Below are 65792 nucleotides of genomic sequence, written 5' to 3'. Positions count from 1 at the left end.
AGAGGAGAGGAGAGGAGAGGAGAGGAGAGGAGAGGAGAGGAGAGGGGGAGAAACAACCTATTTTATGAGACTGGCACAGTGAGAGCAAAACTGTATTGAAGTCAACAGTGGCATGGGACTAGGTATGTGGAAACTGGAGTCAAGGAGTGAAACCAGGGGGCAGAAAAAGATACGAGAAGATCCCACTTGTGGAGAAGATTAAATAAAACAGGAAAACATCAGAAACAGTAAAATTGCTGCTGGTTTTCTCCTGGCTTGGTGGCTGGAATGAATTTCCCCTGGCTAAGCAGGGAGAGATGCCTAAGAAACCAGTGTGATCCATTATTAACTTCATGCTCCGGGGATTAATTTTACTTTGAATTCTGCAGTTCCTCATGGCAAAACTCCTGGAGCCAAATTCTGGTTTTGTTTAAATACCTATAACCCTATCATTCTGACCAGTAGACAGTTTCTTATACTGACGATCTACTGCACTGCTGCGTGGACCAGGCATTTGCCATGCTTTGAAAGCAAGATGTCTGGACAAGATATCAGTGCTTCTGTGCAAATCAGCTGGGCACCATAGAGGCAGAGTACATATGGATCTACAAATCTTGATATAAGTGTATTTATACCACAGCAATTCCACTAAAAACTATACAAAATCACAGAAGCACAACTGAGAACAGGAGGTAGGCTCAAAGGACAAGCACACAAGGGAGTGCATGACACTGTTAAGTGACAGGTTATTTGTATCTGCAGCATATTTATTTTCATTCAGATAGGGGAGTAGATGCAATTCTCCTACCAGAAGTCTGTATGTATAACACAATTCAGGTTAATAACAAATAAAACCCTTTCACTAACACCAAATCTTCCTGCATCACTCCCAGTAATATAACATTCATAGATGTACAGGTACATGTGCTTGTCAACAGTCATTAATTCATACTCTTCTATGATTACCACTTTATTATATGAACTATTTCTTTGCATTTATCAGTTAGAAATGAAAAGCAGCATCGAATCCCTGGCTTCAGTTCTTTTTCATTCAAAGGGCATGAATGAAACATGAAAACCAGGAAAATGCACCACCATATTCATCCTTTCTATCTGTCTCTCCCTAAATACACATTTTACAATTACGCATTAGAAAAGCATCTAAATACATGTACATGCATGCAAACATACTTCTTTTTATCGTTGCAGAAGAAAATGATACTAGAAGTTTTGTATAGGCTTACACTTATACCTTATGTTTGCTGATAAAGAAATCTGTATTTCTACATTGTATTTTCTTAATTAAACTCTTCCAATAAAATATTACAATGTGGCATTGTCAATACTATTTTGAGTTTTACTATAGTACTAGTAGTTGGAAAAAACTTAAGAAGCAGTACAGCAAATCAGGTATTCTTATAAATGTGTTTCCCATGAAAATGGTAGAACAGAATACGGAAGATTTCTAGATGTCACTGAAAATAAAACCGCATGATATATTTTAATTCACCTCTGCAAGCATTCCCTCATATATTGCCAAGTGGTCACTGAATTCAATAATCTGGACAGATTACTATAGGACTTCTATTTTTAGGGATCTCTCTGGTATTTTGGCAATTGCAGCTGATCGGATTACTGCTATATCCTCACAATGTAAAATGCATCGATGCTGCAAAAGAAACCTGTACTACACCGCTCTAGTTGCAATGGCAGGCCAATTGCTAGAAGCATATATCCTAATTTATTTTCAAACATCATTACTTTATAATTAATTCATGAAAACTCATGTCATGTTTAAATTTATACTTTAACTTTTTGTACCACGTGTAATGGAAGAGGGACTGACAAATCAAGGTGAAAGAAGGTCCCTGATATTTTAAGCAAAGCCACAATATGAAGATTTTAAAAAAAATAATAATAATCCAAAGCACAACACACAAAAACCAACAAAATACATATTTATTGAAGTGCAGAAAAAAAATAATAAAAAAAAAACTTTCTCCTGCAAGTGTCAACAGCTACATCTAGTGTTCTTAGGAAGTACAGACAATTTCTCCCACAGCCAAGCCATATCTTAGGAAAACATTATGCATTCTGCATTAAGCAGAAAAGTAAAAATATTCTCCAATATAAAGCTCTGTAATTAACAGCACTGATGCTTCACCGAAGTGACTTCATTGTTTTCAGTTTCTCTTGTGCAAATTACTGTATGGAGACTGGGGTTTCTTTGTCATAGTAAGTTTTGAGTTATGTATTTGGAAGGGTTTCAGATACTACATTAGAGTATTTTTTTTTTATTAATAGGCTAAATATATACAGAAAAGAAATGGACTTGAAACTATAATTTCCAAATTATAAGATTTACATTTTGTGGAGTGGGATTAAGCAAGTTTAAGAAATTTTCCACATGTTCATATCTGCATTCGATAAAAATAAAAACACCTAACTATAGCATTGTTCCAGACCTGGTTGATGTACCATGGATTAACAAAATCATCAATTTTCTATAAGACCAAGTGTCATGTTTTTAGACATTCCAGAAGTATTCACCCAATCAAATAGAAGCAAACTTGGTACATTTCAAACAATGCTACATGCTGATGTTTTCAGATAATGCAATACACAACTGGCCCCTGCCAGTCTTTTCTGAAGAACTCAATAGTGTTTGCAGGAATAATAAACAATGTATAGTATTTATTCATATCCACTTATTATTTGGAATAAACAAGTCTGAAAATAAAATTATCAATTCATAAATCAAAAGTATTTATTTGTCAATAACTTCATACTAACTGAAATGTGAAACACCTAGAAAAAATAATTAAAAATCAGCTAATCATCCTCATAGTTAAATACATATGACTTCACAAAGAGCAGAGTGTTTTGTTGTAAAGTTGCAAAAATATCAGAAGAACCTTCACCATTCAATTGGACTTTGTGAAGTCTGACATAGCCTCCCAAGAAGCTTGTAAGAAATTTGTCAGTAGCTTACCAGCCAAGGTCTAGCACAGGTTAAAATACGGTAAGAGGTGGTGGAAAAAAAAAGAAAGTGTTGAATTTCAAAACAGATAAAACTGAGCAGTAAGAAATCCAAACCTTCTGTTCATTCATCAATTTAAATTCATCAGCTACTCAGAAAACTCAAATGGTAGGTTTTGACAATGACCTACAATCATTTAATGTGGATAGGAAGGAAGGACTATGCAGAGTTTGAACTAGGCATGGTGAATTTAAATGCAGATGCAGCTTATTATTGCTAGAGTCATATAAATGCATATTAGACAATACTAATTAACTGCAACTGTTCAGGAAACCTAGATTAGTATCACAGTGAACAATTCAATACAAACGTCTACGTAGTACAATCAAACAACGTACAAGAGCTAATTTCTCCTCTTCTTTATTCAGACAAATCCAGAAACATCCTGATCCACTGATGTGTAAAGAATAGCATAGAAAACAATACTAAAGAAGGTGATGGTCACCTCCCCTAGCTGTGATAAACTGCCACTACTTTTGCAATATCTGCATTACTTACAAGCTGTTTGTTTAGCTTTTCTATACTTGGTCCAGCTGAATGAAGGAGATACTTCAATAGATTGCCAGACAAGACATAGAAAAATTAAGGCCAGACTTTAAAAGACCTTTTGGTGTACCTTATTCCAATGATTTTAACAAAAAGCAGCATATAATAAATGCAAAAGGCAATTGAAAACATGCTGCACAGGGGACCAGAATGGAGGTGGAAAACCAGCTTAATTTCCAAACCCAAATTTGTCTTTATGCTAGAAAACCACACAGGGCTGCTTAGCTGTATCACCTTGCCATAGCACCTTCTGTTATGGTTTCTATTAGAATTTCTCCCTTATTTGCCCAAATCTGCTGAATAACAATCTAATGAACATCTCTGCTCAGAGCCTCCTGTGTATCACACAAGAGACAGAAAGACAGGCTGTGGGGCAGGTGAGTCTCTCTTTCAAGTGCAGGGTTTTGTGTCAGCACCCATACACATTTGATATATTTTTGCAGGGGTTTGGTGTTGTGGGTTTTTTTTTTTTTTTCTATATTCTATGATTGTCTGTTGCAGTGCTTTGAGAAACAGCTCTTTGTATCTCCTCTGAAGAATACATCAGCTAGTCTGAGTTCATTTTTCTCCCACACTTTCCTTTTGAAACCAGAGCTCCAAAAAAAGATACCAGAGGGGAAAATAAAAAAAATAAAATAAAAAAAAAGACAAGGAAAAAAAAAATAAAAGAAGGAAAAAAGAAAAAAAAAGAAAAAAAGAAAAAAAAAGTTTTTCATTATAAACTGAACTGGTTTCGTTCTCATCATTCCGACAGCCTGGAAAACAGCTCCTGGATAACATCTTCACTTCCTTGGACTGAATTTCGGCTGGAATACATTTTCTTGTCCTTGTTCTCAATTTATTCACGAGGTGGCACTAGAGCTCAAATTTTTGGAAACATCATTCTGAAACTCCAGATGCCTTTTTTCTTGTCTCCTGCAAGTTTATCATTTGTTTTGTCAGGGCGAAGCCAAATGGACCAGAAGAGCATTCACAGTGAAAGAGAAACAGGAGAACCTGTCCAACTGGTGCGGAGATGGCTGAGCAGAAAGTAATAATAAGCTAAATGTGACAAATTTAGAATTTCCAGTGCATTTTATCAAACAGTAGTGAAAGAATTAGTGTTAATTGAAGGAGTGGTTTTCAAAACTTTCTAACTGATTAAAAAAATAACCATCTCTTAAGAAACCTTTTCCTGTCTGACATCACTGAAGATGAAGGGTGAGTCTTTCATTTACAGGGTTGGTTTGAAGATGCGTCCTCACAATACTTTCCTTCTCATAGGCTACAACTGTATAATGATGAAAAAAAAAATCACGTTTCGATCCTCTTGTTGCTCTTTTGGTGACCCCTTGGTCCCCTCGCACCAACTCACAACAAAGCAAAGAAGCCTTCTAATGAATTTCACTATGGCCTTTTTTGTAACATATTTATTGACATTTCCTTTCCTCTTGATTTCACCCCTCACCTCTCCTTCATAAGCTTTAAGTGGCTGGATGGCCATTCCCCATTAAGTGGGTGGGCTACCATTCCTCAGAAGTCTTAGCTCAATGCAAAAAGCCTCACCCTACTACAATTCTAATATATATCTTTCCAAAAAAAGCACATCTGACTGTCTTCAAAACATGATGACAGGCTGCTTTCCATCTATCCCCTGTTTAGACTTGATTAAAGGCTTATTTATTTCTGTAGGCTGTTTTGAATGAGTTTCCCTAACCATGAAGAGGTATAAAATTCATTCATTTTGTTCACTAAAATAGTGGTGAAAATTCCAGCACACTGACTATGCCCAAGCAAGCCTTCCTCCAAACAGCCTGAGTGAGCACTGAGTGGTTCTTTACAGTTTAACTTTGGTGTGGAGGACTTTCTGTTTGGTTTTGACAAAAGTTTAGAAAGACTTGAAAATATCTTTTTTATTTCCCCCCTCTTATTTCTCCGTGTACTGGTGCTTTATTTCTAATACTGATTAGGAAAACAGCTGCAGAAAACGTGCAAATATCCCTCCTCGGTATGGAGGACTGTGGGCTCATCCCATGCTTTCAGTTTAGCACAGAGAGGAGCATGCTATTGAATGGAGTCCTTAGGGGCTTACATTTCAAACTCATTTGCAGTGATTTTATGTGACATTTTGTCCTTTGATAGGCAGAAAAGAAAGAGCAAACAAGATCCAAATGACCTTTGTTTACTTGTCTTCTGTGGTAATCCCACTTCTCAACAATATTCCGACTAGAGTGACTTAGAGCTTCATTTATATTGCTCTGTTGATGCTCTTATTATTGGTGCTGGTTCATTCAGTTCTCTGTCTCTCTTCCCCCTTGATTGTGCAGCATAGCTCTTTAGGACAAGGACTGCCCTTTCTTAACTCCAGGAAACCACCTTGCCACTTAGGTTTTGCTATAACTGAAAACCATGATTTTTTTTAAGTTTAGCAATATCCTTCTCTTCCACTCAGACAATCAGAGAGTCTTCTGGCAGTGAAATGGATGGTGCAATCATTCTGTTCCACAAGTATTAACCTAAACTCTATTTTTTACAGTACTTGAAATCAAGTTTCTGGACTATGATAGTTGGCTGCAAAATTCCCACAGAAATAATGAGTAGTATAAATACATTATAACATTGAAGACACTTGTGATATGGCCACACAAGCAGATTTTAAAAAAACCAACCAACCAAACAAAAAACAACTTGTGCTTTTTTAAATGTTTGTGGAAGTAGCACCCTCACTGTACAGGAATGTGCATCTCAGACAGAAGTGATTGCCTAGGGAGATTTAGCTGGCTTGTAGTGGTAGTAAACCTGTGACTCCTCATTGATACACTGCTACACAGACCTCTACCAATCCTTCCTCTTCAAAGGATGCAGCATTTGCAACTGCAGAAATAGACACAGAGTACAAATACAATCAAAATGCAGCTACTCTTTTCTCTAGCAATGATACACATAAAATTATAGTGAAATATCTTAAAATTAGGACAGCTGTTTAGAATGCAGCAATGTACAGTAATCTTCTTTCTGTTGCACAGTCCTGCAAAATTTGTAATCAGATAATAACCATTTCTCTATTAATAACACATTTAACTTCATACCATCTTCTCCTTTACTCTCAATGAAAATTCTAGGTGCTCACTTTGTGATGCATGTGCCTTTATGAAAAGCATAAATGTGGACAGGCTGGATCAATTGGCCAACAATGCTAAGTGCCAGGTTCTGCACTTGCGTCACAACAACCCCATGCAATGCTACAGGCTTGGGGAAGAGTGGCTGAAAAGCTGCCCCAGTGGAAAAGTACCTGGGGGTGTTGGTTGACAGCCAGCTGAATATGAGCCAGCAGTGTGCCCCGATGGCCAAGAAGGCCAATGGTGCCCTGGCTAGTATCAGAAACACTGTGGCCAGCAGGACTAGGGAAGTGATTGTCTCCCTGTACTCAGCAGTGGTGAGGCCACACCTTGAATACTGTGTTCAGTTTTGGGCCCCTCACTCCAAGAAAGACATTGAGGTGCTGGGGCGCGTTCAGTGAAGCGCCAGAAAGCTGGGGACACAAGTCTTATGAGGAGTGGCTGAGGGAACTGGAGTTGTTTAGCCTGGAGAAATAGAGGCTGATGGGAGACCTCATTGCTCTCTACAACTACCTGAAAGGAGGTTGTAGCGAGGTGGGGGTTGGTCTCTTCTCCCAAGTAACAAGCAATACAACGAAAGGAAACAGCCTCAACTTGTGCCAGGGGAGGTTTATATTGGATATTAGGAAAAATTTCTTCACCCAAAGGGTTATCAAGCATTGGAACAGGCTGCCCAGGGAGGTGGTTGAGTCACCATCCCTGGAAGTATTTAAAAGATCTGCAGATGTGAGACTTAGGGACATGGCTTAGTGGTGGACTTGGCAGTGCTAAGTTAATAGTCGGACTTGGTGATCATAAAGGTCTTTTCCAACCTAAACAATTCTGATTCTAAAAAGAAAAAGACCCCTTCAAATAAATTTAAATTTTCGATCATTCCTTAAGCATTAATTGAAAGTAATTTCTAAAAACCTGCTACAACTTTTTTGATGGATTTTTTGCATCTTTTGGCTTCTCTGGGAAACATAACTCTTGAAAAACAATTTTCCTATGCTGATGAAATCAAATTCTTTCCCTTTGCATAGCTACAGCAAGTCTCAATTTCACAATGACTGAAATGTTGAAACAAGAGTTTCATGATTAGGACTAATAACCTACTGGCTACAAGTTAATTAGTTATGACCCATCCACTGAGTACAAGTTTGCTCTGTTTTTTTTTTGCTCCTCCAAGGGTCTGGCCAGCAACACAGTTAGTATCGCAAAAAACATTCATTGAAGTTTCTTCATTTTTAATAGGTTGTTACCCATGCCAAAGAGGTTAGCAAAACATACATGCTTTATATGCATATATATATATATTTATATGCATATAATCAAAACATGTATGATTATCACCACAAGTTCAAAAGGAAACGACAGCTGCAACTAATCATTCCCTTCTATGCATTTTCTTTAGTAAGAAAGGAAGCAAGGGGGTTTTGCTAAAGAATCAAGACACCATCTTCATTTCATATGCTGTAAAGTTAGACTTCACTTCCAGTCAACTTTTAATGTCACAATCAACCTTTCCAACTCATCATTATATGGACTAAAGGATTGGGGAATTGCATTCTCCTGACACCTGACACTTAAGAAAATGCATTTTTTACTCATGTCACACTCAAAATATGAAAGGTGGTTTGGTTTTGTTTTCTCTGAAGCTTGCCATTTGATCAAATAGATCCCTCAGCACATGATCTCTGCGAGTTTCTGCTTGTCGGTTTGTTTTTCTGTTCTTATTGACCACTATCATGTGTATGTCCCACAAACTTCTTTGGTTGGAATCTCTCTCTTCCATTTATCCTGTGAGGACAATAAGGATTACCAACAAAGTAAACTACAGTAGGGTGGGAACTCTAGATCTTGGAAAATAATTGGGATAGATCAAAACTTGGCCCTGTGGAAGGCACATTGGAATCTTCTCTCCGACTCTGGCAATGTCAATGTTTCTTCTAGAATAAGACTTCTCCTTTTCCACGCATCTAGTTCTGTTATCATAGACTATCCCAATATGAATAGAAGAGGACCTGCAATGTTTAACATGAATTAACCGGGATGACCTTTAACTTCCAAATAGTTTATCATGTTGTTGTTCAAACGAGTAACTGGAGATCACCCATAACAAAGATGAGCAGTATTTGCATGTAACGAAGAACCAAGTAATGCTTAGTTCCACCACTGCACCTGAGGGCTATAATAACTCATTTGCACAGCATTTGGCACAATCAGGACAGTAATGCCAGGCATGAATTCTGTCCTAAATAGAAGTAGTAATAGTAGTTTTTTCACTTTGAAGATAATATAAAAAATTTACGCAACTCATCAGGAAAAAGATGAAAGTCCTACAGGGGTTATGAAGAGTTTTGTCAAGTCTTTTTTTTTTAATTTTTTTCCTATATACAAAACGTAACAAATTCATTTATTCTGGAATTTAAATGAAAAAAGAACAAGATAGAGATATTGTTAAATTTTTTATATTGTTAAATTTCTTTAGTAAGTTATCTTTAGTTATTTTTCTTAAATCTGGCTTACATAAGCCCTAGCTGAATGAAAATGGAAAGGTATAGGCTCAGCTATACTGTGTGATGTTGCTACATCCTTTTTTGATTGTTTAAGTTATTTACTGTTTTTTTCTCTCATGAACTGTACACACACAACTTGTAATTAAATGTAGAAAAGCAACAAAGGGCATACAAAGTTCCACACAGGTTAATTTTATTTTTAAAAGTTTATTTGTTTCTCATAGATAAAAACTTTACCTTTTTCATGGTTAATAAAGCAAACAGAAACTTGGGGGAACTCTTTGACTTTGGATAAATAATGGCAACAAGAGATATTAATGCCATTCAGAATAAAGATACTGAAAAAATATATTCCAGGTTACGTTTTTGACATAACGCATACAGACTAAGTACCATTCGAGCGAAATCTCACAGTGTAAAGCCTGTATTATATAGACAGCCGAGGCAAATAGAAAGACCTTCAAGCAACAGGGCTTGTGTGCATTGTACAAATGTGAAACTTAGTTATCATTTCCGCACAAAGCCACCAGGATGTTTTCATAATCCCCTTTGAGTTCATCCTGTCAATTTAAGAACAAAAAAACACAACTGTTAGGATAATGGTCTCAAGTGAAATAAATTTCAGTAAGCATTCAAGATACAGGCACCAAACAGCAATCCTTCACCTGAATAAATTAACCATTTGATAACACATATGTGTTAGCCACAGAGTGAGCTTGAACTAAGTGCCCTCACTGAAGTTAGTCATATGACCTAGAAATAAACACATGCATTTCCCGAGTGGAGCAGAGGCCAATAAAAATCCTAGGAGGTCTCACAGCATAAATAAGGAAGAGAAGTACAGCAGATTTTTTTCTGTCTAGGATCTTAAGCTTTTCTTCTCCAGATAAAGTGAAAATGCCTTCTTTGACCACTGATGTCCAATGTTCATTAATATTAAAACACTATACACATTGTTTCTAGGATTACCTCAAACACAGGCTAGTAGTACAGTGATATTTGATTCACCATAGGATTGCTTATTTGGCTTGGAAAAAAAAATGATAATATGCATTAAGTATGCACTGTAATTATTACACACAGTTTTCTTAAACTTGAATCTGCTTTGCAGAGACATATGAATTGTTTAGTGAAACCAAACTGCACCTCAAGCTATTTGGATGCAATCACCAATTTGGAAGATGATCAGGTGATGTAATTACATACCAAATTACAGATCACACACACTCATGATGGAAGAAAAACAGTGACCTTTGGCACCTAACTGAAAAAGTAGCAGACACCAATAAAAATCAAAAAGGGATTTTGATAGATGTAGGGAGTACGTTTCTACTCCAATCAAGACTTTTTTTTTTAGTGTTGTCTACTCGCCTCCACAAAGCAAGTTTAGCTTTGTTCAAGTCCCTTACTGGTTTAACTCTTCCGGAAAATAAATTGGGTGGTCTGTCCCCTTTAAGAAGATAGTTTTACTTAAGTTATCTGGAAAGCAGGCCAATTAAATGTCAAGTTAATAAGGTATTTGCAGGAGTACCTCAAATGTTAAAAACCAATAGCCAGTTACATCAAGTATCTCCCATAGATCTGTCAGTACAATCATTTCCAACCTCCTGCCAATGTACCTTATACATGCCCAAGCACAGGCATTCAACTCTTGGCCTCTACTGCAAGATGATATCCTCAGACATGTACCACTACTGACAAATTGCTACACCTTTTGTGACAAAAACATTGCCCCTGAAAATGAATTTATTCAACCAGCATGAGGGCCATTGGGAACATGAGTTGCTCAGCTACAATGAGTTACTCGATATGAAAAGGTGTCTGAGGAGCAGAAGAGTTAACAAACACTTACTGAATGGCCTAAATCACTCAGTTGTTTCCCACTTCATATGTCACCTGACAGAAAACCTACCATAATGGCTTGGCGGAGAGAGGTGCCATACAGCCTCTTGTAATAGCCTTTGATCTCATTCATATCCACTTCATGGCGTGAAACCATGATTCTGATGAGCTCTTTGTGCCGTGTCCCAAAGCCCTGTTAAAAGAAAAAGAAAAAATAAAAATTGAAAAGGAAAAAAGAAAAAAAAAAAGAAAAAAGAAGAAAAAAAGAAAAAAGAAAAAGGAAAAAAGAAAAAAGAAAAAAAAAGAAAAAGGAAAAAAGAAAATGGAAAAAAAAGAAAAAAAAGGAAAAAAGAAAACGGAAAAAAGAAAATAAAAAAGAAAAGAAAAAAGAAAAAAACAGAAAACAAACAAACAAACAACAACAAAAAACAAACAAAAAAGAAATAAGAAAGAAAGGACGCTACTTATGTCATTGAAACCCCTTAATTCAAGGTTCTGTGTGTTAATCCATCAGACTTCTTTGTGGGTGTACAAGGGCCCATATCCCATTCCTTCAGTATCTCTATATGCGGTTCCTCTCATATTCCCCTTCGGTTCCCTATGAGCACAATTCACTTCTGACAAGCTACCTCTCTCCGTGGATTTCCTTTTTACACGTTTCTTTCAGCTGTCTCCTAAAAAGAGGCATGTCCTTCACAGTGCTTGCTAGACACCAGAGACAACTTAGACTTCATTGCCTTTTTTAATTATTTTTTTTAAAGAGTGCAATGAACTGTATTTTCCTAATGATTCACTCAATTTTTCACATACTGCTCCTAACCAGGTCACAGGAGCTATGAAAATGCCTTCATACTAGGCTGTTTCAGGATCTCCAGTTGCCTCACTCAACTCAGCTTCCAACTTTGCCAGAAGGACCATGAGTGTCTTGTCTAATCTTAAGCTTCAAGAAGGTTCTTGTCCAGATCTCTAATTGCTCTCTGATTTACTTTTCCCTAATATTTTTGTGGTTTCATAAATAAGAAAGGTTACAGTTAGCTTTCTGTCACTGTCTAGAGTAAAAGACATATGTATGGACACACAGATGCCTTCCTGAACACACTATAGCAGATGAACAGTTCCTCCTATGGAAACCTCAGAGGTTTCAAATGAAAGAACAGAAGGAGAGAAAAATACACTGAATTTCCTTCTGCAGTTTTTTTTTTTATCACACAAAGAGCTTAGAGAGCTCTAGCTAGCTTGTTATTTTTCACTTCACAAAGCACCCCATGCTTACAAAGAGAGGTTCTTTCTTTAGGTTACCTTCATCGCCAAGTGGAGTTTTTCAGCAAAGAAAGCTGGCTTGCTTGTGGCACATTTCACTGTAATGAAACAATAAGATAAGGTCACACCTGCTACACACGTAACAAGTAACAAAAGGCAAAAGTTTGGAAAGAAAACACTTTAGAAGCAGTTGCAGTGTTCCTACTGGCATATCCTATTTATCTACTTCTTTGTTACCTGTCTTCAAAATATGGGAGAAGTAGCAGCTTCTTTCCTCTGTCTATTCAGAAAGCACTTCAGTCAGGGGATAATAGTTACAAGACTGCATTCCCTAGTTTACTGCCACAAAATTAAGAAAGATATTGCAGTTCCCAAGAAGAAAAAGAGGAAAGCATTTGTGTCTTCTACAGCAGAGCTTGGGGTTATGATCTGATGTTTTGTAAACTGAGCTTGCCCTCCACTTCTGATATTAAAAGGATCTAATGGGAATTTATGCAAAGTAAACTGGACTGTGATACAAAAGCTGAGAACAAGATGGGTGTCTGGCTTCTGATTCCATCCCTGGTCCACTGATAAGAGTGATTTAAGTGAGTCACTGTCTCACCTTATTTTCCATAAGGAACAGTAATGTTAAGGGGTTTAGTATACACCTCTATCACAAACCTTACAAGAATATTTTCTTGAACAAAACCACAGAAGGAAATCAGTTATATTTTTAATAATCATATACTATTCGTGTCTTTAAAAAAAAAAAAACCAACAAACTTATAGAAGAGTGGTTTTGATCTTGGGTTTTTGAAAACAGGTTCAAAACTATAGGATTTTTGATACGCATTGTTCCTGTTCTGACAGCTCTTTTTGGCACACTGATTTATTGTAAAGATCTTCCGATGTTGATGACAATCTGTTCTCCTTAGAAGACCCTTCCACATATAAAGACAGGTATTTCTACTCATTCATCAACTTTAACTGACTTTAAATAACTCAGATCACTATGTTCAGACAAGATTTTCCGAAGTATTATTTAGCAAGTTTCTCAATGAGGCAAGGTAAGCCCAGAATGGCTTCCTATCAGAGCAAGCGTAACAGAAGTAAAAAGTAGGTTTTCGTATGATCCATATATATACTAGATTACAATCTGCAGAACCACTTACCAAGGGCAGTCAGGCAGTTCTCAATATCACCTTTCAGCTCCAAATCCAGTACCTTGTTCATGTCATGCTTGCTGTATTTGGTGTAATTCTGAAAGACTAAATAAGGGAAGAAAACTTGGTGATAATAACGAAAATACAGTATTCTCCCTGCACTGCCTCTGCCTTATTCTGCCCTCACTGCTGCAGCAGTGCACACAGATGGCTGATTGTAGGCCATCTTTCTCATTTTGTTCAGCCACTACAGTGTAAAGAGCAGTGTTAGTCCATGGGCTGGTGGACGGAGCATAAGGAATGGGACTTTGTTAGGATGGTAGTGTTCATGTTCCCATTGGTAGGGATAGAAATGGTCCAATAACTCCACTGGAGCCTGTGACATTAGGTGATATTCCTGTACCCAGGGCAAACTGGCTGAGAAACAAGACCATTTTGGGGAGCGTTGAGAACCCCTGCCACACAAATCCATTGTCCTTGTAATAACTAGCCGTATGAGACTTCATGGTAATAGCTTTCTTAACAACCTAAATGAAATTGCTCATCCCGAGTAGACAGAACATCCAAGCTGCCAATTCCACCCTTAGTCAGCAAGCATGTATGCAATTACAAAGACCTTTGTAGCAGTCAGAATCACGTCTTGATATTCTATATCTTGTCTTAGTTCATGAGCAGGCCACATTCAAAATACAATTCCTGTGAAGCGCTGTTTCATCCAACCTACCCCTTCGGAGATGTGGATAGCTCCTTGAAGTAAGAACAGTTACGAACACATTAATATCTGTTCCTTTCCTTTTCTCTCCTGCTTCATACAAGGCCTGTCATAAAGAAAAGAAAGTACGAAAGTTAACATCAGTATAGTAAAACCGAAACAGAAATACTGTACTGCTGAGGCTACCAGCCAAACGTAACTTACTGCTTGTCAGTAAAGAATTCTAGCCCTTGACACAATCCATAACAAAACTCTACACAACCTCAAATTAACTCTAGCTCTACAAGTTCATACTTCACTTATGTCATAATAGTACCTAGAGAACACTATGCAGCAACAAAACACATTTTCATCACCATCTAGCTCTCCTGGTTATATTACATTCTTGAATGAAGATATATTTCACATATCATGATACACTTACAGTCTGCGTGGGAGTTTAGGACTGGCAAGCTTTCTTCAGACAAACAAAATTATCTCTGATATTAACTGGACAAATGTGAAGGAGCAACCTGTGCACCAAGTACTCCTGGTGTTACCAGGAATGACTTTAATGGAAAGTAAGAATCAAGTAAGTTTCCTGCATTTTCCTCACCTCCTCAAACCTCTCTAGAAGTAATAATTAAAGAACTCCACACAGCAGCAAAGAAGATTTAACAACACTCTCTCACTTGTCCCGTAATTCAAGAACTATGTTACAACAGAAGGAAGATTGTGTCTAATTTCTCCAGTTGTTGACCTCTACTGCAAATGGTCTGCACACTTTACATGAACTAGAAGAGATCTTGCAGAAATGTTTCCGAAGCTAGATATTAGAGTGGAGATTTAATTTCCTGCAGATGGTGAAGCTTACATGAACTTGTTAAAATAGTATCCCCTCAGAAAAGACAGCTACATAACATAGAAATATCTTTTAGGTCTGCAGCGCACAAGATTCAAGTGGAACATTCACAGCCAGAGTTTGTAATCTCAAGTAAGTCAGATGAAGTATGATCTCACCCTGGCATCATTGTCAGCAAGCTCATCATTCACATAAGAATCTTCACATCGGTCTGCCTACATAAGCAAATAAATAAATACATAAAAGTTCACTGGTACTCACAATCATACAGTTCAATCAAAACTCATCATTTTAGAGTTCCACACTACCATTCCCATACATGACTTAATATGTAACTGCAGATAGAGTTATGACAATCATTCTGTCAATATAGCTGTTGTATTTGTTAATCAATTGGAGATCATGTTTCTAAGGCCATCAGCAACTTATTTCTGAAGTCCTACATTAAAATTCACAGGAAATATTGTTTCTTAATGTAAAGTTACAGTTTTGAAAGCTGTGATTTGCTCCCTGATGACCACTAAATATATTCCTTTCAAGTTGGTTTCAAACCAAAAACTGAAGAGCCAAACAATGCACATGGAGGTATCAAAAAACAGTCCTGTGTGCATGTACAAGCTTCATACATGTACCCAAGAATCATGGACTCAATCATTTATGCATTTTAAAATGGTCTTCTTATTGGGCAGCTCCAGTATTTAAACTCATCTACTTTTGAACATATATTCACAAGACACTTTGTACACTTGCTAGCTCCCTGCCCTGTTATATAATTATTAGAAACATATCTTAACAGCAAGCGAAAAGATTTCTCTAATTGTAAGTATTTCTTCTTCTTCTATTTCCAGTCAATTGACAAGACATTATTCCTGTTGTTTTTTCAAGTGTTTACAGACAGTTACTACATATAAGTCTTAAAAGCATAACTGACAAATAATTACAAACATCATTGTTTTTTAAAATATGTTTGAGATAAAATCTCATTATAGCTTGTTTAAGAACAATTTCATATGATCTAAGATATGTGCGTAATGCAAGGAAATAAATCTTCCCAAAATCCTTATTTATTGTATGTCTCTCCCTAAAATAGTCTTGACAACATTATTTTTTTATTATGGGTAATGTCACTCAAAATGCTTAAGTACAGCATACCTTCGCTAAAGCAACTAAAGCCTTCTGAAAGTCTCCAGATGTGTCAGAGATAATGTCTTGCGTCAGATCTCTCTTTAGCACTGAAATTGAAAGGAAAAGGATTCGTAGTTCATTTTAAAGTTATCAACTAGGTTGATCTTTACAGGTTCCTCCCAACCCAAACCATTCTATGACTGTTTTTTTCAGCCCTTTCTTAATTTCCCACTTAAATAGGCCCACTAGAAATGCAGTTTTCTCACTTCCTCTCATTTATCTTCAAGAGAAGGGGTATATTTGTAACACGTCCTTTAATCCCTGAGACATGCTGTGCAATTGGAGGCTAAACTCAAAATCTGCTGAAAAAGTCCTTTCCTAAGGTCTTGTGGGTGGCATTGTCTTGGGCTCTTGCTTGTGAAGTACAAAAAAAAAAAAAAGCTTGAAACCTTTTCTGACCCATTTGTCTTTCATTCTTATTTCTGGTTGTTCTTATCAGCAGTGAACTCAATCACAAAACTCTTCCAAAAAATCAAAGTATTAATTCAGGCTTCTAACTGAGGCTATTTGAATGGAAATATCTTGGAAAAATTATCCTATATTCTCAGAAAACATGATTTAATTAGACAACACTGACTGCAGTAAACTCTACATATATGAGAGATACCACAACACATTTTAGTTACCTCTTCAAAGATTGTCCCCCTTTAGTTCACTGATTGTTCCTACTGCTAATGTTATCTGTGTTGCTAACTCAATAAGCTTTTTTTTTCAAGCCTAGTGAGATCATAAGAGGTTAGCCAGGTCTCAGTTGTAAGAGAATAAAAGCAGCTGTGTTTTGCTTGCATCCCAGAAAGCATCTAAATGCATTGCCCATTCCATGAGACATCTGCAGTTCTGTTGGTGATGATGTACCTTTTCCTTCCCTGGGATCCACGTAGATCAGAAAAAAAGTCAGTGTGACCTCACTTCCCTACAACTCTTTCAACCTGTGAAGATTCACTTGCCTTCTACAATGTCATCTCAACTTCTCATATTGAGAAGTGGGGCTATGACTGTAATGTGTCTACTGTAGACTTATATTATTAATATTTCTTTTTTGCTCTGAATTACCTTCTTTGTAGTATCTGCTGGCTTCTCTGATCTCTTTGTTGTTTCTTGAGGCCAGAATCTCAATTAAGGTATCTTCATCAGTTCCAAGTCCCTGATAAAAATGGTTGAATTTTTAGAAATGTTACTTGATACTTAAAATTTAGAAGACCAGAAATAAGATGAAAATCATGGACTCGGCTTTGAAGGCCCCATGTGGGACAAGAAAGAAAAATGAAGAACATTGTGCTTCCATACAATATTGTTATTTCAGTTCTTTTGGAATTAACTTTTTAGCACACTAATACCACTGGTACCCAAAGGAAACAAGAAAGGGACCAACCCATGCACGTAAAAGATAGGAATGAAAAATTTATGAAGAAAAATATCCCCCTCGCTTTTTGTTTTCTCTTACATAAACATGTATGTAAATACTATGGCTTTCTACCACTACTACATCAGCAACCACTTTTCAGAATGCAAAAACAGTTCATTCTCACCAAAGAATACCATTTGCAGCCAATCTTCATCAACTCTGAAATTTAGCAGAGATTGCTGGGTCCTGTTCTCAGAACCTGGGTTACCAGTATATATTTATTTTACAAAATGGGGTTAAAATGTTAAAGCTTTGAAATCTAAGTTCAGTGTCATGTACAGGCCCCAGTAATTATTTATGCTCTTTAGGAAAGCTTTTCTCAGAAGATTTTGCCTTACCTTCATAGAGGCTCTTAATTCTTCAGCATCAAACTGAGCTGGAGTTTTGAGCAGGGCCACAACAACATCTTCCAGGTGGCTTTTCAAAACTTTTTTCAAGGCTTCTTCCAGACTCTGTGACAGGAAGAATAAGAAACACACTAATCTAGTGAATGGTAAAAAGCTGCTCTTCAGCTACAGTCCAGAAATTAAGTCTGATCTCTCATGAATCTTAGTCTACATCATACCTTTAGCTACTAGAAAGAATTATGAAGCAGTACTTGAAATTTTTAATTTCACACCTTTATGTTAACAAAGTGTCAGGGGTTTTCAGTAAGTATTCCGGAGTGCTTTCACACGCTGGAGTTCAGCCATATTCACCCATTTACAGCATCAGAAGAAGACTCAAAATAGGCAGCTTGGTTTTTAAGAGAAGTTGATACTGTATTGCTGTTATAATTATGACTGGGTTTCTTAATCTGGGTAACATTTTAAATCATCCATTTATTGCTTAAAACATACAGAACTTGTAGTGGAAACTCTGTGGCCATAACATAGTATTGTGCTACACAAAACTGCAAGTCCTGAAGTCAAGATTTGGGCTATGTTCTAATTTGACCTAAATTTAAGTTTTAAAAAAAAGTATATCTGATTCATTCTGTCTCCTATCTGGAAACGCTCAGTACTCTGTTTTGTTACATTAAAAGTTACACCCCTGTTCTTCAGCAAGTATGTGCCAAGGCTGTGGCTATAAAAGTGAGAAGGTCAACCTGCTTTGTTAGGGATATTTAAGCCAACTAGATTATTTCAGCAGCAAGCAGTGCGTCCATAGTTAGTTCTGTTCTGGTTTTGATGGCATGCCAGGACCCAGGGTATCTAATAATCTAACAGCATTAGTCTCCCTGCGTCCTTGAAGATTTATTTTAATTTAGGTCCTTAAAAAATGTAATTGCAAGGCTGAAGCTTCCTCTGAAAGGGGAGAGGGCTGTGAAAACCACAAGTGAGGTTTCCTGAACAGAAATAGGAAATCTAGGCTAAAATGAGATATTAGACTTATTTTCTAAGTTGGTCGTTAAAAGATCCACTTAGAGTTTCAAAGCAAAATACTCAAAGAAATCACTTTCCAAGGAGGAAAATGATTAGTAACTGTGGTATGCCAACTGCAACTGTAATTTCAAATTAGAGTTACAGGTTCAACTGGAGAAAATTTTTTATAGAGAAAAGTAAGAGCAATTAAAACCATTTCCAGACACGTGCAGTATTTTCAAGTTTCTCAGATCCAGGGACTAGCAGTTTTACCACTCAGATGTCGAACGCTGCTCTCTGTATATCCGTTCCCATACTAATGTTGGTATACTTGTGGAACAGCATTACATTCCTACAATTTTCCTACCCTATTTAGTATTCTATCTGGACCGAAATATTCAGAGAAATGACTCCAAGTACCATTCTCCACCTCTCCCTTTCTCTCAGCAAACTGTTTCCCAGTGGTAGCAAAATCCCTGCATTCCCAGAGATGTAGTGATTTAAAGGATCTCCAGGGCATTCAAAAACCTGGAAAGTCAGAACTTCAAAACTGTTTTTTTTACTTCAAAATAGTGGCCACCATATTCAAAGGCTCAGCTTTGGCAATATAGTTGCAAGGTATTATCATTCCATCATGGTTTTTACAAACTACAGAAGGCAGGAGACCGTAACTTTTTGTTCTACGAAGCTAAAGATATATGTTCTATCTGAGCCAGGAGCAACACTGATATTCTGGGTGTAAATTTAAGCTTGGCTTGGATATACTTTACCTTTCCTTTAGCCTGCTGATAGGCAGCTTTGATCTGCTGACGCTGAGCATTTGTTCTTTTAGTCAAGATGTCAATGATGGTGGCTTCATCCACACCTGTAAGTCACCAAAGAACAACATGTCTAATATACTGGAAATATTATAGCTGCCTCTAGTGCATCATTTAGCCAAATAATAATTTTTAGATTTTATTATTCGCTTTATGCCATATTTTGATTTCTTGACACACTGCAGTTTAACCAAAGAAAAAAATTAATCATCTACTGACTTACAATTAATGATGTAATGAAGAAACCAAATAAATAAGATTCCCATGAAACACAGAAACCTATGTTTCTACAATTTCATATAGGAAGTCTTAAAGTGTACTGAGTACAGAACTTACACTACAAAATAACTGAAAATAAAATAGATGGCATACTCATTTAATCTCAGCAAGTCAAATTTAAAATGGTTTCAAAGTACAGGCAACGTGCCAAATGTGAATTTCATTAAAAGAGAGAAGCGCAGTAGAAGCATGCACTACATTGTCAGCGTACTCCCTGGGTCTTGCAGTGATTTCATGGAAATCAAAATAAAAAGTATTAGTATGGTATGTTATAATATTTTTTGATTCTTTAAATTCTTTTAGAAATTAAATTTTTACAACCCTTCCTTCAACATATTCAAGAACTTTAATGTAGTATTAAGGTCTGAAATTGTAATACAACATCAGGATATCAAAGTTGAGATTCGTTACCAAGTGACATAATTTAATGTATTGCCAAGCTTTTAAAAGCAGAGGCACCTCTCCTCCTTGCCGTTGTCTCTCATTCTGATATTTTATTCAGTGTCATTCTCAAAATTTCCTAAGGAAGAGTCCCAACGTAGCAGGTTAAATATTTACTCCTCTTACCCTTTACAGTAATAGCTTTGTCCAAAGCAACAACATCAGCTGATGGATCAAACGTAGGGTATGACTGTACTCCAGAGCCACCTTTTGAACTTTTCTGCAGAGGGGAAAGAAAAAAAAAAAAATGCTCATTGCAAATAATATATTTGTAAAGAAGCAATTTTAGATACGTAAATAAACCATGTATTTGGGATTGTCTATTACAGGACTATCAAGGAACATACACAGTTTTGTAACTACAGAGAACTAAATGGACTCAGTAATGGACATGCATTGGATCTATACCTTTCACATCTCTTATATTAAACAGGAAATACTTCACACATTCTTTTACGCACCTGAAGACATATTTCTCAGTGTAAGTTAGATTCCACAGGAAAATACTTCTAACTGTCATGTTAGGCAATTACGTCCAAATTCTAAAAGCTCTAAAACCACAATTAAATCCCACAGGCACTGCCAGCAAAGTGCTACTAATTTCCTTGCTCATCTTATGCAAAATGACTGTGCACCACATTAAGTGACTTCCCAGCTGACTCATATTTAAGGCTACAAGCACTTCTTGCATGCAAGATCTTGGAGAAGAGTTCAAGTCTAATCCTACGAAGTGGAAAACTGTTATTCAAATTCTTTGAAACTTGAGATGTAAGCCACACTTTCTTCACAGGCACCATCCACTGTCTGCCTTTGTTGAAGCCACTCCTAGATAGGCACTCCCTAGTCAATGTCTAAAGTGCTCTGGGAATACCTAAGGATGATGAATTCCACTACGTGACAGATGACGTGCCTTGCCCTAAGCCAGCAACATGACAAATCAAGTTACTGGTAGGACTTAGAACCCAACAGTACTATCTAACTGATGCCATACTCATTACCATCTTTTAAAGAAGCTATAAAATGCCCCAATATTCCTGGATGAAATATTTATATAAAATTCTCCGTGGTATGATATATGGTGAGATTTTTTTATTAAAAAACAAAACCAAAACAAAACAGTAGTTTACCTAAACTTTTTCAGAATCACCTACACTATTTGTCCTGTTTCAACAACTCGCTATTTTAATTTTTCTAAATCCTTTGCAGCTAAAATTAAGTAGTACATGACACATTTCAAGGTCTTACAGATACAATTTTTACATACAGCATTATGTATTGAATTTTGTACATTTCTAACATCTGATAATTAAATATGTAACTCCCTACACAATTCTATCACTAGGAATTTTATGAGAGCAGAAGGACTCCATACTTAAAGCAGTGTCTCACCTGCTTTTGAAAAAATCACTGTGACTTGTGTGATAAGCCAACAGAGGAATGGAACTGGTTTGCTGCCTGTTTCCCAGGCACCCCAGGTTAATCTTTGTATACTGGTTTCCATGACAAACACCTACTAGCAATAAATCTGTCTGTAACCAACACAACCAGAATGACTCAGGAACCTGGGAGTGCAAGGGAAAAGGGATGGTAGAGCCAAAGGTTTATGCACAAAATGTTGTGCAAAGTCACAAAATCCATGCAGGTCTAAAGCAGAAAACTTTATTTATTGAAATTTCCCCCTTATGTTCAACTTTTTTCAAGATTAAAGTTCTTTCAGGATCTCCTGTGACTTCACAGTGTGTCCCTTTACCATTGCTGACAGTCATTTCAGTATCTTAATCAACTTCATTACCACAAAGACCCTTCATGTCATCCTAGTGCAGTAATTCCTTACTTCTCACCAACATAAGCCTCCCTTCTAATCACTATCGGTACTGATCATCTGAGATTTTTTATTACATACTGTGACTCTTTCCACTGTAAGCACAACACATGATACGAAAACTAAGGCATATACTAGTCACTTGAGTTCCTCCTTTACATTCCTGGCCTCCAACTCATGACTTCCTGTACCTCAGCCTAAAAGTCCCTGTTTTCCTCATGTACATCATCTCAACATGTTCATACACATTCACACACATGTGCATCAGATTACTACTTTAAGGAGGAGGACTTGGGTAAATCAGTTATTGGCCCCTGTGAATTACAGTTTTATTACAGTAACTAGTTCTGCCCAGGAATTGATAACTAGACTGACATGTGCAAATAAGAGTAATTTTTCATCTGATACCAGACTTCCCAGGTCATTAGGTTATATGAGATTATATGATGCAGTAAAACTGGGTTCCAGTTCCAATCAGCTGGAGTTTTGCCATAGGTTTTCTTCCCTTTGAGTATACAAGACATGTTTGTGACCTATGCCTTTAAATCACTTCTAAAAGTCCTTGAAAATAAGCATGATGCTCTCAAAAGGTGATAATACTTACAATACATTCGTGCTCTTGATTTTCCATTAACCATGCCTGTTTAAGAAATTCTGATTCCATAGCCATGTTGGCGGAGTTTCTGGGAAGAGATGCATCAAGTTACAAACCGTGTTTCATCTAGTCACAAACCATTTTTCATCATTTTCAGCACCAGTGCAACTTAAGATCTCCCTCTCTCAAAATCCTTTCTCTTGAACTATGACAATGCATGGGTTAGATTCCCAAGCAGTAATTGGCCTGGTAAAATGCAGGTAACTTTTGTTTATGTTTGGCAGGTGAGACAATGCTCCATAATTGCTTGTTCACCCCTACAGCCTTAGCTACTTGCAGAAGTTTTAGATTAGAAATAGAAGAGTAAACTAGTTGACCTATTTGCTTATTTACTATGGCAATACCTAAGCATTAGCATTGATTTTCAAAGGGAAGTTACCAGAGAGAAATTAAAGTCTGTCTTTCTTCATTGTTTAAGGTATCAGGTATGCCCATTTAGCTTGCCAAATATTTGATTCTGTTCAAATTCAATGCTAAACAAGTATTCTTGTCCGATCATTTACTGAGGTTGGAGCTCTTCCATGTTACGTTAAGACAAAAGATATACCCTTGTTAAATATATTCTCATGTAATTTCTTCGTCTTGCTCCTTCCTAAGAAAGATGAGTAAAATTGGACAGTTTCACCTACACTGTTCCTTATTTCTTATCTATTTCATCCAATTTCTACAAAATAATAGAGCATTACCCATTTAAGGATGGGAACAAAGTAATTTTTGCTTTTTACCATTCAACATGAAAATCAGTCTAGCTTTTCCATAAGATACCATGCAGAATGGGAAAAAAGACCAACTGTGATGGGATTTGACATTGAGGACCCAAAAATAATAAATAGGTTGATTCATAAAGACTTTGCTGTGAGGAATATTTTGTTTGGTAATAGAAACACCGAGGGAACAAAGAGCAGAAATTAATTTTTTACCAAATAAAGTATTTTTGGTCTGCTCAAAATAGATTAAATCTTTTTTTTTTTTTTTTTTTTTTCAAAACACACTTCCATAGCAAAGTCTAGGAAAAGCTTAAAGCACTCATAATAAACTAATGTTACTGAGTAACCTGAAGCATCTTTGAATCTAGTGGGAAGAGACAAAATGCTATTCATAGTCTCGGGGTACAGATCATATAATGTTGATCATATACCCGAGTATAAAAAAATGATGTTGCACATGCTGCAAACACACTTACCTTACTTATGCCCTGTGTCTCACTGAAGGACAAAGAATAGTCATTTAAAGCGGCACACACGGAGGACCAGGCAGTGTAGCTGCAGCCCAGCTGCTTCTTTCTCTCATGGCAAAACTTTAAAACTCACTTCCACGTTCAGCTGCCAACAAAGCAGCAGCTACCTTCCACGGCCCTCCTCCAGCCCAGCTCCACCCTTCCATTCCTTCTCCGAGGCAGGAGCCACCACACTCCCTCTTCCTCAGAAAACCCGTGCTTTTGTGCCCTTCCCTCAGCCCTGAGGGCACAAAATTCACCTCTGCCAGTGCTGCTAGAAAATCTGAAACTGACCCTGAATCTTTATTTATATGTCACTTAAAGTAGGTCTCACCTGGGTAAATAATGATCAGAATATTATGTTAGTTTTAAGTATCAACTTTTACGCATGTGTCGTTTATTGAGGATCGGAAAAGCATACTTATGTTGCTATTAAAAATGTTATTTTACCAAGCTGTTATAGTGACTCCTATACTCTTATTACATTGACAGAAGAAGTATATGAGGCCAGATTAAGTGCTATAGTATCTAAAGTTCTGCTGCATTTTATAACAGCACACACAGAGGCCATATGCAGCTGGATGGAAACATTTTAAAGCCTCCATACTAGGTGCACTGAGTCACCAAAAGTGACAAGTACAGATACGGCTGTCGACTAATAGATTCACAGAGTGGTGTATAATTGTTTAAAACTAAGAAACAAGATTCAGTCTCATAGCACCAGATCTAAGACGAGGTGGGACCAAAACTGCATTTTGGTCGATAGAGTAACAATTCTCAGGAATAAAGCTGGTAGAGCTGGCTCCAGTGAGAACTGCTAACCTGTCCATTGCTTCTGCCTGTCCCCACCCCCACCCCTCACACCCAGCTATAGAGGCTTGGCTGCTCTTGGGGATGAATAGAGCAGAAGGCTGCTAGCCTACACTAAATCGGGTTTATTAAGCCTCTAAACCTTGATGTCTATACTAATTTATATTAGAGATACAGTAAAAGAATTCTGTGCCTTCAAAACTGAGTCTTTTATTTTCCTCCTTTTTTAAATAAAGGCACTTTGGCATGCAGATCCATCTATTTCCACATAGTAGACAAATTAAGTTTAATAGAAGTCAAAGCAGGCAATGGCTCTTGAGAGGGGCTAAAGACCAAACTGCGCTTGAATTGGCTCAGAAAGTTGCGAAACCACCTTGCATATAAAACTGTTTGCCTGCTTTATAAGAAATTATGGTTGATAAGAAAAAAGAAGACTGGAATCTAGGAAGACAGCCAGCTCCCTGACAGAGTAGAGGTCTTTCCCGATGCTTTGACTCATGCTGCTCTAAAATGCAAACAGCTCATGTAAACAATACCTAGATCCAGTAGGGACAAATTCAGTCAAAATATTATTTTAATTTAGGATGAAAAGGAATGGAAGAACTAATGGCTTTCTGCCATATATTTTCCTTTACTTTTGAGCTCACGACAAAATCTATGAACAAGGAGATGAAAAAATAAAGGCACCAACAGAGTGGTAGACAAGTGTGACACTTCTTTCTGGTTACTCCATACCAAATACCTATTTGAGAGTTATTCTGTTTAACAAAATATTGTCCAGGCCATGTGTCCCACTTCCAAGACTGGAATCTGTTGATGTCCCATTTCAAAGGAAAGAGGATCAAGAACTTAGAATTTCTCAGTTTGAAAAATATTGTGGGTTTTATGCATTTTATCATTTCCAATTGAGATGATCAACACTGCAACTGGAATGAAAACCCAGAGATCCAGACTGAATGCAAATTACTGCAATGTCGCGTTCTGTCTGGCTCCCAGTCCCCAGAAAAAGCACCCTGGATCTAGACATAGGCAAATTTTTAAAAGTTTTGAGAAAATACTCAATATTTATTGAAAATATTTAAAGACACAAATTAGACTTCCACACTACAGTCTGTGTCAAATGACAGCATTCCTCCAAGCTTATTTAACCATACCCTGAACTGTATCAGATATATCATCTCTGGTTACTCTCCAATGCTAGTTACCAGGATCTTGATGTAAATTAAGGTCATCACACCCTATCAGAAAAACAGTCAGTAGATCTAACACAATAATTTATTTTACAGTGAGAAAGTCTACTGAATATGCATGAAAACAGAGAGAAAGACAATCCCATCCTTGGAAAATTCAGTGGAAAGTTTTAGCAGAACAAACCTCAGATGACACAGCCCTTACTTATCTGGCTTTGCCTAAGTTCTTAGTCACAAAACCAGGGGTTTGCTCTTATGCTTCTAAAAGGCTGCTTTGCCTCATTTTCATCACTTTCATGACCAAAGAACTCTTTACAGTCCCACAGCAACAAACTGAAGTAACAACAGCTGTTTCTTATTTTAAGTTTCCATACAAAGCTTGTTAGTTTTCCAGCAACTCCAGTTTTACTGCAGATTTCGACAGCAGCCTACTACAAAAGCAAAGAGAAAGCATAGGCAATAATCTGTTTTTAATCTTTTAAGCATTTTTTTTCAATTCCTTACATTCATTAAACAAAAGCAGTAATTGTTCAAGCCCTTCCCTGTACCTGAAACGTTACAAAACTGAAAGAATTCCTCCTGCCCACACCCCTCTTTTCCCACGCCAGCAAATCCAACCCACAGAAAATTGCACCAGGTCACTTGACAAATAATTAAAGTTCTTAAAGTTTGCCAGGTCTACAGAGAGCAGCAAAGAACTATAAAAACCTACCTTCTTCCTTACAAATACTACTTTTCAGGACAGCACAGTCAGGAGTAAGAGAGCAGAGGGCTGGTGATGCTTTTATAGGGCTGTGCAAGAGACCCCACCTAGCAACCAGCGTGTTTGCACAGCCCCAGCAACCGGCTGCTCTTTACAGCAGCTAAATCTGGGCGCTGTCCAAAACACAGAACCACACACACAAAAAAAGTCATTGCAAAACTATGTGCTGGAGAAAGCAGGAGCAGATTTCAGAAGGGAAAAGGCAACAAATGAGCATGCTGTGGTAGCTCTCCTGCCCTGCCATGGCCACATCCCTCACTAGTAAATTACCATAAATCTTTTGTCATTGTAAGATTAAAATGTTAAAAAACTAAACTTGAGTTACACCTTTCACATTTTGACATGTCTGATACTACCTCAAAGTGAATATATTAAGATATATCTTTGATCAGTGAAACTTTGAGGGAAAAAGGAGTGGAGAAGAGTGAACTCAGCTTCTACGCTTCACTGAGCTCTGGCAGCTATTAGCTCTGTTTGTTCTGCACATGAGCCTGTGGCAGAAATGGTCCAGGAATAAGACATGTCTAAAGCTTAATATTATACCCTGTATCTTGGCTTTGGGTTTTTTTGGAAAGGAACAACATGGAAACTAGCAGGCTTAATAGAAGGGCAATAACTGGCACCTATGTAATTAGAAAGAGGTTGAAACATTCAGATTAAAACTCTGAAGTTCAAAGTGAGAGTGGTTTGCACAAGATGAGGGATTTCGGCAGCCTGCTAGAAGCAGTTTGCTGCAATCACTTCCTCACCAAGCTGGCCAAACACATTTTCCAGAGCACGTCCGGCACAGCACCACGCTTCATATCACTATCATCTCAGATTGGCCCAGAACATGATGATCAGTGAAGAAATATCACTTCCTGAACCAGAAGCGTTTGCAAGGAGCAGATTGGCCTCCCAGCTGGCTGTTGTCCTGCTTTCTGCTGACCTAGACGTGCTGCAGCACACTGGTACCTCCAGAATGAGGAAGTATGGCTGATAAGCATCACATGAACATACATGAAATGCAGTCAGCCCTTCAAAGCCAAGTGTTGCAATTCATAAAATGAGGGGGGAGGGGAAAAAACTGCTAGGTACCATTAGAGGAAACACTCGCAAACTCCTCAAATGTAGCATACAGAATCCAGCATTGCTTACACCTTCCTCTGTTCAAAATAGCTCTGTAGAAACTGTTGGGGCCCTAAACGTGTCCCCTCAACAGGGTTTGGTTGCAGGTACTGGGGGTCAGCTAAGGATCAGCACAGCCAAGGGGGTCCCCATTCCACAGGGCCAAGGGAAGACCACCAAGCACTGCTGTGGGAGGCGCTGGCCAGGCCACCCCAGCCCTGAGACCTGCCTTCAGCTGAGGCCCCAGTGCTTGGACCTCACCTGAGGTGAGGCACCTGCCTTGAGCTGGGCTGGGACTGGCTGTGGCACCTGGGCTGGGCCCAACCTGCAGGCTGGTGTCCTGTCCTGTCCCATCCCATCCCCATCTCCAACCCCAGGGAGATGACCAATGCCTGGGGCTGCCCCCAGTGCCGCCCAGCTGTCCTTCTCCTGGCTGGGATGGTGGGGCCAGAGGGGCTGCCAGACCCTGCCTTGCCAACCACAATAGGGACACCACCACCACCACCACCCCACCCCAAGTCCTGACCCCCTGGGAGTCCCCAGCTCCCCCAACTCTCCGACAGTAATTTTCCCCTGCATGTTGTTCTTTCCTTTCTTCCTGCAAATTTCACATGTTATTTGACAAAAGTATTTCAGATATTTTCAGTAAGCTAAATAATTGAAGCAAATAATTGAAGGGGCCTACCAGCTGACAGCGATATTGTGAGCAAGCTGGCAGGTTGTATTTGGTTTTGTTTATTCAATTATGACATGTGAAGTTCAGATTACTCCTGGCCCCCTGACTTTCTCCATGTCAGTAGGATACTACCAGTCTTATTTCACTAGGGTCAGATGTTGGCGAAAACCTCTGTTTACACCCTTTTTCTGGGACTGTTTCCCTTGCCTGTTAATGAGCATAGCTAATTACAATCTGTTTATACTGAAAGGCTGGAAAACTGTGCATATCCCTGGTGCACCTAGCTGAGTCTTTTGAAGTACTGAAATAACCTAGAAAGCTGGGTGACACAGGCTCGGAGCATCTTTATAAGTTTTTTCGCATTTTCACAGTAAAGAAAATAGCATAGCTGCATTTGCTGCAGGCTTGTGTGGGTAGGAATCAGTGTGTTACAAGTATTTACTAGGTCTCTCTTACACGTCAACTCTTTTTTCTAATACGCTTTCTCAATAATTGGACTATTATTCCATTTCATCATAGTAGTTTTCTACCTTTTTTTTTTTTTTAATTGCATTGTCTTTCAGGCCTGTGTTTCTACTTTCAGAGTGATCTGACATGAAGGCATTATGCTACAACTCATTGCAGAAGTTCTTTGCATTTGCTTTTACTCCTTAATGGGTGGGGAGATGTTGACTCATCATCTTCCTGACTGTGGGATGACTCACCATCTAAGCCACGGAGCTTTATTGTACAAAATGCTTACACTTAAAAAATGCAATTTAATTGGAGGGACCTTTAGTGTTTATTGTTAAGTTTTTAACTGTAACGCCATCATTTGTTTCACAAAGTTGTAACAGTGTGTGGATTGTTTATTGTTGACCTCATAGTCTTTATGCAGAAGTGGCAAAGCATACAGCTACTGTAATAGTATAAATGAGACAAAAAGAAATGGTTTTCTTTACTTTTGGACTCAATGTGACATCTCTCAGATACTGCTACTGTTACTAGTTTGAGGTAATAGTCAATGTAGTATGGAAAACAGTTGCTGCTGAGAGAAACGGAAATGTTCAGTAAAAGTAGAAAAGAAAAATAATCACTTTTGGTAAACTGCCAGATTTGGCTTTACCAAATATTTCTCTTGAGGCTGGTGATTTCAGCTCCAGTGGGTGGATGGAGTTTCCCCAAGCAATTCACCCTGCACAAGATGATAACAAAATGAGTCAGGAATTTTGTTGGAGGTTCGGAGAAAGATCAGGGGCCCTTATATCTCTTTCAGAGGCTGATGCCTCCCCTGCTGCATTTGTTCTGCCTGGGATGCCTTAAAGAAGGCTTAAATTTGGGGGTATTTGGGAGAGAACCATTCTACCCACACTCAACCAAAAAGTCCTTCAGTGACCTTCAGATTACCTTTCAGCTAAACATTAAGTGGAAATTGATGCTAACAAATTGCATTGTTATGAAATAGTATTATCCTGCAGGAGCTCCTGCGTTTACTAAGTCAGACAATAAGTCATAAAACAGAGCTCTGCCTATTTCACACCAGGGCAGTCATCCATTTTGAGCCAGTTGATAGCAAGCAAGAGCCATCTAGAATCTTCCTCTCTCATATTTCGCACCTTGTGACTTCATTTATCTTCAGTAACTTTTATCCACATTCTACAAAACTGAGGAGAAACGCATTACTTCATTTCCTTAGACAGCCAGGACCTGCAGGCTAACCAGCTGTACTCAGATTTCAAGTAACAGAGGCAGCAATATAGATGATGTAGATCTAAGAGCATGTAACGTCACCACTGTATGACTTACAGCAGTCCTACAGAAGGCAGTAATACTTGCAACAAGACATTCAAAGCAAACTCATTACTGCTTCCACTAACACGTATTTACCGATTCCTGCACAAATTCCTGTTTTAGGAAGCAAGTCTCAGTTACATTATTCAGAAAAATATCTTTTCTGCGTATTGAAGTATAGTACCTCCTCAGACCTTCATCTCTTCCTTTGACATTACAACAGATTAGATTTCAGTTTCAGTGAACACAGCTATACTATCTATTCATACGCACCTAATCTGCATGATTCTAGATAGGTCCATCTAGGGTTGGATTGTGATCATGGATATCCCTGTGATCCTATGCCATGGGCTGGGTAGCATAGAGCTTTAAATCTAAGAGCTGCCAATCTAGACACACGACTTCTTTTTGAGTGTCAGGCTTAAAGAAAAAAGGATATTCATAAAGCAAGTAATCAAAACTGTGCAATATCTCTCATGGCTTCTCTGTTAAAGGATTTATTTTCATTAATGTGTTGTTTCCCATTCAGATCATGTTTCAGCTGTGGACCTTTTTGCAAGGTTGCAAATAGGGAAAAGATGGGACAACATGAATTTGTGTCTTGATACTGATTCAAAACAGCTCGTAAATATTTTTGAGAAATTTTCTAACTGGGATTAATTGTATTTGGTTTTGCACCACACAAAATATTTATCACTCACCTCTCTCTTTCATCATAGATTAGCTAATAATTTATGACTGCCTCATGAATTACTGAATTGGCATTGATCCTCTGGTAACAGGAATTCCATGCTTTAATCAAACATGCATCTGCTTCCATAATTAGCTCTGATACTTACTATTCACTTAGTTGTAGTAAATACCTTTCTGTAGCTCCAGAGATTTATAGACATGTAAAGGGATTTTCTGAGTCTCATGCTAAACCAAAGTTTGGCTATCAAGAAGACACAAAACGTTAGTGAACTACACCCTACAAAAAGAAATCAAAATAGCCTGTGCAGTACTAGAAACAGGAATAGCTGTGTGTAAAGTCATGTCAAGATGCCATCATTTTAGGAACTAGAAGTCCCAGTCAGCTTAAATGAGCTCAAGTTTTGTCACTCAATTTAATGGAACCAGGAATTCCTCTTAGGGATGCAGATTGAGAAACACTTCCAGAAGCTTTTTCAACTTGTCAGATTGCCTTCCAGGCATAAGCCCTGACTCCTCTATGGTTGTGTGCCAAAGTAATTTATATGAGGAAAATCTGGACCTTCTAGGAAGCCTTTAGGAAAAAAGCTTTGGAAACTCTGGTTACACAAATCCTCCTCCAAATCTCAGTAAAGCAAAACAGACCTGTACAAAGATGAAGCCGTGACAAAAATAGTAAATCACTGGGGAAGGTATAGCTTGGTGCACATGCAGTGGAAAGTACTAAGGGGACAAGACAAAGAAGCAGGAACACATAAGCTTTTTACTGTCCTATACAGTGTATAATGCTAAGCAGAGGGTGTGTATAATAGTAGAAGTGGCATTCAGAGAAGGGAACACAAATGACAGATCTTTACTTTAGGCAATCAAATATATGACTGCTGTGGAAAGCTCAGTGCCCTTAATGGAGAAAAGTCTTGTGAAAACAAATGAAAAAACGAAACAGGAGAGCTGGTGGCGTGTCACAGCTGATCCTAGGAGGAGTGGAATTAGGCAGTGTCTTCCAGTGAGACCAAAAAGCAGTATGAGCAGTATTTTGTATCTCAAAAGAGACTGAACCCTGCTGCAAAATTACATTGTCGTAACTTCAAAGAAGTAAGAGACAACACTAACTAGAAAAAAGCTAATGAACAGATTAAGCACCTGTAGTGTTGCAATACATAGGTTAAATTTAGCTATATGGGGGTTTAAAGCTTATTTGGTGTTCTGAAATTGATCTGATTCTACGAAGTAGCTTTACATCTACTGCCATTTCTGGGTTCCCTTTTTCCTTTAGAGTAATATTAATGTATTAAACGTTTCCTAATATCCCCTTAGCAAACTGTGCTGCTTTGGTTGGTTTTGTCTGTTGAAATGAATACCAATGAGTGGGTCTATAGACAGTAACCATCCAGGTTAAAACAATAAAGTGTATCTTACTCCTCATCTACAATGAGGAGTGAGTATCATATTCTGAAGCTTCAGAATCACTTCAGACAAGCTGAGACATGTTGGGAATGGCATAGCCCTTGGCTCTGACTACCACACAAAACCAGGAATGGCATAATAGCTGAATAATAATAAATTATATTTTGCTCATTGTCTACATTCAGGGTGTGATAAGAACAGTCAAAAAAAAAAAAAAAAGAGGAAATTAGACATTCCATTTTCTCTTGTAATACCCGACCCTAACTGTTCCGATTATTAAATGGGGGATTGTTGTGGTTAGGAAAAGTTGTCCAAGACAGCTTGGGTATTAATATTTCACTGAGTAGCTTACCTGCCAAAATTAGGAGTGACATTTCTGTGCAGAACAGGCAGAACTAATTCACAATTAGTCAGTGACTGCAAAACTGATTTACTTCTATGGAACATTAGGATAGTTTAATCTCAGACAAAATTAAGCTCTTCATGTGCGTTTCCCTCAAACTTTCACAAAAACAAGGTACAGATAGAGAACAATCTGAACTGCAGTGTTCCATTTGAAGATGTGCTTTTTCTGGCCTCCTCCATTGTGTGTGTTTTCTCTTCAATTTAAGATCATTGTTGACTTTCAGCAAAAGAATTTACATCCGGGAGATTTGTTACAGACTACTGTATTCAGATGTTGAACAGCAATTGCTTGTTGTGTTTCCAGCCAAAAATGCAGAAAAACATGGGGTTTGTGTTTCACTTTTACTCTAGACTGTGTTGCTTGAAGGCTGTTGCTGCTTGGGAAGAAATACTATATAGAGCACAACGGATGACATGGTGCAAACCACAGTTATTCATGAGAAATTTTAAAGGGTTTGGGCTTGTTTCTATTTGAAAGCGAAGAAACTTCAAGGCATGTTTGTATTTGTTGTAATTTGTCCCATTATAAAACTGCCTAAAGGTACATAACTCAGAGCTTGATTTGCATCTGAGTTTCCTCAAAGGGGAAAGGTGCAGATGTGACATTTCAAACGTGGCACAATTCTATACTACAACAAATTGTTTATCCCTGGAATTGCTACAAGGTTTTCAAGAGAATCAAAGTGACTGGAAATATACAAAGAGGAACATGAGATTCCTAGCCCTAGAAATTTACCTTCTTATAATCATACATGAAATATTATTGACAACAAAATAACAGAGGCAAGAATGGCAGAGGCAAGAATGGAATAGTGAGTCCCAAGATGATCGTGATTTCAGAAAAAGACATATAGTGTAACTGATTACTAAAGGGATTTTCTGAAGAGTGTTTTAAGTAAAAATGTAAAGAAGATTTGTCAAGTAAAGATTCTTCCTAACTTAAGATTAGCAAGAACACCAGCCAGAAGAGAAGTACTGAAAGGAGTGATCGTAAGATATCTGTGGCACTGTCAATCTGTTTCATTGTATTTGTGTCGTGGTTCAGGACAAATCAGCTACTGGGGATGTGGGGGACCCCAGATAGGACCGACAGGTGCTTCTCTATACCCCTCTTCAAAGAGAGAGGCAGAGAAGGGAAAAAGAGACATATGAGTTTAGAAGGAACTAAGCTACTCTAATGAAATATTAATAATAAAATAAAAGGAAATAATGAAATACATACAAAACCGTATCAAGCTCCCAGGATGACAATCACGTCACTGGCTGGCACAGGGGAAGTCCCAGACTGGACTCAGTGACAGATGGGAACTGGATTCCGGATCTGCATTCAGGATTGGGATCAAAGGCAGATGAACAGAGAGAGTCCTCCTCAGATGTCGGTCATTGAAGGAAGAGAGAGAGCTGACCCTTTGATCCCTCAGCTTTTATACTGAGCATGAGGCAGATGGGATGGAATACCCCGTTGGTCAGTTTTGGGTCACCTGTCCTGTCCGCTCCTCCCCACAGGTGGGACCCCTCTACTCTTTTCTGCTTCTGATCTTCCAACGGGGCAAATAACAAAGTTGGTTGGCCTTGGGGGTAATAGCAATAAGTATAAGCAAGAGCCTCTCTGCATACCATGCCTGGGCATCAGCTATAAACATAGGTCTTACCATTCTGAGAGCGAAGAGTGTCTGCACAGTATGCTGTTAATTTCAGTAGTTAGAAGAGGCCCAGCTAAGAAGCAAAGTTACTGAACAAAAGTCATTCTGTTTTACCTCAAACCAGGACAGTTTGTTTAACAGCTAGCCCAATCAGGTTCTACTTCAGGACAGGGGTTACTACATACCCCTTAAAAGATTAAGTAAAGCAAGAAACATTACAGTTAGTATTAAAAAATGGAAGTAGAAACCTAAAGTACCATAGTTAAATATAACTTGGAGCCAAGTTTTTTTCGGGTTTGCTGGTTTCCTTTTTTTAACAGTAGATGTAGTGCTAATTCTATGTCATACATCATTTTATTGCTGAAAAAAATTTTTTGAAACACGATCTATCAAAAATGTTTTTATTTTTGTAAGATTACAGTTTCTTAAAACCAAACACCCTCAATTGTTCAGATTGTTGCTTTTCTCTTGTTTTTTCTCCTTTTCCATTCTTTCTTCTTTTTTCCCTCTATCATAAGAGGCGAAAGAGAACAAAAGACAAAAGTGCGCCTTTATATTTTTGTTTTCATAAAAAGAAAAATCTCAAAAAAGTTCATTTTCTATATTTTATCATCTTATGTTCTTCACAACCCAGTGAAGCTATAATGTAGTCAAAATAGAACACTAGAGAAACTAGTCATATGAATGAATTAGTTGTGGAATATTTGGAAGAAAATTCCCAATGAAGCTGTCTCCCATAAACCCACAGTGAAACTGCTTGTTGAGTTAGTGATACCAAAAGCCTTCCTTTTGGACTACGAACTAAAGGCAAGCTCCTGTTTTTAATCCTTTTTGACATAGGGGTGGGGAGCAGAACAATAGCAGTGAGGTGGAAACCCTGATCCACTAGTCTCACCTGCCTAAGCTGGATCACACCAGCCTGAAAACAGTTTTTCTGTATGTGCTTTTGCAACTGCTGAGTAGCACTTGCTTCTCCCAGTTCCTGCTGCTGTATTGTTCGTATTAATACAGGAATATATTGCAAATTGTGTGCCTGCAGTTATTCCAAGAGAACAGCGTATTAGACCTACAGTTCAAAACAACCTGCCTGTCTCATGGGCTGACACCAGACTCAGCGTAATGGTATTGGCAAGAAATGTGTTCTTTTACCTTTAATTAGCAGAGAAGGGAGATGGCAATACACTTGCATGAAGCAATCCTCCAAAGCAGGGCAAACTTTGCTCTAATGTAATAACAGTCTCATCTGGAAGCATTTAATAACTCTGTTTATGTGAAATTAGGGCTGAAATTGCATAAAACACCCCTTATATCTTTACTAGTTTCACCACTGGAAATGTAGCAAGAGTATCGTATTTCACATTCTTTCAGCTGAAACAAGGAAGAGTGGACATTTGTAAAACATTCTATTGAAAGCCTTCTAATATTCTGAGTATTTGTGGCTGTATTTTTTTCAGTCATAGCTAAGTCTTCTACAGCTTTGAGTTTCATCTAGTAAGTTTTGGTCTCCTGGCAAAACAGACATTGCCACAGGAAACAGTGAGGAGAAAACTGATACGTATCTCCTATTTCACTTTCTGCAGGTATCTTGTTGCCTAGTGAAGCTCTTGTATTTTTAAGATTAAATATTTATGTACACAGTGTGGGAGGCTGTTAGAAAATACCAGAAGTTAACTCTCACCTCTGTGGAAACACTGGCTGTGAGAAACAAAGCGATTACAATGGATGAAGGTAATTTTTTAGAACAAAATGTTTATTTAGTAAAAAAAATAAAATTGTTCATGTTTGTTATATTATGGCATACAGTTGTTGAGAGTGGAAGGGTGGAGCCAGGCCACTATTATATTAAACAAGCTGAGTGAAAAGTGTGAAGAGGATATCCATCTATTTTTAAACTCCTCAGCTGTCAATGAAAGTCAAGGAAAAAAAGAAACCACTGATATGAAAGACATACTAAAAGAGCTAAGTTGTTTACATGGCAAAAACATCCGCAAGTAAATGAGGATAGTTTTGAATAGAGCTAATTATATTTCAAATGCTGTCTTGCTAACCTTGGAAAACGTATGTTCAAACGCTGGTGGCTGGTGGAAGATTGTGTATGTGTCTTTATAAACGTTTAGAAAAGCATGATAAATGAAGGTTTCCTAAGTAAAGCTACTCTGGGATTTACAAATATTTTGTGAATTTTCAGAAAAACAAAGTTGAGTTTCCACATCTTAACAAGTCATTGAGTATTATTTCAGCCATGGCAAGTGACCATGTGTGCTCATCTTTATGTACTGTGTCTCCATTTTGGCACGTTGTTTCAAAAAATATATTAGAAAAAGAACAAAAAAGATTGTATGAGGGAATGATCAAAGGGCTAATGAAAGTGGTTTCTAGTAAAAGACTGGAAAGTGGGTTTTGTGGTCTAATAATGTAAGAAGCTTTAAGTTCTTTCTCAGAAGAACAAGTTCAGAAGTCTTCAAAAGTCTTCAATTTGGTTGTAGTACAAGAAGCAATGAATTTAAATTTAAGGGGAAGGAGTTTCAGTTGGATGCCAAGCAAAAAACATGCTAACTAAAAGGACATTTAATGAGATCTTAGGTAAGTGATAAAAAATGGGTTAAGTAGTCAGTTGTACTTTCTTTTCTATGATGTATTTTATTTAGCAATATTTTTTGAGAGCTTAGACCTTTGCTCAAATTCTCCTACTCCTGCTGCTTATTTCTTCCCTGAAATCTTAATTCCTATTTGCTGAAAAAAAAATCATTTGCATGGCAAATAATTTTGTCAGAGGATTCTGCCTCAAAGAAGAGAACATAACGCCACAACAAAAGGATAAAAATTGTATATTGCCAAGTTTTGTGGTTTACCTACTAGATTTTCCACAGAGATAACATATATCCTAACTGTGACATCTCAAAATTGTCATTGAATCGCAGCTGTACTCTTAAAATAAGTTTTGTTATATAGCATATCTCTTACAAGATACTATCGTGAGTGTTCAAACTTCAGAGGTTTTTTTGATACACACCCTGAGGTGGCCATATTTGAGGGCTAGCAGGTAACTAAGGTTGGGCCTCAAAAATTAAAATATTCAGCATGTACGGTCATTTTTGGTTTGAGACTTGTATTGCATATGCGTTTATAGGGTTAGATAGGTGAAAGCAGAAGGCCAGATTCTGTGAGTGCTTTTCAAGGGTGTGTAATTAAAGATAGATGAACAGTTATGCAAAGCCTATAATAAAAGAAGGATGTTTTGCCTTGCCCCACCTTAGGGAGCAGGCTGCTGAAAAGTCGTGCGAGGGAAAGATGAGGAACATTTGTGGCTTTTTCTATGCAACTTGCAGATCTTGTCTATAAATCATGAGAGAACTCTTACCTAATATTAACAAACATATTTGAACCCCTCCCACACATATTAGTAAAAGTAATTTTTTTCTCAGATGTCAAATATACTTCACAAGAATTATGCTTAAAATTTAAATGCATTACTAAAGATAAAAATTAAGGGAAGATTGCCATGGCTGATTTAGAGATGAATAGCACTCCATTAGTGGGGCGTTGTGATCTATTTGTATTCTCAAGCCGCTGACTAATGAATGAGCAAATATTGGGAATACCATGAAATATCAAGTCTAACCAATAGCTGTGTCCATAAATAAACATACAAACGCACATAGTTTTCCGAGGAAAATTTAATCTAAATTATTGTCTTTGCTCCAGTATCTCTGTGGCTTATTGTACAAAATACGTACCTTTACTTTGATTTTCAAGAGGAAAATAATAACAACATCCACAAAATACAGCAAGAAAAACCCTTGCTGACTGTGATAACAAGCTGTAATATTAACTGTTGACATCAAAGTTTTGTTCCAAATTAGCAACTTATTAGTTGATAACTTCTGTATAAGTTCTTCTTCGTGCCAGTGTACTATATTAGGATAAATAAGGACTTTTAATGTTAAAAGGAGAAGACAACTGACTGTGTAACCTTCTCTCACAGAAGAAGTTAAGAACAAGTTAAACAACACTGTCAACTCTGTTAGGCAATGCCGTTGGGCAAGGCTGTTGCTCAAGGCACTGTAACCTGAGAATGTTAGAGAAAAAAATGTGGTTTGACCAGAATGCATAAGAAGAAAAGGTTTGCCTAATGCATTTTCATCTGGAAAAATCTGAGTTGTAGCTTGTGACAATGTAAACAAAACTTTATCTGTAAAATACTGTCAGAGTTCGTTGTTAAGTTACTTTCAGGGGATGGGTTGGAGTTATAAAAAATATCCTTCTTAGAGGATGAATGTTCATATTAACAATACAAATGCTGAGTTCATATAACAGCAATCATTGCTATAAGCGCAGGCTTAAGAATCATAGAACAAGCTGATATCAATGTGATGCACTGCTCAATGAGAAAGAAGAACTATACTACTAATACCATCCAGCCTGTAGGTAAATAGGAGAAGCAACTACTATTGCATCCACAAACAAGAGAAGAGAGCCCAAAAAGCCCACTTCCAGCTCCAAAGCTATGCTGAATATTGCAACTACATTCTATTACTTGGCTCCTCATAGGAGCAATCGGCAGCAGCAATACAAATTACCGCTTCCACTTTTTTTGTAAGCAACAGAGAAACAATGTGGTCTTCATTATCAGTGCCCATTTGTTCAGGGCATTGGGTAAACAGTTATTCTTTATCCACATCAATCTTCATACCTCCTTTTCCACATAATAGTGGGGGAAACAGTCTGTACATGTGCCCAAGTTAAAGAAGCAGTCTTCTCTTTCACTGTGGCTCTTCTGTTGAACCATACTTGCCAGCAACCCAAAAAGTCCTCTCTCTCACTGCCCTTCCATGTCTTGCATCAGAGCACAGAAGGTAGGATAGGCTTCATTTAGCCTGTTGATGCTTTTATACCTAAAGTACCTTTTATACCTAAAGTAGCTTTTATACCTCAAGTACGTAAAGGGGGCCTACAGGAGAGGTGGGGAAGGACTTTTTACAAAGGAATGTAGTGATAGGATGAGGGGTAATGGCTTCAAGCTGGACAAAGGTAGATTTAGATTAAATATTAGGAAGAAATTTTTCCACTTTGAGGGTGGTGAGGCACAGGGCTGTTTTAGCTGTTTCTCTGTATCTTGTATGACACTTAGCATACAACATTGATATTGCAGTTAGCATTAAAGTATCAAGATTCATTAGAATTTGCTAGGCAGGGATTCTCCAGAGGAGCAACTATACACATCTGTGAGATGAATCTTAATCCCCAATATCCTCACAATTTATTTAGTTTTTTTTTTTTTTTTTCATCTGAATGGCATTAAATTAATTAATGCTGTAGCTGGCAATACTCTATGTAAGATATCCCCCACCATGGACTGAATACTGACACATATTTAAATGGGCCCAGAGATATAAAAGCTCTATGTGGGGTTGCAAAACTAATTTTTTCTTGACCATATGCAGATCATGAACACACTCTGTCAGAATAAAATGACTGATCTTAATCTGTCTATATGGAGATTTTCTTTAAATAATGTACTTTAAATATCAGGGAGTGCGACTTTCTCCTTTTTACTATAACATATGATAAATAGGTATTCCTGATGATCTTTCCTAAATTGTCTTAGGGGCTTTGCTATCTGTGCTATGCATATTAACTGAATATATATTTTTTGTTTTGTTTTATTTGTTTAACAAAGAGCTCCGCTAACCACTGGAATAAGAATTACTTTTTCAGAATATGTGATTTGGTGGTGTTTTTTTTCTGTTCCTGCTTTTTTGTGGTTTTATCTTTTTTTTTTTTTTTTCTTTTCACTTTTACATAGACCAGTGTTCCTCTTTTGAAGAAAGTATTCCCCTGTCATCACGATCCTGGTTCTGGAAGAAGAAGAATTCTGTTTCTCATGCTGCTAAAAGCCAAAGTAAAACAGGTAATGTGAGCCTCTTTTATTTGCAAACATTTGCACAGACCAAATGGTTAGAAAACTATTAAAAGGCATATAGCACCACTATAACAGAGGTGTGGAGTTTTATTAATTATCCACCAAACCTTTTAAGCACAGCCTGAGAAAAAGATATCAAGCTGTCCCACTTGGCTGATGGTCTGGATCACTCCTTTCAGCAGGTAAACTGTAGTGCCTATTTGCTCTAGTTGCAGGTATAACATATGTGGAGCTGGGAGCACCATCTTAGACCAGACTGGAAACCTTTTATAGGCCACGGGGCTGAAGGTTTGAGGTCTCTTGTCCCTTAGACTGGAGGTAGCGTGGCTGAGCCAACATCACATATCTGACTTTTAGAACATTACTGATACCAGTCTAGATTTTTTATAAGGCTAATCTCTACTGTTCTAGATTTAGTCCAAGGGTCCAAGCAAATTCTCAACCATTTTCTCTTTATATTTCAATGTGTGGGTGAGAGGGAAATTTACTGTAGCTGTGTCATACCAATAAGCTAGTTTCAAACATGACCTTAGAATGACACTGACTGGCACGTTAGCATTGTGATAGACCAAGTACCTTTGACATTGGAAGACTAATGTGGTAACTTGTCTTTCAGGCCAGGACTTTAGCATACACTACAATAGTCCGTGTCCCAATTGTTTTCATATCCAGGTAAACCTTTGCGTATTATGGTCAGACAATTGTGTGTTTGCAGTCACTGTGCTGCTTGAGTGGAAAATTATGACACTTTATGAAACAGTATCTGTTCCAGTGACTAAATGCTCGACTTGCTGCAACTAGCCAACCTAGGTGGGTCCCTAGGTAGTTTTGGGACAGAACATGAATATACCTGCCACCTATGTGAACATCAGTAATAACATTGCAGTACCCTTAAAACCATAAATAACACACCTGTTAAAGACATGGCTCCACCTTACCCCAAGGTTAGTCTGAAACCAAACAATTCAGTGGCTCCAGCTGTAGAAAAGTGCCTGATCTATAAGGTTCAGAATAGTTTAAAGAGGAAGATATCATACCTCTGTCAACAGCCATACTACTGTTTCAAAAACTAGGACAGAGATATTTGCATGGGGCTTTGCCATTTTTTAACTCCATGAAACTGAATATGATTACGTAGTAGTAAAGAAACAGTCTTTACTTCACTTTTCTTTTTCTCTTTCAAAGATGAGAAGAGGGAGACACGAGTTTTTTTAGGTCTCGAACCGATACTGCATTCAGTAGAAGTAACTGATTCAAAATACAATTCTCCCTGATTTGTGGTTAGCAAATTTCAGAACTCAAGAAATAATTGCCCATAAACTTTTCAGGATTCAACAATGTCAGCTGCATAAGAATCTTAGAGGTGGGATGCCAGAAGAAGACTACATTAAATCAGCCCCTACTGAAGTCAATGAGAATTGAAGTTACTCAGGGTATTGACTGCTAAACTTTTAATTATTTAGGAAATTTAAGTAAAAGCTCCCAATGTTCTAAAATCAGGGACCAAAGAAAGATATTTTTCTACTGCTTCACTTATGGGTTTTTTTTCTGTCATTTAGATACAATCAAATTAGGCTGTTGGAACAGTGATTTTTGTTATTCTGATTACTTCTGATATCTGATCTAGAATGGAATCAGGAAAAAAACTGTGAAGTTAGAACTGACTGTTCTGACAAAATTTTTACCAGAAGGTGTACAAACAGACTATCAGTTTATCAAAATCAGAGTCGTGCATGGGGGTACTGTGATGTTAAGCACATAACAGAGTTCAGAGTGGACCTAGAACAGAAATTGTTATCAGCACCAAAGAGAGATCTACTCCAAAATGTGCATTACGCAAAAATTTAAGGCAAGCAGTTATGTTCTTGTTCTACTGGAGATTGGGAAGTTGAGTATCAGGTTATGCTTCAGTGGATTAGTGCACACATAGGAAGGCTCAACCTCATGGCACCCCTTTCTGCATTTCTTCTCAAGTTAAAACTTTCCATGCTGTGCTGTTTACTCATGAGCCAGTTTCCTTACTACAACGCAGCATAGGTCTGTCTATGAAATTTTCTGAAGGAAGTTGCAATAATTCAAGACATGCATAGGCCTGAGGCAGGTTCTCATGACTGCTGCTCAGATGTTTGTGTTATGGTGCAACCACACCACACGATGTTTGACTTGCCAGTGCTTTTTGTGTACTGCTTGTGATCGTTAAAAATACAAAAATGGTAACTACATGAGGACTACCTGTATGCATGTTGCCTCAAATCACAGCTATCCTTGCCTCAAGGAAACTGCAGACCTCCCTAGCTTTATGTACACTATCTAACCCCAATGCCTCTATGCTTTTAAATCAAAGCTTGTTTTAGCAGTCAAATTGTCAGGCAGCATTTCAGGGCATGAAGCTCCCATTTAACAAGGTCTGATCCTGTGAAATGTCCATTGCTATAGAGATCCTGAGCACAGCAGCACTTTGAGGGGGTTGCTCTGATGTGCCTGTAGTTGTTTCAGAACCGTTCATCTCATCCTACACCTTTCTGCCATTTACACCTTTCTGCCTTTTACGCCATTCTGTAAACTCACAGATAAACCTGGAGTTAGATGTAAAGATTGGATTACCATCCACCTCTGGTTTTCTTGAACTGTGTAAATATATTGCACAATTCAATACCCAATGGAAGTACAGTACCTGTAGAGAACGAGAATTTTCATCATAGGCTGACTAGAAATGAAAGAGTTTTCTGAGAAGTAAAACAGATGATATAAAGTTGCGCTCACAAATAAGTTACAGTTGATGGTGATTTTCTCAAAAGGTAACAGTGTATTTTGAGATTATGCTAATGTGGACAAATAAAATCATATTAATTGTTATACCTGGACTTTGTGACCAACTTATACTATTCTTAGTTTTGATATTTATTGTACAGGGAAAAAAATTAAATGTATTAAATAATTAGTCTTAATAGATGTGCGTTCTGGACAGAAGTTGTGCCATTCACATGGCCCTTTCTGTTTTTCCTCAGACTACAGCTGCAAGCAATCAGATACAGTCAGATCAAATAACGCTAAATTTATCTTACACTGCCTTAGGACAGTGATTGGATTGAAAATGTTCCTAATACAGACAAAAAAGTTTTCCATCTTCCATCTTTTTCCCTTCTGTCTCACAAAAGGAAGCGGTTGCTGGAACCGCACATGGAACAACACATGAGGTTCTCCTCTTCAGAATATTCGTGAATGTTATCTTGAAGATTTTGATCTTATACTGAAAAAAAAAAAAACCCAAACAACCAGATTTTAAATATACAGGATTCATGTACATGTATGAATTATCCAGGTTGTATTTTAGGTACAATGAAAGGACTGCAGGTTTTATTTTGTGTTACAGTTGGACTGATTGCTATTATCTTAGAAGTTCTGCAGGACACAGTTTTGAGGTATGTTTTCTCCAATAGCTGAGTACTGCTGGATGGTTGCTCTTGGCAAGAAAAAAAAAAAAAAGCTGATTATTAGTCAATATGAAATTGAAATTCTGTAGCAAAACTGTACTGTTGCCTGTAATTCTGTACTTAAAATACTGTTCCTTTACTCTAACAAGAGCAATCAGGCACAACTTGCTTGTCATAAATTGTCTTTTCCTTTTGGTAGAATATTTCTGTCACTACAATAGCAGCATTTATACCTTTCAACTAAGTTACTACTAAGGATGCAAAACATAAGGCACATTTCATGACTGTAAAGAAAACAAATGCCAGACCAGTTGCCTTTGCTCTGAGATCCTGAAACATTCTTTTTATGTAACAACACACAACATGGCACATCTGCTTTGTCTTTTCTATCATCTGCCTTCATGAGGGATTTGTTATGAGGAAAGAGGAAATTGAGAGTTCAGTGCAGTGACATTTTTTATGTTTCACTTTGTTTTGATCACTTAAAAATGCAGATTCTAATATGCAAATACTTTTACAGCATGAGGAAAATGTGTCCTTAGAAGGCAATAAAATAGTAATATTTTAATAATGATATAATAGGATCATGTTTTTCCATGCTGGCATGCTTTGATGTCTTTTCTGTTTTTTAGGGAAAAACTTCTCTGGCTCTGGGAAAACAAAAGATAAAAGCTATGAGACTTTGGAGTTACATCCCTCAAAATAAGTGGTCCTCTTCCATCTTTTTTGCCTGTTTGAAGCAGTATTATGAAGATACTTCTCTTGATGTTCATCTTTCAGAATTGCTACTGGCCATTTCTATAAAGAGAAAATACACCTCTGTCACAAAGCAGTATATGCTGGCACAAGGCATAAAATAGAAGCCACTATAGCAAAAAAGTAGCTTAATGGTGAAACATGTAGGATGAGATAAAGCTACAGGACAGACCTCAGAATTGAAGCTGCATACCTCTGGATGTTAGAGCAGTAAATTTTATTGGAGTTGGCATGAAACAGCACAGAAGTATCATGATAGGGGATCAGCCACTTTCAGCTACAGCTGCATCTGAAGTGCATTGTTAATTATTAAGCATAAAATATCAGCCTAGCTATAAATCAGGAGACTGAGTGCTCCTATTTTAAATTGTGATTTTTAATTTAAAAATAAAATCCCTCTGTGCTTCCAAGGCATCAGTTTTAAAGTGTAAATTTAGATTTCATCTCAACCAAGCAGGTATGTCTCTCAGCACAGCCTGCTGTCTAGGTCCCCATCCTAGTGGAGGTGTAGCCACAGACGGTTATTCACTTACCTTACTGAGACAGCTGGTTACGCATTGATCATCTGCATTGAGGATGATTGATTGTGTCTTCTGTGCAGACTGCACAAGGTGCACGTTTACACTTCAGTGTGATGATTATGAATGTGAGAACATTTTGTGTTTCTCATTGAACTTTTGGCATTTGTGTGTACGCACAGGGCAACAACCAGCTAACACTTGAGAGAATGAGTGACAAGAGTGTTGTGTGCTAAATTTCCATGGACAGAAGACATGAAGAAAGTTCCTGTGTTGACAAAGGAACTAAAATTTTACATGAAAATTGAAACTTTTATGTAAAAATGATACCTCTCTGAATTTCAAAAATAGTCTTGGACATAGAAACAGCCTGATCGGGGAGTAAAAGCTGAAAAGAAATAACATTGAGATCCACTTTTGGGAGTGAGGCTAACATGATAATTAATCATAAAATTGTGGAATGGTTTGTGTTGGAAGAGATGTTTGAAAGTCATGTAGTCCAACCCCCCTGACACAGGAGGTTCCATTAAACCTTTTTAATAGAAAACAAATCTATTCAAGTTATGCCCCAAGCAATCTGGTTGCCTCTATTCCTCAACTTACAAATCTTTCCTTTTACATCTTAAATAATGCTAGGCAGAAACAGACAATACAGGGAATGAAAGGATGGTATAATGTAGTTCTGTAGAAAGATCCAATCCCCCACTTCGAGCCCCAAAGCTAGATAAGCTATATCTAAAATACTATAAAGAAATGACTGCAGGTTAAATAAAACTCCAAACTACTTCTGATATTGTATTATTGACTACTGCCTGCACTCTTTCTATGCAGATGAAGCAGGTATTTTCTCACTGCTCATAAGAAGCATCCACTATCAAGAGTCCCGCTCTGCAAGATCAGGCATAGATATTTCTTTACAGAAGTCTTTGGCGGAATCCGCTACTTACAAAGGAAAGATCAGGGTAGGAGTCCACTGTCAGTAAAACCATATGGGTTTGTATTTATTTTACATGGTGAGGATCTTCACAAGTACCAAGGAAGACACTTATCTAATTAAGATCTTACAGTCTGAAAGAATTGTTCTAGATACCTTCTTGAATTGTGAAAGTACTTTCATTTAGACTGAGTTCTGATCAGTTCTGGGAATTACCTCCATTAGATTGCAGGCCAGTTAGCCTAGCCACAAAGGAAGACAGACTTTCAGCCTCAGTCAAAATAAGTAGCATCCTGATTGCAGGAATGAAAGATCATCAAAGCTTATTAGGGTTAGTCCTTTCCTTCTAAATCACTGTTATGTGAGGTACAGAACTGAAACTGATGATAAACTAAGGTACTTTGTGGTATCTTTAATCTTATTTATTAAAAGGGAGTGTGAAAAATCCTAGTTTGTATCCCAGCCACAGTAGATTCAAATGTGACAGCTTTCTCTTTACAGATACAAGCCTCTTGCCATTTCTTCATGAAAGTTATGTGGCTGACAAGGCAAAAGAAAAAAAAAAAAAAAAAAGACTTCCCGCTAATCTATCGGTTTGGTTTATTTGAAATTCAGCAAAAAAAAAAAGCATTTTGTAGAGACACAGTGGGAATTGATCATAACAAGAGAGCAGACATCTTAAAGAGATCCAGAGGCAAAAGCTGGCCAAGAGTTACACATGGAGGAATGTGTAAGAGATGTGCTTTTGGGTAGAAACTGCATGAGATTTGGCAGATTTAATTCAGGGTAGAAGATGGTGAAATCTGGAACTGTTATTTCATGAACCTTGATGTGTTTGCCAATTCAGCTAAATCTGACAGTCAAACCAAATAAAATCACTAAATCATGTTAGATTTCAAATGACACAGAAAGAAAACACTCAGATTGATGGGTTTGCTCTGATCAATTTCTAAGAAACTCGTTTAGGTTTACTCATAAATTGGCTGACAGTTTGTACTATTTTAATCTTAAGTTCATTTTGGGGTGTGATCTTATAAATCTGATCTTGTTTCATGACACCTGTTTTCAAGCCTCTCAACTGAATACCTCCTCCTAGTATTTTATTAACAATTACTTTACTTGTTTTTCCAGAAGCATGGGTGCGAACAGTTATCCCTTCAGGCTTTCAAGTCCCTGAAGATTCAGTAAGAATTGATCCTGAAACTAAACCACAGACCACCATTCCCTCATCTGTTCCTCTACCTGGCAGTGTTATTGATTATTCAGAGGAGATACTAGAACATCCTTCATGTGTGATTAAAAGTGTTATGACTGAAGACACGCCTGAGCAGGGTAAGCAGTACTTTGTGCCTCAGGTGTTCAGAATGAGTGTGTACTTGGTTGTTTCCCACAAAAGGGCAGATTGGTACCCCATTACCACATTGTAGTCTCACAGAAGCAGAACTGCACGAGCTTATAGTCCATATTGCACCATCAGGGCTGATATAACTTTAATATGGATTAATGTGAGCATGGGCTAAGCGGCAGAGTTCCTGTCATGATTCAGCATGTAGATAATGAAAGTGGTCCTCAAGCACCTCATGTATTTTCTTTATACCCACTAAAACCAAAGCCAGAACAGGACTAAATTTATTATGTGTTCTGTATCTGTTACTTATAATGCAAGGTGTGCAACCTTTGGTTTGGGGAAGCTGACATTCTAAAGGGATTAAACTGCAAGATACTGTGGTGGTTTGACTTCATTTTGAGAGCCAGGCTGACTGATGGCATTGAAAAGAAAGGGAAAGAACTCTCAGAGATATCTCGTCCCTGCCATACCCACTGAGTTCTGCGTGAGTTAACTTACAAGAGTGGTATGAAAAGGTATGAGATGTTAAGCTAAAGAGAAGACACGCAGACTGATATTTAGCGTTCATGAATTAACTTGTGGGAGTTTCAAATATCTTTCTTCCCAATGGAGTGCTATAGACTGAGAGGGAACTTTGCAGTTATTTTGGCAGGTGATATAGTAATTTAAATATAGTAACTAAAAAAATAGTAAACTGCATTTTTTTCCAGTAGGAAGCAATATCTGTATGTCTCTTTTCCATTAAGGGTTTAAGATTAATCTTTATCCTAAGCAGAAAGACAGATCCTGCACTCTTGGCCTGCAGGTACTGATGCTTTATTGGTTGATTTTGCTAAAAGTAGGATTATATAAATTGGAAGGCTTTTTCAAGAATAACTGTGGCTTCAAATATATCTCCGAGGTGGTGGAAAGAAAGCCAAATATGAACCAAAAGGATGTACATGTGAGAATTCCTTTAAGAGATTGTTATTCTATATATAATTTAACATGCGTCCTTCACTGATACAATTCACAGAACAAAAGCTGATATATATATATATATGTATTTAAAGTATAGTGATGTAAATAATGAATTCAGAAAGAAGAATAACTTGAGCTAAGGGTAATCATCTGAACACATATTTACTTAGTTATGAATTTTATAAATCATCAAAACTGGCATTTGAAAAACAAGACTTGTACGGGAATAAGATCTGGTGATTCCATCTAGTAGCTGGATAGACTATATTTTAAAACAGTGCATTCTGTTACAGTATGTGCAATAAGAGCAATTGTGAAGAGACAGATATTTGGTTGTAGAAAATACTGCACCATGGAAGTAAATTAATATTGCTTCAGGATCTCAGGAAAGGTAGCTATATATTTGCATTTCCCCAGTGGACAAGATTTCCTAATTTCTGATAATTGTTTCAACCAATTTAGAGTCAGAAGATTTCTTTTAGACGCTGTTCTCTCTTTTAGACGCTGTTCTCTCTTTTAGACGCTGTTCTCTCTTTTACGCCAGAACACTTGACAAAGTTGCTCATGTTGGGTGTTGTGGCTTGATTTTCTCTCAGCGGGGGTGTCGCATGAGTCCAGAGTGCTCATTAATAAACCTGGTTAAGATATATCTCATCTAATAATGCAATCCACCCCTGGCACTGTACACACACACACACTTATTTTCAAAAATATTGGACAAAATACATTTTGTTTTGTAATTTTTCAAAATTAGATTTCGAAAAGATTTTGACAAAGATGAGAAACGAGTCTGGAGTACGGCCTTTGGATTCAATAGATCTCTGTTTTCAGGATCAGGTGCAACCATTCAAATCTCAAACATATATTACATCATTCTATGTAGCTCTCTTTGTAGCTCTCTCAATGACTTCCCAATCTCTCTGTTGGTCCCAACAGCATTAATTAGTGAATCAAAAGAATTCAGAGAATTGCAATGATTTTCACCTGATTTTAGCACCTGAATTTTGTTAACAGATGAAGAGGGAAACTCATGGCTATACAAGCTTGGAATGAATATAAACAAGTGGTCATGTTTGAATTCCCTGGTTGGATGGAGTGAAACCAGAGCTCTAGGAAAAGGTATATTTGTATAGCAAATATTATTCTTGTTTGCTGGAACACATGATACATTGCACAAATGGAGAGGGTGTTTGTTTTTTTTTCTTTTATGTGAGCACTGCTTGAATGAAGCTGTATAGCATGGATCTCTGAATGAGGTTGTGTAGCTTGGATTTATACAAGTCACCATTCTATGTAATCAGATCAGTCTCTTTTGACCTTATACAGCTCTTAGTTAATTATAATACTTGGTTAAGGATTATGATACTTAAAACAATTTTCCAATAGGAAGTCACCCACTGTGTGAGAGAGAAATGACTGAAAAAAAACCCCTCTGTAATGATACATTTTTAATCAACAAAAAAGATAATAATAAGAAAAATTAAAATTTTATATCATACCCTGATATAAACTGGGTCTATCAAACAACTTGTAAAAGGTAATTTTGAAGGAGGCTTTAAAGTGCCCTCTTTTTAGCTACAATAAAAGTGTTTTCTGAAGAGGCAGCATATTTCTGCATGGTTTTGGTGGGGTTTTTTTTTAACCTAAATTTCCATTTATAGTTTTAATGACATAAATATATAGAAGTAATTAACATCATAGTAGTCATGGACAAGTAATTGTCAAACCGCATAACTATGTGTCATGATGTCCATAGTTCAAAGCTGACAAGTCAGAGTTGCTGAAATTCTTCTCCCAAAGGTCCATTTTCTTTGTTATCAGAAAAAAAACATGTTTTAAAACCATACTTGACATTGCTAATAAAAATTTTAAAATGTAATATGTACATCTGGTGTTGCTGTGCATTTTAGTTCTATGCTTCAAGTTGATAAAGTTGTTTTTGTTATGCAGTCGATGATCTGAACACATCTGGAGTTTGTTCTGATGCTGACCACAAAGCAACTGAGCTGGAGGAATGTACAAGCAAAGAAGTGCCATATATTCCATACAAGTTAGCTACATTATATATCATCAAGGTAAAAATAAAAAAAGGCAAAAACAAAAACAGCCAAACAACCAACCAACACCCCCTCCAGCCAGGAAAAAAAGGCCTGCTGTGAATGAATAATTTACAATACAAAAAATTACCAATTGAATTGTGTGTCTCTTTTTGTAGGATATACTAAATAAATTGTGACAATAGTTTTCATCATAAGAATTCAATTCAAACAATCTTACTGCTTAGTAGGTTTCACCTTCACGTTTGAAAGCCTGTACTTAAATTTTGGATACTGACATAAAAATACAAACATTAACATGGAAATGCTATCTTAAGATCAGATATTAAGTTGCTTATATTTGCCTGTTCCAGGTAGGTGTCTAAAGATTAAAAAACTGCCTTGTAACTATATAACATATATTTCTCATCATGTTTCTTGATTTTCGGAAGTGGCTTTTGACTTGCAGAGTGAGGTTTTGTTACTATTGCAGTATTTCTGGTACCAGTAACTAGCACAACTTTGGTTTTTCCTGCTTAGCCAGTTTATTCTATATTATGCAATATCTGTGTGTGTCTGTGTGTATATATTGGTTTATTGGTTTATTTATTCCATTAAATATGCTCTTGTACTCTTGTTTCTTTATTATGCATCAAAAAATTTTAGGGTGACTTCTGTGGTACAGGCTACAGACACCTAAGGTAATTGTAAGAAACAAGTTCAAATACCTGAAGTAATCTAGTTAAGACAACTCAGAGCTCTGTGGGTGATAAAAGGGATAAACCCATCTGGATCTTTTCAGTCTTCTCCTAGAGAAGAGGCTTTTCTTGTGTCTTAACATTTTAATTGCATCTCTTTAAAATTCCTCTACTTCTACAACAGTTTTTGATGGAGGGTAAATAGGACAGTATATTTTAATAGCACATTGCTGCTTTGCAACTTTTATATCATTTGAACTGTGACAGTGCTAGATGGTAGAAATTTTACACTCCCTAATTAAATGCTTGTAAATACTCAGAAAGATTTAACCTGTCATCATAGATCAGTGCCAACAACAAGAACTATTTAAAAATACTGCATCAGCCACCACACAAAAAAATCTGAGATTTTTTCTTTTTCAGTCTTATTTCATCTGAGCTGCTCACTGTCAGCAGAATCTGCATCACATTAAGCTTAAATAAAGAACCGAAACCAAGGAAATATCTGGAAAAGCTCTGGATTTTTATAATTTACATATAATCAGGTTCATTATTGCTGTAATTCCTCCAGCAGTATCTGTTAGCATCATTTAAGATGCACAAGTATCAGTGTTGTGCAATTTGACATTGCACCTACCAGACAAGTATGTCAAAAGAAAAGTGGACAGCAGAAACTGGGATGGGAGACAGTGGAATTTTCCTTTTGTGACTATTATGAATTGGATTAGAAACAAAATGAATAAAACGGAGTCACTAGGGATCCTGATGCAATTTTAAGCTTAAATGACTCACTTTCAAACAGGAAAAAGGTCATTTTGCCAGTCCTTTATGTACACATCTGTTTTTATTACTCATGAAAAATGCCTGTAGTACACTCTAGAGTTACATCAATTTTGCAGGTTTTCAGATTATTTTAATGGAACAAAAAATAAATTTGAGTGTATTCTGTAATCAATTTGCATTACCTAACTCTTAAATTAAAAAATGCAATCTTCTATACTGCCTACTTTTTGTTGGTTTTTTTACTTTTTTTTTTTTTCTCTCAGTAATAAGCTTCACAATGCTGTTTTTCTTTTTTAAGAACTTTAGAATAATTGTAATGGCTATGTATGCCATATTCACTACAGTAAAAAAAGAAAAGGTGGAGATGCAATACTAACACTAGAAAAGAAAGGCCATTTCAAGTCTCATACAGATTTTTATTCAATAGGATAACATATTTTCTAGTTGTTGAAGCCTGAAAGCTTTGGTCTGCAGTCCTGTTGGCTATTTATCTGTTTTCAAGAACAAACTCTTGACTGTACTGTATCTGTCATTTTAAGAGATGTACATCAAAATTGATGGTTCATTATAACTGGAGTTGCTAGTGCTCTGAGTTGATAATTTCCTTCATCCTCTACAGATTGTAAAAGACATGCAGCAAATGAAAAACAAACACATGAAGATAATCAGACAACTAGACAATATAATGAAAGAAAACCAGGTAATTATTCTGGAGCATTAGCATTGTTGTTGTGTCATACCATTAGTCAAAATGACACAGAAGGATAAAATCTACTTCATTCAGGTAGCCATTCTGAGTCTCCAGAAATAACGTCAATGGATCTTTAAGTGTATTTGATCTTACGACTTTGTGAAATCTCGGTTTACTTTTTGTCTCACATGGTTTCAGAGATTTTTCTAAACTTCATTTATTACTAAACTTTACTCTTCAAGTTTGTGCCAAGTTGTACTGTCTTTCCTCATTGCCAAAGTGGAAAGTTCTATGGCCTCTTCCTCTGGGTACTTTCTCATCTACTTTGCACTTAGCTGTGCTTTAACCTTGCAATGCTTTGTCAATATGGTTTACAGAGTAGCAGAATCCCTCCACCTGTAAACCCCTGCAAGGTAAAAATGAGGATCCAGGGGTGCCAGTCCTGGGACTGTAACCCCACAGTGCCTCACTTTCCTTAGTGGAAGCATTTCTTTGTTCCATTAGTCAGTAATTCTCCCAAAATATGAAATTACCCACATCATCTTTGACTACACTGTTCTGAAAACCTTTCTAGCAGCCGCTGCTTCATCTTCCTGTTTATTTGTCACATCATTCTCCTCTTCCAATTCAGAGTAAGAGAGGCACTTAGTTTCTATGCAGATGTACATTTTCCATACAATTAAAGTTTATTCTGAGGGAGCAGAGAGAAGAGATACAGAAATTCCTCTGGAACCTCCAAGGAGAAGTGAACAAACTCTTCACGCTGTCAAGCAAACCTGTGAGACTTCCCTGTGTGTTGCATACAAAGGCTTGGTGTCCTTTAGTACGGAATAGGACTTTATCTTATTCTCAGGTTATCACATCTGCACAAGCATTGCAATACCTGTGTAAATCCATTTCTGTGCTTATGTAGGAATGTAACATTTCCACAGTCACATTTTACACTTTCAATTGACTCTGTAGACCACTAGTGGAAGAGAAAGAGAGAAACAGGAAAAACACAGATGTATAGTAAGAGACAATTGCCTGTTGTGCACAGGTGCAAGCACAGAGATTGTAATGAACTATCTTCACAGCACCTCTTTCATTTTGGCTGCTGTAATGTGATATTAATTAAAAATTCTAAAATAAAAATCGTTCCTAGAAGCACTGGAAGTATCTGTGCTTTTTAAAGTTTATGATTTGTTTGTATTTCTCATAAAATTTTATTGCTTTATTTAGATGTTTCCTGTTGCTGAGAGTTATTCTTTTGTGCTACTTGTATCTTGTACTTCTGAGCTTTTATTTTCTAAGCAAAATTTAATTTCTGTAAAATTGCTTACCTCTGCTTAGAGTGAATTCATTCTGGTCTGCTCTCTGAAAGACTTTGGCTTTTACTTCTGCAGAAAAACAGAGAAAAGATAAATTAATTTAGCAGTAAGTTGTGCTCAAAATCTGCAGCGGGTGGAAATGCAAACCTCCTGTGATCAATAAGAAATGTTTTCAGACAACAAAAAGCACTGAAGAAAGAGAAGGAAGTGTTACCTGTTGTGGAAACTGTTCTCTTTATCATGCTTAGCTTTCATGTTTTGACTCAATATTCATTTTCTCAATAACCTTTTGTAATACAGGAGCAGACTATAACTACTATAAAGAAACATTATGGTGGGAAAATGAGGAGTTTGAAATCCCAGTTAGAAGCTTATCGGGAGCTGATGAACAGGAGCAACACACGCTGGCAAGATACAGTTAAGGTAAACGAGAAGTACAATTTTTTACACGGGGGTAGGAATGGCAGGTACTTCCAGAGGTTGCAGAACAGGCTGTACGAATAGTGTTTTCTTCTTAAGGACAGTCAAATGAAGACACGCAATTTGTGAAATTCATACAAATTTCTGGAAATGAATAAAGCCTTACAAAGTGTGTTTCCAAAACAGTTTTCATAGCTTGGCCTATCTTCACGCCCCTGATGAAAACTCAGTGTGGGGTTCTCCCGTCCTGTCTGTGCTTACGCACTTGGAAATAGCTTTGTTTTTTTAAAAAAAAAAAAAAAAAAAAGGTGTAAAGATATTCACAGAATATATAGGATGTGTAATGCTGTTCTGGTGAGAAAAAGATATTAAGGTTTATCCTGTTCCTCCTTCTGTTCTGCTCCCGAGGAAAAGGTTCAGCACATTCACACGTTTAGGGAGCGTCTTTAGAATCAGACCATCTCTGGTCACATGTAGTCATTGTAAATCGGTCCATTTTTATTATTTTTGTGCAAGACTCCCAGGACTTAGCAGCCTGGTCCAAATGTTATGAATTCTTATAGGCCTTTTTGAAAAATGAAGCACTAGTGTAGAAATTGTAATCCCTTTTGCTTTATTCTACTGCCTTCAGAGCCTGTGGGAAAAAAACAGCCAACTGATCCAAGAGAAGGAAGATCTTCTTCACCAAATGAAGCAACAGACAGAGAAACAGGAAGAGGAAAAGGTAAACAAAGGTAGTTTGGGTTTTCTTTTTGGAGTTAGACAGTGTTCTCATTACCATTCCAAGTGTGTGGTGCTGCCAGGAGTCTAAGGGACATGGAAACCATGCTGTCTGCCTGTAGATATGTATGTCTAAATCGGCTAAGATTGAACTGCTATGCACCTGCCTTCCTTTTTTTTCAGAGCACCCAGGTAGTTTTTTGGCCTTTAAAGACCAATGAAGATGATGTATCTTTTTTTGTCATACTTAGTCATACATATTCTTTCCACTAAAAATTATTAGATTGACATTTCTCTCTCTCATTTTACATTTTATGTCTTTTACAAATTTTTAAATCACAGTAGAGCACACTGGTTATTTTTTATTTAGCAGTTAGCATTAGAAATCACCAAAAAACTTCACCTGATCTAAGCTGCTACAGCACTGAAATGCAACTGGTTGACCTAGCAGCAAAAGTACTTCACTTGGTAGTTCCCACGAAAAAGGGATGTGCTTAAAATTCCTCAGGTTTTCCAAATTTCTCCATATAATGCAACATCAGTTTAATAAAGATCTGAATTGGCTGCAGAGGTGGAAAAGAAAGAAATTTGTTGGATTTTTATAGATAGCATCTGTGAGCATGTTCTGAGAATTCTTATTTTCTTCTTAGCATTCTATTCCATGTAATATGTGCAAGTCTTTCTGTAATTTTGCAAATCTTCAACATAGCTTTATAACAGCTAGTTTTCACTGCTCCAAGACATGTATTCAGGGAGATCTTAGCTAAAATTGTGTTGGGGGTATCTCAGAGCCAGATTGTCTTTTGCATTTATGAACCCGAATGCAGATTTCCGTGGGATTTCAGCGTGAAGGTCTCAAGGAAGTGTTTTGGGGTTGGTTTTTTTTTTCAAATTATATAGCACCACCTTTCGATTAAATTTTGTATAGCACCAGTGTTTAAAATACAGGTTTTCTCTTTCCACTTTCAACTATTTCTACCACAATCATACCCTATTCCTGATTGATAAACTGTGAAAAATCATGGGGTTTACAAATCCTTTGAACTAATTGTTATATGTCAAGTAAACGTAGCAAGAATATTGCGATAAAGAGTAAGAAGTGCTGACAATACAGTGTTCTAAGGTTATAGGAAGAACAAATACCTTCTATTAGACCAAATAATGCTGGCAAGATTTGGCACGCACAACCTTTTTTCATGGCTGCCTTAGGACTGTGCTTCCAAAAGCATTTTTTCTTCAGCTGTTTCAGGAATATGTATAATTTTTTTCTCTTCTTTCATTCTAGTAATGTGAACAAATGCTAAAGAAAATATAAGCATAGGACACCTTGGTGCAGGCTTTTGTGTAAAACCTAGAGTGTGAGCAGTCCCTGGTTTATTTCTGTATTTTCTTTTCTAGTAATAATCAATTACTGCACAACAGCCCATTTGTGTAGGCTATGCCTGTGACAACAACATTAATTGACTATTACTGACTATTCTCCCCAAGGTAATATAATAAAAACTGGTAACATGCATTTCTTGCTATCTTTTTTTGCTTGTCTTGCAGGTCTGGATTCGAGAAAATTTGTGTAAAAACCTAGATTATCTTTATACCCAGCACACACTGAGTGAGTTTGGTATTTCAGCACAGAGTTTCTTGATCTCTCTGCTTTCTTTCCTGTTTGTTTTCCTGTTTGCACATACCAGCTGAAGCCAATTGCGATACTGTTGAAGCTACAAATAGTATATGTCATGACTCCAAACTCCTTAGCATAACTGGCTTATTACAGTCAGCATTGTTTTTAAGTAGGTTTATTTCAGCGCTTGTAGCTTTCTCTTTAGAAATTTAAAACAAAACAAAGTATGACCCCCTTAAAATTGTTTGAGTTTTAATAAACAAATGGAATTCTTGATTATTAAAATTTTTTAGTGCACTATAAATTCTTGATTTCTAAAGGGACATACTTTGGCCTGCCTTGACAATATTATAGGAACTGCATATTAGGTTCTTGCATGTTTTTCTTATTTTTTTCAACTCAGCTTTGCAGGAACTTCAATGAACTTCCAGAAAAAAATTCTTCAAGAAAAGTCAGAAAAGACAGAAGAAGAAAAAGCAGATGTGTCAGTGGATTTACAATTAAAAACAGAACAAGTGAGCACAAAACTGGTTGGTTTTAGGATTATTGCAGGTATTTCAAAGGCAATCAGTCTGACTCTAGTACAGGCTGAAGTAAACCATGGGACTAACTGATAGTAAAAACTGTGTGCAAATATATACGTCTTGAGAATGTTAAATTGGTGATGAATGATTAAAACACCACAGTAATGAAACAAATTCTTTTTCTTCTGAAATGACAGATAGTGTGCTATTGTTCTTATCATAACATTAGATAGTGTAAACTTCGCTAAAAAGTCTTTTCAAGATCTACTTCTTTGGATCATAAAAACTATATTCTGAATGTTGGAACCAAGTAGCCCTTCTTGTTCAATATTTCTTTTTGCTTGTCTCCATTTTTGCTCTGCCTTGTTCATTAAAATTTTTACAATTTCATATGAAAGGAATTAAAATCTAGATCCTGGCTTAGCTTATAAGAGTTATCTTTGCTGCTTCCCAGGTAGCCAATGAAGAAGAGAAGCCTGAATGGTCAATGGAAAAGGGATATCTTTGGGAAGCACACACCGTGCTGCAAAAGATACAGGAATCTTTACAGAAACGAGAAAGAGAAATCACAGAGCTCTTACAAAGTGAAAGAAGAAATAACAAGGCAATGAAACCTCAAATCTCTGTGCTAATATTCATGAAAACTCTTGTCAATAAGGTAAGAACTCGGTTACTGCAAAGATGAAAAATGATTTACTGGAAAATGTGCAGTTTTGTTTATTACTGTTAGTGTCCTAAAAAGTTGGAAAAGTTACTTAGTATACATTGATTTAAAGGCTACAGGTGAGATTTTCAGAATAACTCATGGAATTAAAAAAACATAAATACCCACTGAAAGTCAGCTTACAGAAAACTGATTAGACCAACTTGCACATTCCTTAATTGGCATTATTTTAAAAGATAAATTAGTGAAGCATGAGGATGGCATTGTGGAAAAACATGTTTTTCTGTCCTTCCAGTTGTTATGTGAACTACATGAACAAACAGATGTGCCAGCTTTATGGGAATTATGATCTAATTTTTGATCCATGGTAGGTTCACACCATATATTGTGATGTCCCTGGGGCACAACAGTACATCAGTCAGCTCATCAGGAAGAATCAGGATGAAAGGACTGATTGGAAAGAAGCCTTTAATAATGCTCAAGCTGACATTCTATCCCATGAAATATTTTATGGAAATGAACCTATGGATGACAAAAGGTATATTGGATAGTTAATAAAGCAAAGAAGAAATAATACAGGAAAATAAGTGGCTGTTTTCACAGAGACAAAACATATTTTAAAGAATGCTGTTAAAATTTCCATGGATAGTTATGGGGGAAAATAATCAAAGTAGCATCTACATCTATATTAAGAAAGAAATCAGGAACGTAGAAACACCAGCTACAAAAAGCAGGAAAACATTTCAGTTTAACTGTCTTATATAAGTGTTATCCAGTATATTATAGAATATGCTGAAATAACCGTATTTGACAAGTCTGTGCTACAACATCAACATCTTTTTCTTCCTACTTTTTTACAGGATGTTTCTTCCTCAAATGCTCAGTAATTGCATCTTTTGTGCAGTTTAAATAACCAGTTCCTTATGAACTCTTTTTTTTTTCTTTTTTTTTTTTTTTTTGAATGACAGGACACAGCTCTCAACAAAGCTTTTCAGAAATCTTGGGAAAGCAAAGTCTGAATTAGAATATGTTGAAACAGAGAAAATTGTGTTTGATTGTATCCAGACAGGGGAAATCCCCGGCTGGATTAAAAGGGATTGTCTTTATGTAGCCTTGACAGGTAAGAAATCCTCTTGTCAATTCAGAGAAGCCTAATTATCCTCAGCCACCTCACTTTTGAATATAGTGATACACAGTACAGCAGTTAAAGGCGCTTAGACACACGCTGCTGCCACCATGCCATAAGGTATCCCATGAAATATCTTCATTTATGTGCATTTTAATGAATTACTAGATTAATTTTAATACTGGGTCATGGCTTGTAAACACATGGTTTCCACAATTATACCCCACTGTTTATCTCTTCTTTGGTATATTTGTTATTTTGCAAATCAGGTGTCTCTTGTATATTGTGTCTAAATATCTCAGTGGGTGTGCAAGGTAGACACAGCCAGAATCCCCACAGATTTGGAGAACGTGCACTGAATGCAACAGCAAATGCAGTTTTCAGAAGGGAGTAACCTCTTTTGAAGAAAACTTGAAAGTATCCATTGCAAGAATTTAACACATTGTGCTCTTCTGAGAGGACTAGTAGAAAACCTTTTTCAAATATTTGGCTTGCTTTTTCGATGATTCTGCAACATAAAACCTGGGTTTGGTGGTTTAGGCAGGGAAAAGGCAGCAGCTGCGAACTCCTGTTTGAGAGAATGACTGTTTCTAGTTCACAATATTTCCTCGGTTCTGTGTTTATTATATATAACCGTATAATTACTGGAACTCTCCAGAAGACCCTGCAAGATGTTCTAAAGAGACAGAGCGACCATCCAGAGGAATTCATTCAGAAGTTTAAAATGGAAATCAAGGTAATATGTTACAATGCATCATCCCACATGGTTTTATAGAAGGTATTAAAAATGCCCTCCTTTTCCTAACTATTCTTAAGGGATTTGAGATTTGCTCTGGATTATATCACAGAATCACAGACTCTCCTAGACTGGAAAAGACCTGTAAGATCATCTAGTCCAATCATTAACCTAACACTGACAAGCGTCCCACTAAACCACCACTAAACCACATCCCTGAGCACTCTATCTACACAACCTTTAAATACCTCCAGGGATGGGGACTCCACCACTGCCCTGGGTAATGCATTCCAATGCCTGATGACCCTTTCAGTTAAGAAATTCTTCCTAATATCCAATCTAAACTTCCCTCGGCTCAACTTGAAGCCATTTCCTCTTGTTCTATCACCTGTTACTTGACAGCACTGGTCGACTATCACCTCTCTGCAACCTCCTTTGAGATAGTTGTAGAGAGTGGTAAGGTCTCCCCTCAGCCTGCTTTTCTCTAGGCTAAACAATCCCAGTTCCCTCAGCCACTCCTCACAAGACACGTGCTCCAGACCCCTCACCATGTTCATTGCCCTTTGCACACACTCCAGCGCCTCAATATTCTGTGATGTCTGTACATGCATCTTTTTCCAAAAAAAGCAAATCTCAATGGGAATTACATACAGATGTCTGCAGTTGTATACTTGTAGCCCCTAAGCACATTACATTAAAAAATAACATAGCTTTGCTAGCTAGTGAATTGTATGGTCGCACCCTTATGTGTATGAAAGGATTCCTGCGTTCTATTTTTACACCTGTATATCCATTTTACTGTTTACATGCAAATCTTTTTATGCCTCTTGGTGGCCCTGGATGCCTGTTACAAGTAAAGGTACCTCAATGTGTTCATATATCTAATAATTTGGGATGCATAGATACCCTGTGTAGTAGTAGGTTACAAATGAAATATTGTCTCATCTGCATTTACATCAGAGTAAATAACTGAAAGAAATAACTTTTTGAATTGCATTTTCTCTGCTGAAAGTGACCCAAACACATACTTTAGTGATGCAATGAAAACCAGAGTGAAATAATCACAGAATGGTAGGGGTTGGAAGGCACCTGTGGATATCATCTCGGTCAACCTCCCTGCGGGTTTTGGATATGTCCAGAGAAGGAGACTCCACAACCTCTCTGGGCAGCCTGTTCAAGTGCTCTCTTATCCTCGAAGTAAAGAAGTTTTTTCTTATGTTCAGCCAGAATTTTCCGTATTCCAGTTTGTGCCCATTGCCTCTGGTCTTGTCACTGGGCACCACTGAAAAGAGTCTGGCCCCCTCGACACCCACCCTTTAGATATTTATAAGCATTGATGATATCCCCTCTGTCTTCTCTTCTCCAGGCTAAGCAGACCCAGTTCTCTCAGCCTTTCATTGTAAAAGAGGTGCTCCATTCCCGTGATCATCTTTGTAGCCCTCCGCTGTACTCTCTCCAGTACTTCCTTGTCTTTCTTGTACTGGGGAGCCCAGAACTGGACACAGGACTCCAGATGTGGCCTCACCAGGGCAGAGTAAAGGGGGAGGATAATGTCACTCGGACCTGCTGGCCATGGTCTTTTTAGTGTACCCCAAGATACCATTAGTCATCTTGGCCACATTGCTGGCTCACAGTCAACTTGTCCACCAGCACTACCAGGTCCCTCTCTGCAGAGCTGCTTTCCAGCAAATCAACCCCTAACCTGTACTGGTGCATGCAGCTGTTCCTCCCCAGGTGCAGGACCCTACACTTGCCCTTGTTGAATTTCATTATGTTCCGCTCAACTCTCCAGCCTGTCCAAGTCTCACTGAATGGCGGCACAGCCATTCAGCGAGAATGCATTTATCATATTACTGTTGTTGGATCGCAAAGTGAATAGCCCCGAAATTGCCTGAAGTCATTATCTCCCCTATGCAGACATAACACAACAACCATGATCCCAAGTTAATGCACAACCTTTTTAAGAAATTTTATCCCTTTTAAGAAATATTTTTAAGACATCTTAAAAAAAAAAACAAACAAAAACAAAACAACAAAAAACCCAAGCAAACAAAAACCCACCATTATGATAACCTGAAAGAGTCTGTGACTGAACAAAGAAGTCTTTGAGTCAAGCAGGTGTAGATCTGCTTACAAGTGCATGGGATGCTTTTGCTGTCTAAAATGGGGTGTTTAACATATCTCTAAAAGCAATATATGCAGAGAGGTGGCTCCAAAGGGTAATTTGCTTCCATGAAGTACAAGACTCCAATATGAACTTCACTCTGTCCCACTTCAAAATACTATTCGGTGATTGTTTTAAAGTACTGGTTCTTGTACTATAGTAAGTGTTTAAACTCTTTGCCCTCTTCTTTTTTTTTTTTTTTCAATAAAAAATGAAATTGAAGAAATCATAGATATGAAAAAAGCTTAAAAATATAAACTTTGAAATCATATTTCTAATCAATCAGAGAACAAATGAAAGTGAAGATGATGGTGGTTGTTGTTGAAGGCAACCACTTCTTGTCTTTACCAAATGATTGTTGAAGACAGTAATACTAAGTTCCAGGAAGAAAACGCATACTGCAAATTTAGATACCAAGTGAGCACTCATAGGATTGGCTTTTTTTTTTAGCTGCCAAGCATAGGTACCTGGGGCTATAAGTGTCTTGTTTGCGGTAGTCAACTGAGTCAACTCTCTAACATTACTGCCCTTGTGCTAAGTTGTAAACAAGTTTTATTCCAGCACTGACCTGGCATTCAGAAGGTAACATCCATAACCTTTAATTTTCTTTTAACTGCATGTCTGCTCATTATGTGCTGCTTCTGTGTTTGAATTACCTATCCAAAAAGAACACTCGCTAGAGATGAAGTATACCTTTATGACAGTGCTTTTATGCAAACAAATTGATAAGTGTATTATAAATATATACCGCTGGGAACACAATGTCTGCTCCCAAGTGCCATTAATGTATTTATGGCCTGTTTCAATTGAGCTGTTAGTCCACTTTTCTTCAGTAAGACCATTGGAAGGGAATGCAGGAGAAAAGACACAAGGACATAGATGTCATTAGATGTAGATGCATTATGGTGATGATGCTCAAGAGGAAAACAACTGGAGTGGGTAAAGAGGGTGATTGTGAGTGTTTAGTGATCAACATACCACCCCAGGTTGCAGCACCACTGATGATCAGCCCAAGCATTAGACAGGATTGGACCAGTCCACCACAGGTAGAGAAAAAGCCTAAACATTTGTAAAAACTCTTTGTGAGCTACATGCTGAATGTACACATAGACCACTGATTGATTTTCTGCCACAGTTAGAATTTTGATGTATTTTGGTGGTGAGACAGTTAAGGGCAGTTTTAAGTCAGCTTTAAAGTATGGAAGTCATGTAACAAGCCAGAGCTCAGTTATAAGTCAAAGGAGATTTTTGAACTGTAGTGTAAAGTAATTGAATATTTTACATGCAGTAATGTAAAATAAACTAAACTGCCCAAGAAGAAATAACTTCCTTATTAACTTTATTGGTTAGCTTTGTTAACTATTTAAACAAAGTCCTCATGCAAAAGGATTGTATCTGTGAAGAAGGTTTAACACAATTTTTGTTATGCCTTTTCTAGTCATTCTGAATGTCTGATTCTAGTGCCTATAATTTAGCTCCTTCTTTCACTTAATCTCATGTCAATGCCAGTTTACTGAAACAATTTCATGGCTTCATATGCAGTTGTTCAAGTTGCTAGCTTTTATAGTTGGTTTTTGTTTTTTAATTCTGCAACAGATAGAAAAGGATTAATTTCTTTACTAGGCAATTGATTTTTACTGTTAATGTCAACATTAAGGCTGGGAATTAAATTTAATTAAAATGATTCACAAAACAGCATTTAAAATAGCAGCTATTACATACTTTCAACTTAATTAAATCAACCAATATACCATAAGTGAAAAAAATAATAATAATAAAAAAGTCAATTTGATTTTGATAAGAATCGTTCAAGTAAAGGATATAATAAAGGAGATTAGTGAATTGAAAATTTGTTTCTCATCCCCTGGGGCTGGATATTTAATTGTATTTGTGAAGCTAAAAATGTAAAAATGTGTCTGAAAGACAGCCGAGATATCTAGATCTTATTGAAAGAACTGAAAAATGAAAATTCTACTAAATACAGTAATTTTTGGTTCCCAATGTCTTGGAGAACTGATGACTAGTTTTTGGGGATCTTTTCCTACTTTATTTTTATTTTATTTTTAAATCAAAAGGAAAACCAGTCTTTCTCCTTTATCAGCTCCCAAACTATTCCTGGTTTGGAAGGGACTAATGCATTTTAGTGTATTTTTACACACACACACAAAAATGAACTTCTGTTTAAGCAAGACCAAAATCGTGACTTAAGTACCAAAGCTGAAAAAAGGGTACTTATATCATCCTCAAATGATAAAAATTAAGGGAAAAAAAAAAAGGCCACTTTCTTTCCAAGGAATTCTGACTGTTTCTATCTCATGCAAATTTTCTCCTGATCACCCTTCTAAAGGATGCTCATGATACATCACAGCAGCATCATAAATCCCTCATAATTTTATTTTACTATTCCTCTGGTACATGGAAACAAACAAACAAACAAAAAGTTTTTTAAAAATGTAATCAAATTAAAGGCCAGTATACTGAAAGAACAAATAATAATTATTTAGAAAAATTGCACATTTCAGAAACTTCCTTTAAAAATGCTTTTCTCTCACCAGGGAAAAATCTTTGCTGTAGAAGTCGAATACTCTTCAGAAAAATTTCTATATAACACAGCTCCTATTTAGCACATCTAATCTTTTGACCTGCAAACAATCAAATGGAAATATTTAATCCAGTTCATAAAATAGTGAAAAAAATTTTGAGTAAAAAATGATAATATCAATTTCTTATTGAAACTGTATTTGTGTGTCTGGTCAAGATGCACTACAGTCACTGCAATAAAAAGTGATCCTGGAGAAAGAAACAACAACAACAAAAAAAAAAAAAACACACACACCACCCTAAAAAAATCAGCAGTAAAATGTAAGATAAAATTATCAGAATTTAGATACGTGGATTGCCTAATATCTACCAGGGAAGACAATGGGTTTGAACTGCAAACACTGGAATATAAGAAAAAAGATGCAGGCCTGCGATATTTTACAACCCCTTATTCTGAAATACTCAGAAAGTTCCCACAAATACCAATTAAAATCTTATAATTACTTTATTAAAAGCCACCAGCTGAAAAGATGTCATTATGGCCACTTATTTTATTATAATTTGATAAGCCTGGAGCTTTTCTATTGGTTCTTTTTTTGTATTATTTATACTTAGAGCATTAGAAATGTCTCTGAAATTGTTTCAAAATGAAACAAAAAAAAAAGTAGATTTTAATCCAAAAATCTTTTGCATGTTATTGTAAGTGTCATAAGTAACAGACCTGACTGTAATCTGAGATATATGGGCTCTATGGCTGCAAATACCTTAGATGTTCCTGCTAAAATTATCCCTGCAAGTGCAATTGATATTTTCTTAAAGATATGCCGAGTCATGCTAAAATATGTAAGAAAGGAATCAATCTCGATATGGTTCTGCAAAAGCAATGACAACACCCTTCAGAAAAACTCTAAGATCAGTGGTCTAGGGATTGATCTCATTCATGTTTCATAACTAGACAGTAAAGCCATCAACTCCTGAGTAACAACAGCTGTATTCACTGTTATATTACAAATCAGAACTGTGTCTCTCTATCATTTTCTCCAATGCTTTTCACTAACAGAAACAAAATGGTTCTGCCATTTCATTACACCTGAAATGTAAAGGCATAGGCAATTTAATCTGCCTGAACATTTGTTTAATAGTTTGTTTCATGCAGGTTTTGTGATACAAAGCTACAAACTACTCATTAAAATGAGAAGCAGCCACACACAATTTTTCCAGGTTTACTTCAGCAGATTTCCTGAGAAAAATGTTCTTTCGTTGTTCAGGAAGGAACCCAAACTTTCTAATTCAGGGCAGATT

The 65792-nt window shown here is 37.1% G+C and overlaps 1 protein-coding gene across 1 annotated transcript; it reads right to left on the bottom strand.

Annotated features, from left to right (window-relative positions):
* Positions 1 to 9341: 9341 nt before the first annotated feature.
* ANXA1 (annexin A1) lies at positions 9342 to 26867 on the bottom strand. Its single transcript, XM_009886404.1, has 13 exons — positions 26838 to 26867; positions 22859 to 22937; positions 20559 to 20652; positions 19665 to 19759; positions 17890 to 18003; positions 17200 to 17290; positions 16114 to 16193; positions 15120 to 15176; positions 14133 to 14226; positions 13418 to 13513; positions 12303 to 12361; positions 11074 to 11196; positions 9342 to 9721 (listed from the first exon to the last, which is right to left on the bottom strand). The coding sequence occupies exons 2-13, from the start codon at positions 22922 to 22924 to the stop codon at positions 9662 to 9664; spliced, it is 1029 nt and encodes a 342-aa protein (XP_009884706.1). The 5' UTR covers positions 22925 to 22937; positions 26838 to 26867; the 3' UTR covers positions 9342 to 9661.
* Positions 26868 to 65792: the final 38925 nt, after the last annotated feature.

Source organism: Charadrius vociferus, unplaced genomic scaffold (genome assembly GCF_000708025.1).
Source record: "Charadrius vociferus isolate BGI_N301 unplaced genomic scaffold, ASM70802v2 scaffold505, whole genome shotgun sequence".
NCBI lineage: Eukaryota > Metazoa > Chordata > Aves > Charadriiformes > Charadriidae > Charadrius > Charadrius vociferus.
The sequence above is the reverse complement of the archived record's forward strand: the minus strand, read 5'-3'. Positions and strand labels throughout refer to the sequence as shown.

Excerpts from the sequence above, each read along its gene's own strand:
- ANXA1 (XM_009886404.1), bottom strand. The coding sequence starts at position 22,924 with ATGGCTATGGAATCAGAATTTCTTAAACAGGCATGGTTAATGGAAAAT. Across the intron at positions 13,514-14,132 it reads CTATCCACATCTCCGAAGGG|TCTTTCAGAATTACACCAAA; the intron begins GTAGGTTGGATG and ends TCCCTTATTTAG. Across the intron at positions 11,197-12,302 it reads AACTCCACTTGGCGATGAAG|GGCTTTGGGACACGGCACAA; the intron begins GTAACCTAAAGA and ends TTCTTTTAACAG.